Source organism: Theobroma cacao, chromosome 5, assembly GCF_053813885.1.
Source record: "Theobroma cacao isolate CCN51 chromosome 5, ASM5381388v1, whole genome shotgun sequence".
Classification (NCBI taxonomy): Eukaryota; Viridiplantae; Streptophyta; class Magnoliopsida; order Malvales; family Malvaceae; genus Theobroma; species Theobroma cacao.
Window position 1 is genome coordinate 5,165,317 of NC_142643.1, and position 72,089 is coordinate 5,237,405.

The window sequence follows — 72,089 nt, forward strand, 5'->3', positions numbered from 1 at the left end:
GTTTGGACATGTGAATTACAATTCACTTGTCAGGATGGCATCAGAAAGTGTGGTAAATGGATTACCTGATGTACAAAGGGCTTTGAAACTGTGTAATGTTTGTCAGTTTGGAAAACAATGTAGAAAGCCATATCCTAAGGAGAGGAAGTGGAAAGCTCAGCAGAAATTAAAACTCATTCATACAGATCTTTGTGGTCTTATGAAAAAAGCATCTTTGAATAGTAGTAAGTATTTTATACTCTTCATTGATGACTTTACAAAATTTTGTTGGGTTTACTTCCTGATGCATAAATCAGATGCTTTGCAGCAATTTGTTAAGTTCAAAAAGTTAGTTGAAAACTTTGCGGAGCTGCATATGAAAACACTGAGAAGTGACAATGGCTCAAAGTTCACTTCATCAGAGTTTGAGAAGCTCTTGGAGAATTTGGGAGTTAGGCATCAGTTAACTGTGACTTAAAGTCCTCATTAGAATGGGACAGCAAAAAGAAAAAATAAAACTCTCTTGGAGATGAGTAGATGCATGTTGTTTCAAATGGATTTACCAAAGAGGTTTTGGGCTGAGGCAGTGAATACTGCTAACTATATTTTAAATGTTACCTGTACTAAAGCTTTAGCATCAAAAACTCTTTGTGAACAACGGTACAATCATAAGCCAACAGTGTCTCATCTTAGACTTTTTTGTTGTGTTTGCTTTGCAAATGTTGCTGATGAGAAGATGTCTAAGTTAGATCCTAAGGCTCTGCAAGCAATTCACTTAGGATATAGTGATGTCTCCAAAGGATATAGACTACTGGATGTTAAATCTGAGAGGTTGTTTATAAGCAAAGAAATGATGTTTGATAAAGGGCAAAAATGGAATTTTGAAAAAAATGTAGCTGAAAGAGTTGATCTAGTTGAATTGTCTAGCAAATCAATTGATGATGAAGCTAGTGAGACTGAACACATTGAAGATGAACATTTAGCAGTCAAAGGAACTAGGTCCTTAGCTTATATCTACAGTAGATGTAATGTTACTGTGGCAGAACCTACTTGTTTTACTGAAGCAAATGCAAATGCAAATTGGAAGGCTACAATGGACATTGAAATGAGTATGATTTTAAAGAACAACACTTGGAATTTGGTTGATAGGCCAAAGGATCAGAGTGTTATTGGTGTTAAATGGGTGTTCAGAACTAAGTTGAACCTAGATGGTACAATAAACAAGTACAAAGCAAGGTTGGTTGTAAAAAGGTTTATACAGACTTATGGCATTGATTTTTTTTTGAAACATTTGCACCTATTGCCAAGCTTGACACAATAAGATTACTTGTGGCATTCTCAACTAAACAAGGTTGGAAGATTAGCCATCTTGATGTGAAATTTGCATTCTTGAATGGCATACTGACAAATGACATCTATGTAGAACAGCCAGAAGGCTTTGTTGTGAAAGGCTCAGAAACTAAAGTATGCAAATTGGTGAAAGCTTTGTATGGTCTTAAACAAGCTCCACGAGCCTGGTATGATAGAATTGACTAGCATTTCAGAAGTTTGGGGTTTGATAGAAGTCTAACTAAATCAAAATTGTATGTTTAGAAGGTTGATGATTCTGTTAAGCTGATAGTTGCCTTATATGTTGATGACTTGTTAATAACAGGTCTAGATGAGAAGTATTTGATGAATTTTAAGGCTCAAATGATGTCTGTTTTTGAAATGACAGATTTGGGATTAATGTCCTACTTTCTAGGCATGGAAGTTCAGCAAAATGATGGTAAAATCTGTCTACATCAGGCCAAGTATGCACGAGATTTACTGCAAAAGTTCAATATGAGTGATTGTAAGTCTGTCCCTACTCCACTTACTATTGGTGCTAAATTCTGTAAGAATGATGGTTATGGTGATGCAAATGGTCTGCTGTATAGAAGTATGATAGGTTCATTATTATACTTAGCTGCTACTAGACTAGATATTATGTATGTTACCTGTCTTCTTTCAAGGTTCATGCAATCTCCATCACAGAATCATTTTAAGGCAGTCAAGAGAGTTATTAGATATGTGAAAGGGACAATTCATTTTGGTCTAAGATACTTGAAAGATGAAAGCTTTAAAGTTCTTGGGCATAGTGACAGTGATTGGGCTGGATCTGTGGATGATTCAAAGAGCACAAGTGGTTATTGTTTTTCTCTTGGTAGTGCGGTGTTCTCATGGAATTCTAAAAAGTAAGAAATTGTAGCTCAATCTTCTGCTGAGGTAGAGTACATAGCCACTGCAGCAGTAGCAAATCAAGCTCAGTGGTTGAGGAAAGTTTTGTCAAATTTGGGAGTGGTTCTGAATAAGAGAATTCTCTTTAATGTTGATAATCAATCTACCATTACTATTGCAAAGAATCCAGTGCATCATGGCAGGACCAAACACATTCGAGTCAAATTTCATGCTTTAAGGGATGCTATGAAGAACAATGAAGTTGAATTGAAATACTACTCAACTGAAGATCAACTTGCTGATATTTTTAACAAGGGGCTTAATCGTGAGAGGTTTGAGTTTTTAAGATCTTGTTTAGGTGTTTACCAAACTAAAGATCAAGGAGGTGTGTTAGAAAGGTGATCTTTATTTGGTTAATGAAAAGCTGTGAGCTGCAGAAGAAGAAAGAATCAGATGGCAGGCTCCAACGACAAATTGAAGTAGTCGTTGGAGTCAAAACGCAGCAAGCAGGAGTCGTTTTGTTTGACAAATTTGTTTGTTAATGAAACGGTGCAGGAGTCTGTTGTTTCACTTAGTTTTCTTTTATATTTTACTATTACGGTGTCGTTTTGTACTTCTTGTAAGGCTTTAAGCCAAGTTTGTTTTAGTTTATTGTTCTGATTGCTTGGCACTAGTTTTCACGGTGAATGTGAGCTGAGTTCAGGCTTGATTCATTTTGCTTGAAAGCCATTGCTACATTTTAAGATCTAGGCAGTTTTTGAATTCAAAATTTCTCATATAAATACTGAAAATGTACTAAGCAGTGTGAAGTATTCTAGAACAAACTTTCACTACTCTGTTTAAAACTTTTATTCTCCTTTCTCTGCTTCTTCTTCTTTATTATCTGGAATTCATAAATACTTACAAAGTTTAACAGGTGAAGCCTATGAACAAGGTTAGGCCCACCCCACAAAAATCTTCACTGTATTTTGTTAATTGAGCTCCATACAGTAGCTAGCATTTGAAAAAGTAACATGTAGAACATCGAAATACTATTTAGGACAAATTTTAAAAGAGTAACCCGACCCCCCATAAAAAAAGTCTTGGCTTTTCATGGGGCTAGTTTGCTTTCAAATCGTTGTATAATAAGTTGCCACATGCTTATAGAGTTCTATCTAGCACCCAAGGGGAGTCCTAGGCAGGTAGAAGGGAGTTTGCCAGCTTTATAGCTGATTTGATCAGCCCATGCTTCTACAATATTTTGGTTAATGCCAACACTATAAAGCTAACTTTTCTAGAAGTTTATTTTTAACCTAGAGATTGTTTAGAAGCACCTTAAAATGCGTTTAATATTGACAAGAGAACAAAAGTTAGGGTTCGAATAAATTATCGTATCGTCAGCATATTGGATATGGGAGACTTGTACCCCAAAACGGCCCATCGCAACACCCTTCACCAGCTTCTATCTGTTGCCTTATACATCATAGAGCTGATAACCTCAAGTACTAAATTAAAGAGCAAGGGGAAAAAAAGGCAGCCTTGTCGAAGTCCTCTACCCATCTTAACCTCTTTTGTGATAGAGAGGTTAGCAAGAATAAAGATAGAGGTAGTGGTGATGCATGCCTGTATCCACTGTCACCATTTTCTACCAAACCCCATGATAGTCATAACATAGTCAGGAAAATCCCAAGCAACACTATCAAAAACTTTCTCAAAGTCAACTTTGAAGATAAGCCCTTCCTTCATATTCTTTTTCATGATATCCATCATTTCATTTGTGATGAAAACACAGTCCAGAAGTTGTCGACCATGGATAAATGCAAACTAATTAATACCAAACACTTTGTCAATGACAATCCTCAATCTTCTGGTTTGAATCTTCGCAATAATTTTATAAAGGCTACCAACGAGGCTAATAGGCTGATAGTCATTAAAGTCAATGGGGTTCTCTTTTTTAGAGACCAAGGTGATGAAAGAGGCATTAAGTTCTCTCTCAATGATTCCATTTTCAAAAAAGTCGTTGACCAATCTCATAACATCAACCTTTATAACTTCCCATTGGCTCTTAATGAAGTGGAATGTGAAACTTTGTGGACCTGAGCCCTTGTCCCCGTCACAATTGTCAATAGCACTCCAAACTTCATCAACAGTTAACCTTTCCTCAAAGAGCCTAGCCGACTGTGGTTTGAGTTTCATGAGGCCACAATTTAGCTCTCTAAGTTTAGGCACAGGTTTCCGATCATAAAGCCTCTCAAAGTGTTGAGCAACCTCCTCTTTGATAGCATTCGAATCAACCAACTTTTGACCATGACAAAGAATTTTATTGATTCGATTAATTCTCCCTCTTGTTGAAGCAATGTTGGAAAGTAGCGAGTGTTTCAGTCACCATCAAAAAACCATTTTATGCGGGCCTTTTGTTGTCAAGAGCGCTCCTCCATTCTATAGACCTTCCATTGGTCTCCCGTGAGCATATTTAGGTGTTTAAATTTTTTCGCGTCATGTCCCTGCTATTGCATCTCATCAACTAAGCGTTGAATTGCAATTTTCAAGCTACGGATTCTATCCCCAACATCACCAATGGTCTCTTGCTGCCACTTTTTAAATGACTGTTTAACACCCCTTAACCAATGCCAAACAATTGCCCTTTTGGAATGACTAGACACAATATTGATACTGTTCAAAGCGATTTTTCTTTTTCCACAAATTCATTGAATGAAGCTGTATTTGTTTTTTCTAAGGAAATGATTTTTCGTGCGTATGATGAACATGGAAGATGGATTCTTAACCTATTGTAGCATTCAAACCCATTCTACAAACAATTTACAACAAATTGTAAGTTCAACAATCAAATCATGCGTGGACTATGTTCACTATATGCAAGTTTTGGACAGAAAATAAGAATAAGTTGGAGTATAACGACAAGATTAAACTATTTGTTATTTTGGTCAATCAAAAAATATATTACAACTATGTATCTATTTTCTATGCAATCAGGAGCTAGAAAGAATAAATTGTTATATTGGCAAAACCGCAAAAGGAACATATGGAATATGTAAAAATTATATCTGCCTTCCTTTCACACCTTTTTACTTTTTATTAGGAAAATAATAAGAAATGTGCACTCATAAAAACATTTTAGGCATAATGTTTGAAAAAGTTTTTAATTATTTAATAAAATTTAAATAAATTTTATTCTTCTATTACATTCAATTAAGCCCTATATCTTTATTTTGGATCAAATAAAGTCTTTATAACTAATTGTTAACTAATTGTCATTTTTTATCCACATTGTGTTAACATAGAGTGTGCAAAATATCACATGATCACATTATTATACTATATTAACATATAACGTCATCATTTATTATGACATATTAACTTGTCATGTCAAAACCACATAATATAAGAGTCTGATTAAATATAATAAAAAATAAAAACTTATTTAAATTTTTTTAAATAATTCGAGAAGCTTTTTAAATATTATGCTAACATTTTATGACGCACACCCTCTCTTTAATTTATAGCATTAGCAACGAGCTCAAAATAATTTGGCAATACTTTTTTAGTTGAAGAAAAAGTATTAAGGTCTAAATTTAATCAAAATATCACCCAAAATTTACCTGTTATTCATAATTTAATATTTGATCAGTCGTATGATGTAAAATTTTGAAAGGAATTGAAAGCAAATTTGATTTGTCTTACTTTTGAATTTGGTTGTCATTTGGAATAGGAAATTATGAAATTTAATCGTGTTTTTGTTGACAAACGTTATCCTCCTAAAAGACTATTCTTGTGGACTACATTCAACCCATTGCTGTTTAGTGGGATCAGTGATGACAAATTGACAAAGAGCGACGACCATTTCATTTTTCAATTTTCCACAAGGGCAGTTCGAATCATCATGTATTCATAATCAACTTAGCCACGTCATCCACTTTTACCCCAAGACTTGGCAAGGTCAAAAATACAAAAACTAAGGCCCTTTGCACCAATTTCTTCGTACTCATAATTTTCACTATTTATATAAATGTTAGTATTTGTTATTACATGTATTGCATATGAATAGTTGTTTTTTTTCTTTTTAAAATAATAATTATATGTAAATATAAATATTTTTAAAAGATAAAGTGTGAAGTATTAATAACTTTTTTATCGGAGAAGTTCGTTCGAATAATTGAAATTTTATTCAATATTATTAAAATTAAGAAAAATACTTTTTGATGAAAGTCATTCAATACAATTACAATTCTTATTTATAAATTGAATAAATTTTACTAACTTTTATAACGAAAGAAATATTTTTAATGAAAATCATCCATGCAATTAGAATTTTTACTTATAAGTTAGATAAATCTTATTAATATTTATAATAAAAATGTTTAAAATGACAATTAAAAAATATAATGAATAAATATATTTATTTTGGTGAATCAAAACAAAATTTAATATTCTAACTTATATGTTATATAAATTATAATTTAACAAAAGTTATAAATAAAACTTGATAAATGTACAAAGGAACATCATAACAATTAAAACTCACTATTCCTTCTTCAAAATTTCATGTTCGAGTCTTAAGATGAACAAGTTAATGTATATTATGTAGAAAAAATGACCTCTTATTATGTAATTCAAAAACTTTATATATCAAAAAAGAGAAGTGATCCATTTACACGATTGTTAGCTTTTTTTCATGCTACATATAGCATGCACATAAAATTTTAAATTAATTAAAAATACATAGCTATTTTTTGAAAATATAAGAATTCAACCATTAAATATATTTTGTAACATAGGGCATGTTAATCGGTACGATATAAATATTAGGTTATCTTGAAAATTTAGGTGCATGACAAACATTAAGATACTGTTAAATGTTCAACTTCAAGTGGACCCATGGAATGTAAGAACAAGATCAAGCTTTTATTTCTCTCTGATAGGGCCCATAAAGTGGCTGGCTCTAACTATCTTGAAGCCCAAAACAAGCTGCTTTTGATGCATTTCTCAGCAATGGGTCAGGCTACAAGATTAGGCCTAGGTTTGCATGTCGAGGCACTCAAAGTCATGCCTTTTTTTGGCAGTCCTGGTAGAAGCAAGATAAGACTAGACGCATCTCAATCAAGAAATTTAGGTTGCAATTGAGCCAAGACATGACCATATGAAATGTTGGGGAGGGCCTTCACTCAGAGAGTGCCACCTTTGGCTGGAGAAGTGATCAGATTGACCATGAAGTGATAACCATTGCTGTTGTGAATTATGAATTATGATTTCTTATTATTCGTTTTAGTTGAAGCTTCTTTGCCAATGTTTTGGATTATTATCCGAAATTATTTATCTGTCTTCTTCCTTTCCAAAACATATGTGACTACTGATTGACAAATGCATTTTCCCCCTCTCTGCCCTTTTATTTTATTTATAAGCAGGGTTAAAGAGTTTTCATATATCTCATTGGGATTTAGTTTAACAAATTAATAAATTGATACAATATTGAAAGGACATGTAATCGTGAGATTTAAAAACGCAAATAACTATGTATAGAATAATAGGCTTGTTGAACCTCCAAAAGCTGAATTGGAATCAGTTTTATATCAATTTCATAATGTAGTTTGATCATGATACGAATATTTAGTACCAAATAGTTACTCATATTCATATATTTTATAATTCATAGATGATTTTATTTTCCTAATATATATTTTCATAGATGTTATATGTTTAATATTTAAATAAGCTTCCATGTCACCAACATTACTTCAACTGTTAACTCGTAATATACAGATATTGGTGCTATAGAATCTCCTTTTTGGAAGGAAGTACTATAAAAGAAAATAGAGTAACAAGAAACAATAAGATGAAAGTAAAATCACCATCAATTGCAAAAATAATACTTGATAATAAGATGTAATGTTTTACAAGCTGAAACACCGGAAAGGTAAATGCAGGATCATCCTGATAGAATTTCCCATAGCTCCATGTTCCACTCTTCCTTTTGTAGGGGCCATTCCCCCTTGGGCCTAAATTTAAGAAAGTGAAAAGTAGGTAAGAACCACTGAATATTCTTCTTCTAAAAGCAATGGCTTTTGGTTAATGTTGCCGGTATCCTTTTTTCTACCTTATCAGCTCCACTTCAAAAGATAGTCAAACAAGGAAGATTGGAAGGTGCAAAATTACAAATAAAAGGAAAATTTATTCTTCAGAATAGCTAAAATATAGTCATATAACGCTGTGTTCAGATGGATTGTCCAATCAGTGGCAAAAATTGCTTGCTATTACCAGCACAACAATGTGACTTTTAACAGTGTCCCTTGTGTTGTCGTTTATATCAGAAAGAAACAAATCCTTTAATGACCAAGATTGAAGATGTGTGAAGAATAGTGTTTTCTTTTTTGACAATTAATTTGGAAATGAATTAAAAGAAGAAAAGAGATCAATAAAGAATTCCTGGTTGTCAATTATACCTTGCTTAAGAAGGCCCCCCAGCCATATTCCTTTCTTCAATGTTGCTATTGATTTCAGCACAAGGCAGCCAAGAGCTTTGCCTACCCTGAATGATTGATCAAACCCTGATCATTAATTGCTGAGAGGATTCTGTTATATACTGTAACAAGCAGGAGAAATTATAACCATAGAGTTCCAGCCAAGTCAGCAGGCAGATGTGTTCTGCTCATTAAGAGTCACCTCCTATTTAAGTTAGGGTAATTCTGAAATCTGAAATCTGCTCTTGCTAGTATAAAGATGAAACAATGGGAAGAGAATTGTTGATGTAGAAAAATATGTTAATAAACATATAAAGAGCTAGGAATTGTACATATCTCATTAAAGCCAGGATCCATACACCATTACACCCACTAAATACATGATTGCATATACATAATACCCTGCTATTCTAACCCAGATCCTTCCTGCTTTCTGGATACATCTTTCTAATTAGCCTATCACTTCAGAGCAAATCAGACTGTACTCATCTAATTAATGTGGATTCAAAAAAAAAAAATGAAAGAAAGTGGAACCAAAATTCATTTTTAACATCATCTTAGCTTTCAAAATTTTTCCCCATCAAGCCCCAGTTAAACCAACTAGTTCTTTTGACAATTCTTCCATCAGTAATCCGAAGATAGCATATTCAACTTCCAATGCTGTCTCTCTAATCTGCCCTTGACTATTTTTCCACCCATCAAGTTCCCTTCTGAAATCTTGTTCCACCATCATGTCAATGGTGTTTGATTCCACCTCCTTCCATGACTCCAACCTTTTACAAACCATTCTAACTACCACTTCTCTGTCGATGTAGCAGTTTTGCTCTGTCTCCTCCTCAGCAACCAGATCTGATACTAGCCTTTTCATGCCTTCTGGGGAATGTCTTAGACTATGGAAGCTTGATTTAAGCACTTCTTGGACGAAGGCATCGACATTCATTTCACTATCTGATGAAGCTGACTCGTGCTCAATTTCCTCTTCTTCCTCTAGGTCACAAATACCATTGTCATCATTATCATCATCTTGCTCTTGTTCTAACATTCTTTTCTCTAGTTCAATTGGATCCAATTCGGCCAGTTTCTCAAATCTACGAAGTTTATGCAGTAGCTGCTGCTTTGCTTCTGGTGATAAAACAAGGAAAACCAAAAAGGACATCAGTATTCTGGCAAACAGCACCTACTACTACTACCAATGCCTTTTACATTATAATTAAGATAAGCTTCAAATACATGCAAATGGTTTTTATTTATATACACTATTAGTTTTTCCATATATTTGAAATAACAGTTGTGAGAGGAAAAGTTCAAGCGAATTTAAAATCCCCGCTATAAAGGTAATCAACAGTTATTAATGGTTTAGATGTTTAATCAAGGAGAAGATTTTAAATTCAATGGGTTCCACAGATTGAAGAGTGCTGACAATATTTTTAAAAACAAAAATGATAAATCCAGAGAGGAATAGATGGGGAGGAATTGCCATATTCGTAAATCCAAGTGAACTATGACAATAAAGCTAGGCCATCCACCATTAAAGAGCAGGGCACAAGCAAAGTTATGACAGTGACAAGGAGTAACCAAACTCTTCTGGTTTTAGGCTTATAGTCGAATCTGAATTCAATTCAGCCTGCCCCAAGCCTTTAAGTTTGAAAGTCCTAGAGACTGAAGTATATGGAATACTTCCTCCTAGTTGTACAAGAGATGGTTTAAATGCCTTCTGCCTCAATCATTTCAGCTCCTTGCTCTCAAGGGTAAAAAACATTAGTGAGGCAATCAGCTTAAAATTAACTTGTCCAACAGAAGAAACAAATGGCTTGATCAAAGGCCTGAAGTTTCCAAAATAAACCTTGAAAGCTCAAGAAAACCTAAGTAGATGATTACATGGTCCAACAGACTGAAGAGCAAAAGAGTACAAGCACAATTAAGACAGATCTCCTAACTTTGAAATGTGGGTCACACATGAAGTTATGACAAACGTTGGTGTCTGCTTCATCCAACAGGTCACTTTAGCCCAACTTGATGTACAAACTAAAATCTAAACTGGCAACAAAATTTTTTATGGATCCCACATTATATAGCATCACCAAAAGCTGTACCGATTTGCCCAAAATCTTAACTCACCCCACATATTTACTCAACAACTTTTTACATATTAGAGATCAAAAGATTTAGACTTGAAGTCTCTTTTTTAATAAGATGTTTATATTTAGCTATCAAATTAAATTATGCCTCGGCAAACAAGTTTGAGCAAATGCATGAACATGGAATTACTGCTAAGTTACTGATAAAGACCTCACAAACAGAAGGAATGGTACCAAAATTAATTGAAGTGATTTAAAAAACGTACTTTGTACAATTGCATAGCTGCATTCAAGATCGAAACCATCATTCTCATCATCATCATCATCATCCACGTGTCTATCGTCATCGTCCTCGAATGGAGGGTCCAACACAGAAACAGGACTGCATTGTTCTTTTTCTTCCTCCTCTTCTTTTACTTGCAATTTTTTTAAGCTCTCTACTTCATACTTTTCCTTGTCCTGTTACAATTCCATACAACCACCTTAGATTAAGACATGTTATCCTTCAGATAACATTTTGCAATATGGTATTAGTTAAAATTCCAATAATTTTAATTGATAACTGATTGGATTGTTGACTTCCCTTACCAAAATTTTTAGGAAAAAAAAAAAAGAAACATGCAGCTGAATTTAGTAATTTAGAAACAGTTGTCTGATTTTGGTGATGGGATCCCACAGAAAAAACAAAAATGGATTTGGCCCTTTTGGGAAATTATTTACTGGACAGACTCTTAATAAAAATAAGATTTGCATGGCAGACGCATGAGCCAAAGTATATGCTTATCAAACATGCAAGTAAATGTTCATGATAAAATGGCTAAATGACATATATAACCCTCAAAGCCAGTCAAACCAACCGAAACCTTCCAACAAAAAGAAGCCAAGACTAACAGGGCATATTTGTCAATTAAGATCAAATATCCGGCAAAAATTTGCAGCAAAGTGATTACATTGCCGACAGTTCAAGCATGTCAGAGAACTCAGTCATCTGAGTCACGAGTTTACTTAAATACACTCCCAAAGTGAAGAAGCTTTAAACAGACCAGAGTTGCAGTGTTGAATAACCACCAATTGATTACTAAATTTATTTAATTTATAATCTTCCCAATTAAATGTACTAACCTGTTTTTGGTCGCGACTGGGGGATGTTGCCGGGGAAGAGAAGAGGGGTGTCCGGTGACCAAAAGAAGAGCTTCTTTGAAGCACAAAGTGAAAAGGGCTTTCACAAAAGTGCTTATCACAAGAAGCACAAGCTGCGTTATTTTCTAAAACATCTTTGGACATGAAAATCTCTTCAAAATCCTCGGATTGACTACAACTACTGGAAGTATCTAAATCCCTATCCAAGGATTTTTCTTCATTACTTTCTGACCAAACAGCACTGCTTGGCCTACCATTATAAGAAGAAGAAAACCCCATTTCACAACCACTTTTCTCTTCCATTGCTGAAGACATTTTCTTTTGGTTTTGATTGCTTTTCCCCACAGTTGAATCCCACCTTAAAATGTCTTTGACTGAAACTTTAGCTCCATCATTAGCTATTTCATTCTTTCGGTTTCTGTTACGGTGAGTTAGCCTCTTTAGAATGGAACCAAATAAGCTAAAACTACGGCCATTGTTTTTGCTCTGGGGTTTGGTTTTTGATGAAGATTGCTTTTGAATCCTGAGAGCAGCTTCAAGCAGCAGAGCTGCTGTTCTTGCTGGGATGTGAAGAAAGATGGCATTGGGGCTCTTGCAAGGGCTTTTAGCTGGGGATGGAAATTCAAGCAATGGAGACTTTCTCGGGTCTGGTGAGTCCTGGAAGGAGAAAAAGCAAGCATTTTTGCAGAAATTTGAAGGAAAGTTTGAGTTTTGAGAGATGGGCTTTCGTTTCTTGATTTGAAGATGAGTTTTTGGTGAAGGATTCTTGAGTTGACATCGCCTGTCAGCAATGTAGTTCTTGAGAAGAAATGGTTCTTGATCCTCTTGAAGTAACTCATGCAAATGCTTTTGAGCCATCATCAAACAAAAAAGGCAATCTGATTTTCCTTTCTCTTGAACAAAAGAAGAACTTATAGTAATATGAGAAAGAACAATATCAACAAGCTATGGATTTCAGCACCATGAAAGAGTTGAAGAGGTTTCAACTTTTAACCAGAAAATGTAGTGCAAAAGCAAAAGGGAAGGTTTTGAAGGAGAACAAGTTGGCTACAAATATAGCTAGTTAAAGAAAAAAAATAAAGAAAGGGAAGGAATGAGGAGACTTCCTGATTCAAATCTGGAGGGTTTATAATATCGAGGCAAGAGAGTGATAAAGAAATAATTATAAAATAATACAAGGATTTACACCAAAACAACCAAAAAAAAAAGGAAATGGCTGCAAATTGTAGGTGTTTTTAAGGCAGTACTTTAAGTTATATGGGAGAGGATCTGGTGTCTCCCTACATCTCTCTCCAGTGTCGACATGTTTGAAGAGAGAGAAAGAGATAAAAAGTAAGTAAAATTGGGCTTTGTTTTGTCTTAAGAGACTACAAAAAACAGTGACCATTGGTGGCAGTGTAAAAAAAAAAATTGTGTTTCTCTGTAATAAACAATTACTGTGTTAATATATATATATATATGACTGAAAAAAGAAACAGGGGGAGGAGGGGACGGGTGGTCACAGGATTTGCGAGAACTGCGCTGCTTGGCTGGCTAGAACCAAAAGGATCTTTCCACGTCCTTCACATCTTTCCCGAGATTTTGAGAACCAGACATGGCCGTGGTTGGCTCGTTTTCACCGTGGCCATTAATTGGGGTTCCCTTTGTTTTGTTGTTGCTATGCTTAATTTCCCCATTTTTTAATCCAAATTGCACTCACTTTGTCATTTTTTTGAAAACTAAGAGAGCATGGTACGAGGCAAATGCTAATACTTGCTGTTTTAAACTATTTATTAAGTCATTATATATTTCAAACTTTTTTAATTTCCCATGAGGATGTGATGATTTCTTAGTCAATCTACGCAACTATTGACCCACATATTTATTCAAAGACTAATAGTCAGTAATATGCTTTATGATGTACCCAATTAAGACACTTGAGATTACCCTAAGATGCTAATTAAGAGCTATATGTTTAGAAGTATTTATATATCCAACTGATCCCAGCAGTCAACTAAGAACTCACTACTTTTCAATTCCTTGAAATGCAAAGGTAAGTTTTCAATACCTTCTCTGAAAGCATCTTTGAATAACTAAGTTAGGAGAATGACAACTAAGCCCAATATTCATCATTAGAATATGGTTTTTGACCAGGCCCTAAATCGTGCTGAAACTATGACCATCTTTTACATCTCATTACAAGACAATGCCAAAAAACATAGAGAAGGGATCAATGTTTAGAATCATGAGTTTACCACATGATTATAGGTTGAGTCATTAACACTTAATCATCATTAAATTTTGTCTTAGGACAAACCAAGCCAAAAAACTTTTTAAACCTTTACAGCTAAACGCGGGCGTACTTTTCACATAATTTAGCACACAGTAGAAGTGGCTTAAATGGTACAACTTAGGTTATGGTCCTTTCCCTCTTTTCCCAACCTAATCCACTACACCCAAAAAGTGTAATCATAATGAAATGACTTAAACTACCTTAAAACTCAACCTACTCACCCAACTGTTCCTTAAAAACTCATTAGTGAAAAACCAATAACGAACTCATTCAAAATACTTTACCTTTCAGTATCTTCCACGTGGCGGACAACTTCCTTCTTGACAGATGTCCAGCTTAGATACCAGCCCAGTGCTTGCTCCGGTTCCATACCTTGGGGCTTTCTTAATCGAACCAAGAAGCGTTGACGATCTCAAAATGTCGTAGGGACTCGAGTGTCTCACGATATGGAAAAACCCAATGACAAAGGCAAGAGATATTCTCGAGAGCCGAAGCTGGAAGAAAACGACAAAAAAGAGAAGACCGCGCGTGCCAACTGTAACTAAGTTACAGAGCCGGATCTTGACTCGATCTTTGACGCTCCTCTCCACTCCCTTGATCATAATCCTGGCTTTTTACTCTTTCTTTTTGTTTTTTACTGCCCAACATATAAAATATTTACTTTCTTTTTTCTGTGTTTTGTTTGATAAATATTAACCAATAGTTACAACTGGTTTTTTACCACAGATAAAAATTGAAAATAATTCTTTTTTTTAAAAAAAAATTATGAGTATTTCTTTATTCATGGATGTGGAATAAGAGAATTCCAACACCAGAATAAAAACACAACTACAAAACCTCTTCTTATGATTAACACCAAATGCACAGTTTATGAAAAATATGATACATTTAAGTTGAATATGACCTAAATTGGAGAATTCATTAATTCCAAATTTTTTGTCTTATAGTACATATAAAAAACAAGCGGGCTTTTCCTCTTTTATCTATTTATTCATTTATTTTTGTTATTTGACTGCTGAGATAAAAGCAGCAGGTACTAGTTAAGAGTCATTTGGCTGTAATCGTATTCGTACAGCATACCCTTTTATTCAGTAACGTGAAGGGTCCATTTCACAAATCAACTTTAATTTAAAAAAGAAAAATGGGTTTGAAAGTGGATTTTGGTTTTTCTTTATAGGTACAAAAATGGGCACTGATAAAAGAAGAGAGTGCTTTCGATAAGAGTGAGGCGTGACCCACTCCATTTTTGTTGTTGCAGGTTTTTGTGGTTACTTTTTGTAGCTGTGATGAAATGAAATTGAACTTTTGAAAAAGAATGAATGTTTGACAGCCCCTGCCTGCCTGCCTGCCTGCGTGCCTGCCTGATTCACGTACCCCTACCTCCCTCCAACAGTTAAAATTTGTAGTAATATGTACCATTAATTAGTATTACTTTTATCATTTCACTTTTTGATATAATTGCTCCCCTTCTGCTTTTATGATTATATCTTTTGTGGGTTACACATAGAGTACCATATCACTGCTCTCACCCCACTGCCACATCAATACATATATTTATCTTTTGACCACAAAACAAAACAAATAGTAGTAAATAGATATCGTTTTTGTAATGTTTTGAATATTTTTTTTAAAAAAGTTACGAAATGTATTGCTTGGTGCCATAGAGAAAACTATGGAGTTTTATGTTTGCAATAATAAAAAAAATAAAAGAACCCCAGAACCCTTACAGCTCAGATTTGTAGATATCCAAGACACAAAACTAACACTTGAATATTACATTTCAAATACTCATTCAAAACATATATCCAAACATTAGCACCAATTGTGTTCGAGAAAAGACCCAAAGCAATTACCCAACCCCGCACCTCACATTCACACGCAGCTCTGCTATATCCATACTGTGACTTTATCGCAACAAATATGAGCCAGCTCAAACTTTGCACTTCAAATAGGACTCTAGAAAATCATATTTCAAATTTCAAAGAGTTCCATTCATATACTTTCACAGATTCTATCCAGTTACAATCTAATCTCCAGTACAACTCAAATATTCCTTCTAAAATATCGAATTAGATCATTCAAATAGGACACCACCTTAACCCTAAACAGCCGTTAACCTTAACAAATTTCAATTAAATCAACATCTCTCAAAATTCCAGCCTTAGCAAGACCATCAACTTCCGTATTTCCTTGACGCCATATATGCATAATCTTTCAGCGCTTAAATCCTTCCTTGCAATTTTTCCATAGCAATTGATCAGCTGTCTATACCTCCATGGGGCATCTTCATGATTATTAGACCAAAGGATTGCATAATTATTCCAATGATTGAAAAATATTAATAAAGCTTCATGAATGGCTAAGAATTCAGCTACATTCGAATCACTCACTCCAATTGATTTGGAGAACTTAGTTTTAATAACACCACTCCTATCACGACGCAAACCACCAATTTCACCATACCCCGAACTACTAAAGGACGCATCATCAACATTAAACTTTAACTATCCCTCCAATGGAGCACACTAATCACATAATCAATAGGCTATCAGTGTTTGGTTTGAGGCATGCAAAATGTTTACAAATACCCTAATCTATCACCTTTAAGGTTTTAACCAACAATCTTCCAAAAAAAACGGTTTTAACCAACAAAATTAAAATATAACATATATAGCTATATATATCTCATCCCTTGCTAACTTGTAAGCATAACAGACTCAGATTTCTTATACATGGAGCAATAATTAGTTATGTGTTCAAAGTCTAGCTCTAAACATTTCATAAGTGAAAAGAAATATTAATCTAGTATAACATCCATTGCCTCGGACGGTTGGCATTTTGCTTTATATATAAAGCTTTGCCTTCCTATGCATAATAAAAAAAAAATAACAAAGCATCCATTCAAAAATTTAAACCTTTGCTTTTGGAGAAAATAAAAATTGATTGACTTTTCTGAATCATTAAAAGATAAGTTAGCAATGGAATCTCTTCCTTTCTTTTTCATTCATAGTGTTTCACTAAAATAAAGATTGATAGTAATAGAAAAAATTTTTCCCATCATAGATGTGGGGCTTTCCTTTCTTTTGCTAGGCATGTGGGTAATACATTTTTGTAATGATAGCTGAATCCTTTGAAGAAATTATTACGTTCTTAGTTCAACAATATGTATATGTCTTATTATATATTTGGGAAAGGTTGTGTCCAAATTCCATTGCGTGCATAAATATATGTTAATTTTGGACGCTGAGGTCCACAGCTGGGATTTGTGTGGAAGGATATGTTTCAATAATGATGCTAAAAGTTTATGGAGCAGACTAGATATAGAAAAGGGAGGAATCCCATCATCACCTTCTTCGTATTTTAATTTCCTTTTCCTATAGCAAGTCACAATGCATGAATGAATGTGCTGTTTTTCCCGCCTTCCTCTTCTTCTTCTTGGAACACCTGACATGATGTTCAATGATAACTACCATTTCTTTTTATCGAAAGGAAAAAGACATTCATAATTATAGAAAATCAGAAATGGTACAATTCCATTTCATAATCGGTTCTGATTCTAGTGCTTAAATTTAGTCAATGTAATTAATGTTACTCCAATTACAATATCAAACGGGTTCTTAACCAAGAATAGTATTACTTCTACACGAGGGTGAAGGATAGCTAATAAAGACAGCACAAGTTGGGTAGTCCTCAAAAAAAAAATTGTAAAAAAAAAAAACATCCATGGATTTTAAATTGAAAAGGAATAAGGTGAATAATATTGATTAATGCACTAATAATTTATAAACTAAAAAGGCTTACGACTAGCTATATGGAGGCCTAGTAATGAATAAATGCTAGCCGCTAATAGAACTCAAATCTAAAATACTGTAGCCTATGTAAACATGTATCTTTGGATACAGTCAGCAACGGCTATATTATATATTCTATGCTAACACTAATTTGTGGCTATCCCTATATATTGTGCCTAACCTCTATCAACTTGGTATGGTTTGTCCATTTATTATTAGCCATTGCTCCTGGAGGTCTAGCTATTACAAAATCTTGTACTCACCTTTGTTAGCTATCACAATTTGGCACTCGAATTTTGGCTTCCGCCATGGCTAAAACCTTATTAGATATGAGTAAGGCTTATATGATAACTGCATACTTAACAAGCACATTAAGATTTTTAAATTAAGGGTGTTTATATATCAATTGATATCACAATGTTGAAGTTATTATACTTATACATATATACTGAAAGAAAATTTTGTCAAAATTCTTGAATAAATAATTATCATGTATAATTCACTCAAATTAGATCGACAAATTTTTTCTATTTCTGAATAAATATACAGCATTAAATATATACCTACTACATGAGAACTAGATTAATATTTATTGATTATATTCGTAACAAACAAAGAATATGCAAAGCTCGTCACTGCATTTGAGGAGTTAGTTGAACAAATAATCATAATAGTTTACGTTGGCATTTAGCAGACAGCCAAAAAACATGAACCAAACGAAAATTATTTAGATTTTTGGTTCCTCAAAAACCTCCCCAATTATAAAATTAATCAAATGGCATGGGAAATCTTATTCTTCTATCTCAGCTTAAAAAGTAGAAAAACAAAACTAAAGTCGTACTAATTTCCCATAGGCCATAATCAGGAAAGTTTTACCTCAAGGAGGTGTACGTAAGGTTTGTGGGATAATTTCTCCATTTAGCTATAAGAAAACAAATTTTACAATTTACATTGATTTTTTAGTACAAAAAAAACGAGGTGGACAAAAAGGAAAAAGTTAAACAGATTAACTCAGAAAAAACAACATCCTTGAAGCAAAATATTAGCAGGCTCAAGAATCCTTAAAAAGACAAACAACCAAAGCCTGAAAAAAACAATGAACATATAAACATTGTCCATGCCTTTGCCCTTGCTCTAATACACATAATTAACTTCAAGTCTTTTGTCTTGTTATGTTATTATAGTTGCAATCACTTCAATTTGTCGGGGAACAAGCCAAGTTAAATAATTCATGCACAATGCATAATTAGCGACAAAATTGGCATAATTAAATCAGCATAGTGTGCTCTTTATGTTGAGAATCTTCGGTTAGATGGATTCACATCATTGTCTTTTTATATGACTACTTGTTGATAAATAAGCATCATCTTTTTAATTAATTAATTAATTAATTAATATATAGTAAAGTGGAAGAGGATAGTATCAAACCAACAACAGGAAATTATTGTGCGACCAATTCAGTCCCAGCATGCTTCAACATTAGGGAAATTAAGGTATACATTCTGTGCCGAAAGCTCTCATCATCGGCGGCAATTTAACTTTATTTATTATTGAACTAATTTGGTTAACAATTCTTTTGCTCTTCTTCCTTTTTTTTTTTTTTTTGGGGGGGGGGGGGGGGGGGGGGGGTGTGGGGGCTGGAAAGTGGAAACCATGACGATGATAGTGACAATTGCAATTACAATTTCAGTTTTATTTATGTATATTTTTACTATTGACTTTGCACGACTTCACCTCACAATAAACACGAAAGTGATAAAGGTACGTTAATCCATGAAGATCATTTTAAATAACTTTGATTAAAAGCTAGATATATAGAAAGATACTTAAAATAGAGTGGTCTTCCTATGATTATACCATAATTGTCGATTTATTCAGATCTTGCTAAAAGGATGGATGATCCAAGAGAGTCAAGAAGAGTCAAGTGGCAGAGGATTAGTAATTATAATTCCTAAGTGATAATGAAGCTTGAACAAACGTTTGTTTTTTTTTTTTTAATGGGTAGGGGCCGCGCGTACGCAGGCCCCCTCTGCCACAAATTATGACGTAGGCTCTCTCACTTGGGAGACCTTAGACAGATGCACCTCCTCAGTGCAATGGCGGCCATCTACCTAGGCCATGAGCCTTCTTGATCGCCCATTAACCCCTTCACAAACGTTTGTTAATTACTATAAATTTAATTATTTAAACAGCTGAAAATATGTTAAATAACTAGAGATCACACCCCTAAAAAAATTGGTGATGAATTGGTTATAAAATTATGGGGTACATCAGAAATTTGGCAATTAATGTCTAGTGTTCCATTTTGGGGGAAACATTTTTTGTTTTACTTTTAACTTCATTTCACCCTTTTGCCATGGCAAAATTCCTATGATTTTTAACTGTTAGGTACGAGTTAAAAAAGGACAATGGCTTCCTTCCCCCAAGAAAACTCTAGTAGCTGCATGTAACATGTCCTTTGCTTTGTCTTATACACAGTAAACATCCATTATTGAAGTTAGGTAAAGAAAAGGAAATAGTACTAGTATAGTATATTTAACTTCTACAATGTCGAATTATGGTAGGAAAAATTTTTTTGTTTTTCGTTTTAACCTGGCTCCATTTTCTATAGTTTCATGTGCAGATCATTTATTGGAAAAACATGGAACAATTCTCTCTCAAAACTAACAGCTTGTTCTGTGACTCCAATTGGTAAGTTTCAGGGGATAAGAAGAAAGACCAAAAGATGACTAGTCACAAATGTTATTACTTTGTTTTGTTGGTTGGTGAGGATGGTAGTAGCGTGGCGATCCAAACATTTGTAAAGTTTTGTGATGGATGAAGTTATCAATTTGGTTACTTAGTGGTTGATCCAATAATAAATTATTAAAAACAGTAACCAATCAATAGTGCTTCTAACTGGCTTCATTAAATTATTGCAAAACCAGTTTGCTGTAAATTATTATTTTAGGAGAACCTACCAAAAACAGGTTATCCTCGTGCTTATCTCAGTCTCTTATTTCTTTAAAAAAGAATTCCAATTATTCTTCCTTCATCATCATCATCATCACAAAACCTTAATCTATCACGTCCCACACCTTTAAATTCAAAAGTAAATAGATATGTTCAATCTTATAATAAAATAAAAGTTTGTCTTCGAAAAAAGGACATTAAAGAAACAGGTTCGGTGAATCCATTTTGAACGTAAAACATACTTGTAAAAAATCATAAGAAATCCAAAATGCATGCTAGTAAAATTTACCTGACCATGGCATTCAAGGTGGAGCCCATCAATTATAAGACTAGGGCGAGCAGTAGCAGGGCAAGGCAGGGCAGGGCCAAAGATTGATAATTGGGTCAACAAGGGAAAAATGAAAACTTTGTCAAAACGTGCCTATATATAGTTTTTGACCATCTGCGGTGGCTCAGGTCAGACGGATAGGGATATCAATCCAATACGAGTTTCAATCATTTTCCACACATGCTCCTGTAAATTGTACCCTGTTAAAACTTAAAGTTAAATATTTTAACTATTTACCCAAACATATCGAATTCATTGCTTAGTAGTACATATTAAAACAAAGTCGGTACTGTTCATACATTAACCTGGTTTCAAAAGAAAGATAAAAAGCTGAAACAGGCGAAAATTTCCTTGCAAAAGTAACTGTTGCATACAATTCAACCGCACAACAGAACTGTTTCATAAAATGTTCGGTTCACTAACGTTACTACCCTTTGTCTCGCCGACATCTGATGTGTTCAAACAGTTGGCAATGCAACAGTTGGATATAGTATTTGTGTCAGTGACAAGTAAAATCCATGTTTTGTAACATCATATACATACATACATATATATATATATATATATATATATGCATGGATGGTACCAAAAATACAAATATTAAGAAGGTATATGTATAACAATTGTCGTTTGGACTTAGTTGATAAAAGTAATATGTGATGAAGTGAAATTTGGATAATGAATCTAATTTTGAATTATAATATTTGGGTTTAATTTTGTTTTATTATTTCTTTAATACATCCAATTTATTCACATTACAAAATGTAATCCTAAAGTATGAATTTTATATACATATAAATAAAGGTTACAAATAATGTTGAAAAGTAACGAAAAGAGTTATATTCATAGCATTCTTCCTTTGTCCAAAAGAAAAAGAAAACAGTTACTTGCACGCCCGAGGATGAATAATAAAAATTTAGATTTTAAAATATTTAATAAAATTTTAAAATAATCATCAGCAAAATCAATCATGTTTGAACAAGTGTAGGAGAAATTCATTGTGGTGATGAAGAAATACCATGAATTTGTGAATTTCCCACTTTGCAAACCTAATTTCATTCTCTCATTTATAAAACAAGGCTCGAAATTAAACCCATTTGTATTCTTTTTAACTTTTTCCCAGTTGGCTTCGACAAATTTTGTTCCAAACATATACAAACCGAGAGACCACGCAATCTGAGCAACATTAACATTACCAAATCCAAATGGGCCCTTAAACTTTCCAAACTTTTCACTCAAGACAACAAAGGTAAACAGTGGCTTATAAATGCACCGTCATTCGGTGCATCCACATAATACGTCCAATTTTCAGCTTGTCGACCTTCACACGTGGTCATGGATCCGCCGCATCCACGTGTCAGAGACGGTCGGATTGTTGTCCGTACCTTGTTAAGGACCCCACCCTAGCTCCCCCGTACCAAACCTGTTCAAGTCAAACCGCAATTTGGCTTTTCCCCTTTGCCACCTCTCCCCGCATTGGATTCTATGGTTTTTGCAACTATTTTGTGGAATAAAACCCCCTTTCCTTTTATCTCTTACGTGGCAAAATCATAGTCGTCGTCTGTTGTCTCCCTTTCTCTCTCAAAAAGAGAAAAAAGAAATCTATGCATAGTCGTATACTTCATTTCTAATTGATTATCATTCATACATATAAATTGACTACTTACTTTAAGGTTTGAAAGTAGAATTACAGAATAACAAAGTAAATACCCTCCTCCTTTTCTACATTGCTTCTCTTCAAATTCAAACATATTGTTTAAGCTTTACCACACTTTTCCCTACCAAATCTCAAAGAATGGTGGCAAAGGTCAAGTCTGATCTCCAATTTACATCCTTCTAGTATTAGAATTGCATGCTGGTTGATTGTTCATATGACAAAACACTGTATTTGCATAATAGATGTCACATTTCAATAAGATAAAAGAGTTGGTTTACTTAAATTTTTCTCTGACAAATTTTCTCTTGTAGAATTATGCATTAAACATTAAAATCTTGAACAAGTACCAGAAAAATAAATAGGAATGGTAAGGCCATCACAGAAGTAACATAGGATACTCGTTAAAAAATTCCAAAATTATTTTTCTGATGGAGTGTATGTCAACCGAAGACGGAACAGTTTGGCTCAAATTCACCCTAGACCTAGGCTGACAGAGGACAATGAAGAGTATGTAGGCAGTATATATATTCTTTTGGGTATATATAGCAGTGTGATGTTGTTTGGTTTCCAATCAAATTCTTGTCCATATGTACCTTGGAATTCTAAAAAATACACAAACTCATAAGTATGTCTTATAATTCCATCCCAATATGTCTCGTCCGAAGGTGACATCCAAATCTTCATTTGGAAAGAAAAATAACATCTCTCTCCCTCCGTCTCCAAGGGTTCTCTTCATCTAGTCATGAGGTGCTCCATAGAAATGGATATTGCCAACATAAATCAAACCTAGATATGGAATATGGGTACATAGATTCTCTCCTCATTTGTGTAAGGATATGATAAAATTTTTAATCGTATTATTAATTAAAATGTATTTTGATCCAACAAAGTGTGATTGACCAATATTTGAGTTATGGAACAATAATTACAAGTTATGTCGTTGCATGTTTTGTTTTGGGATCAAGTTCGGAATGTTCCTCCATGCTTACAAAGAAAAAAACATTAGAGAACTTTGTCGTTGCTAGGTTCATTTGTTTTCGACTTATTAGGTATTTTAATGTAACAAGAAGATAAACATGTGCCTTTTGGTACAATAATCATTTTTTGGGTTCATGCATATCCGGTACTTGAAGGAAATGTGATGGAGGCTTCTTACCTTTTACGAGATTAAATATGAGAAAGAAGTAAACAATAAGGCAATTATTGATCCTCATTTGGAATTAGTTAATTATTGACTGGATGAGACCTGTAGTGCACGTCACTAGCCTTCTTATTCAAAACCAAACCATCAACCTTGCTTTACTGTTGGGATTTTAATCAGGACATTTATGATTTCAGGAAATCAACATGTTTGACGGTGGAGGTCTAATAGCACTTGAGGTAAAAGGGGTCGGTGCGGTGGGAGGGAGTTAGGTTTTGGCTCGGTTGATTATCATATGGGTGGCAGCCATCCAGGGCTGGGGTTGTAGCCCCTGCTCCTTCCAAAGTCAGGGCTTTATACCCTTTAAAATGATTGCCCGAAAAAAACCTTCCCAACTTCATTTTGAAAGAGAAATGTAAGAATGATTCAATTCAAGCATGCCTCAGCAACATGAATGGTATATACTTAATTTTTTCTCTTGAATCCATTGGTTATGCTAAAGAAATTCTGCAAGCCTAAAAATGAAAATGTTGGCCCCGTGGCCGGCAGTTAAGGCTAGACAAATCAACAAGTGAGCTTTGGTTGTGTGTAGAACTGTAGTAGAAAATCTCTAGCATATATTTCAACAAGATTTTATTATGATGACCTTAGTGGAACAAAATTGATATATGAAATCCCGCTCACCCCTTTTTTTACCCCATCGTATATCTGCTAATTTAAGACTAAAAACTTAATTTGGGGTTAAAATCTTTGAGTTTTTATCAATTTAAAGTTAAAAGTTTCAATTGTAACAATCAAGAGTCGAATATTTTTTATTTCTTACAATTAAGGTTTAAGCCAAGCAGTGTCTAGCACGTATAGGACACGCATATAATGTGGACGTTGATTTGGAAGGGTAAGATACGGAAGAGTAGTTTGTCCAAAAACAATTTTCTGTCAAGACAAAACGATTCAAATTATGACATGACGTGTAACAATTTTTTCATCATGACGTGTAATAACTAAATTTTTTAATATGACGTATAACAATTAAATTTTCAACATGCTGTGTAACAATTACATTTTTCAATATGACGTGTAACAACTCAATTTTCAACATGACGTATGATAATTACATTTTTTAACATGATGTATAACAACTAAATTTTCAACACTGTGTGTAATGACTAAATCTTTAACATGAGGTATAACAATTATATTTTTCAACATAATGTATAACAATTAAATTTTCAACATGACTTGTAACAATTAAATTTTTCAGTATAACATATAACAATTAAATTTTCAACATGGCATATAACAACTACATTTTCAAAATAATTTTCTATCGTGTATGATACACACTTCATCCACTTGTCAACTTTGCCTTTTATTATAAAAAATCAAAAACATTTGACTTTTGATCGTTACAATTGAAACATTTGACTCTTAATTGAAAAAAATACACAAACATTTAGTCCCAATTTAAGCATTCCACTAATTTAGGTATCATTGGATCAAAGATTTTCATTGCCCTATTGTAGAGAACATGATCATTGTTCTCGGCCTGCCTTTCAGGGGGCCCGAAACTTCAGCTCATGAAAAAAGCCCTCAACTGGATAGAGGCAATTGTCGGCCTTACAGGCCAATCTCAATCCCGGGCGGAGCCTCAATAGAAAAGGCCAAATTGGATTCTTTTTAAGCTTTTTCCACACTTAGAATGGGCTAGAGCCTGCCTGAGGCACCTCGCTCATTAAAACAAGAGCCTTCTTTCAGACTTGAGAGCTTTGATTATTTCTTTTGACCTCTTCTTTGATTTTTTAGGGATAAGTTGAGACTTGAGATCAATTCTAACTTTGTGGCGTCCGAAAACGTTTGAAAGTCCACATAGTTTTTGAAATCTTCCATTGACTGATACAAAGTTAATGATTCTGAATTTCCAACGGATTAGACCCATTCATTTTTGCTTTCCGTCTATATTTCTTTTTCCGAACACTTTCCCTTTACTGCTTAACAATTTAGCTACATAAAAAATTAAAGGCTACCTTTCCCATTCCCTTAACCCCCTACACTCTCACAGGCAGAGATCTCTTGAACGTTGGAAATCAAAAACCTTTACAGATGGTACTTTGATCTACTAGGTAAGATCTCGATTTCAATACATAGGCATAATTATCGGTATAATTGCTCATTAATACACCTGCAGCTTCAGTGCTCCACCGTCGGAGGATTGAACTTTGACCCAAAAAAAAACGTTTGGACTCGTGCCCCCATCTAACCAACGGTCAAATATGCATGTAATAATTAGTTGCAGTTAACATAGACATGCCAAAATGCCAGGTGGCTCTACCTTGGTTCGTTTCCAGGAAAATTCCACTATGAAGATAATTGAATCAAAGAAAGAAAAAAAGCAGGTAATCGATAAGATCATAAGATGCTCTGCACATAAAAGTGCAGCATCTGCCTGTAACATCATTTGCTTTTATCCCATGGCTGAAAAAAAGAATTGTTTGATATTGAATCATTGCTCTGCTTAAATTACGATCATATGGTTACAAAGTTGATGAGTGTCGGCAAAACTGAAAGTTCCTCCTCTTTTGTGTGATATATTCCCTGGCAATATTTCATCAACCCATGTGCAAATTGGCTGATCACTTGTTTCGTCGCTGACAGTTGTTTGATAAAACAGATGACAAAATGCTAACAAATGTCCTAGGAAACAACCTGTTAAAAATGTAGTTTTTATGGCATTCAACCCTTGCACAATTTGTAACACTTGAATATTTAGTTAATTAGTTACTGTATGATCCTACTTAAAAAAACAAAGTTCGAATTTACCATCTCTCAAATTCAAAAAAAAAAAAAAAACTCTTACACAATTTCTAATGTTTTCATATTGAATGCAATATTTGATTATCCTTAATGTGTTTAGTTGAAAATATTTTGGAAAGGTTTAACCTTAATAAATATTCTTGAAACATCTAGAGTTAACAACAGTTGAAAAAGAAATGCTTTGCACAAATTTTTGAAAGGGGGTCATGATTAAAACAGACTTCATTTTCGGGATAAACAGAGTAAAGGGCTATGATGTTTTTTGTTTTAGGGGCAGTGACCAAATGATGTTGTTTGCAAGACAAATGATTCTTTTGATGTATAATTCCACACAAAAATAGGTGAAACTACAATATATAACATACTATTATTTTTTTTAATTTTTTATGTATAAAATAACCAGAAATACATTAACAAATAATGAAAAATATTTATAAAGAACAATCGAACCACAGGACCAATCTCTGGTAAACTGTTTATAAGATCAATGTCATGAAACTTGCTCAAGGCAACGACCAAAACAATTCCTAAGCCCAAAGCATCGTCGTGACAAACCTTGTCTGTTGTAGAGAATCAAATTTTTAATACGATAAACCTTTCGGATTTATCGAAAAAATCATAAAACGTATTGGATTTGGATTTTGGATCATATTCCAAAAACAAATAAATGCACGGTATCAGCCTGATTTGACGGCTTCAACATCCTTAAAACAGAATCTAAAATGACTAGGATGATGTTTTAATGTTTATAATTTGCATCCAATCTCCATCCGAGACCCACTAATGCTTCCAAATCGATGAAAGGAGATGCTTGAGCCTCTGGTGCGTGCAGTGTACACTATTAAAATCCTAATCCAACATACAGAGACCGGAAAGCCCCCAGTACCTCACCCACATATTGATAAAACTCAATCCTGTTTGTGCGGTTGGAAGTAGGCATGGTCCTGGCAGCGTGAGCAGATATCACTTCCCTTGATGGATACATTCTTAGGAGGTTCAAAATTATAAACTGTCAGCCAGAGAATACTGACCCTAAAATGATGAAGCTTGGGCTTCAAGAATCTCTAGATGGAGTGAATACCACTACACGGACACCTAAAAGTTAGAGCTACGGCAACATCTGCCAAGAATTCACTCACTGGAAACTTCAAGGAACAATCATCACAATTAATGATTCAACAGTTATAAACAGCAAATGGAATCTTCTTTTGAAGCAGTTGCTACCAGAAATTTCAAAGAACTGCTTCAGAAGACAAACCTAGACAAATGGGTATTTGTGGATTAATGTCATGAAAACCAAATAATTTACAGAGTGCAAGTTCAGGCCCTTCCAAGCCTTTTGTTTTGGAACGAACTTCAAATTACACAACTTAAAAGACCAAAACAAAAAAAAAAAAGAACAGTACAAAAGATGAACATGAGAAAAATGAGAAGAAAATGCAGTCGGGATGCGTTTAGTTACAAACCTGTTTATAGGGTATTTCCCTTTCTAAATCAGCTAACGTTCATCAAATGCTAACAAACAAAGATAACCATACAATACACCAAACCCAAAAACAGTAACACCCATATATAAATATCAAAGTCACCTTAAATACATCACACAAACCTAATCAGTTAAACAGCGCTAAAGGCTATATCAGTGTATGGAATCTATGTTCTTACTGAGCTCCTCTAGCTTCTTCATCCTCAACCTCTCACTTTCACTCACCAGCTGTTGATTCAACAAAAAAAAAAAAAAAAGATAACAACAAAGTGAAATTAGTCATCAGAAAAAGGAAATTTACTAGCTTTCTATCTTTAAATTTTGCTTCAACACTACAATATAAAAACTAACCTCCATCAATTTTGTGATTAGCTGTACTTTTTCCTTGTTCTTTTCGTTAAATGCCTCAAGGGCTTCCTTGTATTCCCTTTCCTGTAACATATTTCAACCCAAACTTAGCGGCATGACTATATCCCTCAGATGATTCCGTAGCTTTCAGCTAATTGATAAGTAATATTGACCAAAATTAATGGAAAAGTTGAATAGCATCAAAGTTTGGTAAAGTTGTACCTTTTTCTGGCAGGTGTGCCCTAGTGGCTTCAATTCTTTGTTAACTGCATCAATCTTCTTCCGCACCAGAGCAACGTCCTTCCTCATTGGATCTGCCAGTGCTTCAAGCTCCTAATAGATTTACATAGTTTTATTTAAAAGGAGAAACAGTAGTAATATTATTATTATGTAGAATTAAGTCCAGCTCCATCGCTGAAATTGTAAAGCCAATAAAAAGAAATTCTTGTTTGTTTTAAAATAGCAAACCATTTAGAAGGCACCCTTGATCTATTAGCTTAAATAGTTGTTTTTGCAAAAAGATGTAAAGCCCCAAAATTAACTGACAGATTTTTTTTTAATAATACAACCTTTAAATGTAAATCTGACAGATAAAGTTCTCCCATTTTCTTACACAAATGCATTATACATCTTCTTCTTTCTACTAAGCAAATTTGTGGGGAAACAGACTCCTTTGACAAAGGAAAATGCATCAAAAGGCTAAACCTGAAAACATACTTTAAGAATTTGTAAATCCATGCCCAGATCATGAATTTTGACCACTATGTGAGCCTCTACCACTCTGAATTTTGCAGAAATTGACCAAAAAAAAATATAAAAGATGTAAACTTGTTTGAAACAAGAGCCTTTAAACATTAAAAATTTCACCTTTCCAAGTCTAGCGAGTAAAAACCCAAGTCAAAATCCAGAAAAATTTTAGCTTAGCCTGTAAACTAACAGGGATACAAGCAAAAAAGAGCCAAAAAAAAAAAAAGAGAAAATTTTGTTTGGACAAACCTCACGAATGAAGGCCAAACGTTTCGTTTCCTCTTCAACACGGCCTAACTGAAGCTGAACCTTTTCTCTAACCTCCATCTTCTTCCTCTCTATCTCTTCTTCTTTGGCTCTAAAAGTAGAAAGAGCAGACTTTGAGATCTCTTCATCTTCCTTAGACAAGTGGCTGCTAAAGCTGAGACTCCCAGAGTTTTGAACCATTAACTGGTTTTGTTGCTGAGGCTGCTGTTGCTGCTGCTCAGTCTGCATCATCTTGGCTAGCTCCAGCTTCTTCACAGAAAGAAAACCCTTCTTCCTTGAATTCCTCCCTTTATTATCTTCTTGCTCTTTCTTCTTTTTTTTTTCTTTCTTTCTTTCTTTTGCTTTTGCTTTGAAATGATAGCTTGTGTTTCTCTTTCTCTCTTTTCTTTTTTCCCTGTTGAGAAGTGCTTATAAACAAGGATGGCTTTTCAAGGTTTTTTTTTTTTTTTTTTGGTTTATTTATTATTAAAGTAGTGTAACCCCAAGCCAGCTTGGCTTAGCTCAGCTTACTTTTGTGAACCAGAACCAAAATAGTATAGTAAAAAGATAATGCCGATTTTTGTAAAAAATAAGAAATTACAACAAAAAAGCAGCAGCAGCAGCTGAAATGACCCAACTGCCAACGACTGATAAAGATTGGGGAGGATTTGTTTACTGAATGAAGAGTGTCCCTTGAAAATTTAAAACCCTGTCTATACAATGATCAGTGAACCCCACATTACAAACGCCTTTCCCCATTTCAAATTTTTCACTCTATTTTTCTCAAGGACTGTACCCCTAACCCTATGCCTCCTAATAATTCTACCAAGCCAGAGTACATTCTTCACCACAAAATGGCATTAGCACTTTTACCCTCATATTCAGCAAATAATATTTTCTCTTTTCTTTCTTATTACAATAAACTATGACATATATATATATATATATTTAAAGAAAAAGAAAACCCAAAGGGCTTTTTTCTTGACACCTGACAATATTGCCTGATGGAGAAAAGCCTCAAAGAGTTTTCTTTATTCCATATGGTTTTTTTTTTCTTTGATTTTTCAACAGTTATTATTAAATATTAAATGTAATTATCTTTTCTTTACATTTAAAGTTAAAAAAATTTGAATCTAACTATTTACTTAAGAAAAAATATATACATGTCAACTACCAAATCAAACTATATAATATAATTCTCTTTATCAAATTAAAATATGCAATTGCTATCCATAAAAGTTCAATTTTAATTTTTTTAAATCTTAAATTTTTAAAAAATAAGTTTTCTTATATTTAAATGTACTCTTCATTTTTCACTTTTCTAATATAAAAAATACTAACTAATAAAATAACAATCTAAGAAAACTTAAATATATTCGTTGACATAACTTTAGCATCCATTTGCAAACATGGCAATATAGAGAAAAAAGAAAAAGAAAGAAATGATGGATTCATTTATAGTCTTGTTAAAGTATATGTATGCTCTTATGTAATCTTTGGTATGAGAGAAGCAAGAGTACATTCTCCTGTAATATACCCAATTAAATTATATTGCAATGTTTGTTATGCAATAAATCACTACAATATAAGATTGTAATGAATCACATTACAACCAATGATTGTAATGTGATTGCAGTTTAAAACCAATGCAATCATATTATGTTTCACTCTACAATGTTGTTAAAAATCATTTTACCCTTCAATTTTATTACTTTGTTAAAAATATTTTATAATGCTATAATTTGACTTTTTATATAAATTTCGATGATATCTTTTTATTATTTTTAATAATCATGGTGATTGTCAATAAAATTTATATTATGTTTTAAAGAAAAAAGAAATCAAACTAAAGTATATAATATAAAAATTATATTAAAAAATAAAAATAAAATATATAAGATTATAATAAAAATAAAAATCAAATATATGATATTAAAAATATATTTAAGAGATGATATTATATAAAATTTAATAATAAAAAATACAAGTAATGGTAGCTACAATAACAACAGTTATATATTTTATAAAATAATATTTTGTACATGTCAATGCATGTCAATAATTAAATATGATAATATAATTACTATTATATATCTATTTCACAAAGCATTCTCAACTTAATTGAAAAAAAAATTTTATCAGTCAGAGTACATCGCACAGGTATCAGACTAATATATAATATTGTTTTAAGGTCAGAATGCAAATGTAAAGACTTCCTCTCTTCTTTTTTTTTTTTTCTTTTTAAATTTACCACTTGCTTGTTTCTCACCTCTGTACCAAAATCAGAACTTGATTCAGGGTGCAGATGGGACCTTTCCAGGCAAGAATGTGGTTTTCTTATTTGTAGGTAGAGGGGCAACTTGAACTAACTCTCGTAGTTGCGTCATTCACATTGGATGACTGACACAAGCACTTGTATCCTTACTTACATTTTTTGCATGCATGTTTTATTTAATGAAATTGATTTGTCAAGCAATCTTTCTGTTAGGATATATTAGTGGATTGCGAGTAAAATGACTTTGGTCATGAATCATGATATTGATGTTTTTCTTATCTTTTTGTGTGTCTGTGTCCATGGGTAAATAGTCATTTTTCTATATTGATGCTAGAATATTCTTGCTACCATACTCAACAGCTGTTATTATGGTTTTCAGTGTCAAAAACCCAATAACAATAAGTAACTAGTCTTCTAATGCTAAGAATGATGTTGAAATCAAACTATGATCAAATTCTTCTAGGTATTGAAGAGTTAGGGCTACTATTTCCCAAATTTTACAAAGATTAAGATTCAACCTGTTTAATGAGTAGAAAAACAATTGTGTGAATCTTTTGCATGCAATCATCTTAACCTGACAGTTAAACCCAATAAAATGTGTTTTGCCATTTCATTTCTAATTATTGAGTCAGTTATTGATAATTATGATACCTATATTGTCTAGCTTAATCTACACATTAAGGGCTTATAAATAGAAGATTAACTGCAAAGGAGGCCGAGTAAAGCTGTGGGTGGCCATTCCCTACTTGAAGGCCAGGTACGTATAAATTAAATAAAAAGTTTGGTAAGGGGTGGATCAGAAAGGGTTACCTACAAAATAACCAACACTAAATAAATTAGAGGCGTAAGAGCAAAGGCAAGGTTAGGAGAGAAATGGCCATTGGCGGCAGCTTAGCTAACCTTTTGACAAATATCACCAACTTTCCACTCTGGGCCTTCAAAGCAAGAATCTCCTCTTTTAAATTTTTCTCTTTGGTTTATTCCTTTTTTAATTCTGGACTTTTCTTCAAATATATAAATTTATTCTAAATTTTAATATAATAATCTGTTATTTTTCCATATATTGCTTGGATGCTATTAAATTGGCATGATTGAGTCAAGGTTGTACTTTTAAAAATATTCTAAAATAACATAATCGCTTGTTAATGGACTTGCACCTTTTCTCTCTCCCCTCTATGGGAAGATGGGGGACCAGGTTCTCATCGATTGACAAGTTCATACTAAAAACAAATAAAGGCAGAAACCCATTCAACTTAAACGGTCAGGATCATGGGATCAAATTGATCATGGCCTAGGAATCTCCTGGTGGGACCATCTGACGGTGGCCATTGAAAGCAAAGCAAAGCACCCATTAGCGTCACTGGCGTGCAACCTGGACAACTCTTTCTTTCTTTTTTTTTTTAATTTTGATTTTAAATTTTAATTAATTTAATATTTTCATTATTATAATTATTATTAATAATACAAATAGCAAAGACGGGCACTTTCACCTAATGCCAACATAAGCGTTTTGATTAAGGGCGTGTTTGGAACATCAATGATTTGCTGTCAGACCCACTAAGGTATCCATTTTTTATTTTTTTTTCTTTGGCAGGGGAATGAAACATTTTTGGTGTTGGAAAATCTCAAACATATCACTGTCTTTGATGTCTTGTATAAATTTTGCTCCTAAGAATCTTGTCAATTAGGGTTACAGTTATGGCCATGCCCAACTGTACCTTTGAGATTCTCATCCCAGGCTATCATGATTGGCTTTTTGAGGGTTAAATTTTGTATTAGTTCAGATACTGAGAAATTAATTCTGTTTTAATCGTTAATCATATTAGTTTAAACATCTTTCTTTTGAAGAAAAAACAAATGTGATGCACAACCAGCATTCTCTGGCTTTCGTGTGGGGGGTGATGTGATTTAGTGTTTCTTTTGTCATTAGCTGATTTGTGTCTTTTTGCAAATTTAATGTTCTTTTAGAATTATTTTATTTAATATATCCTTAGAATTAAAAAATGGGTGGACCTTTCATCAAAAAAATAAAAATATGAAAATAATCATATGGTTAATGAAGAAAAGAAAACAACATATAGTCTGTCTGTATAGATAAAGTTGTTGGTAAGTCTATGTTTGAATGAAACAAGTAATGTGTTTAATCTCAATATATTGAACAGTTGGTACGTTTAGAGTGACCTTTCTTCCCATGAAGGGTGGCTTAGACCGACTGCCCCACTGAATCTTTCTTGGAAAAACAAAGTGAATTACCAAACAGGCCTAGCAAGTATTTAAGACCAGTTGACCAGCGTTTCTAGACCATAATTTCCCGGAACCCAATCTTAATTACCTTAAGTTTGACCAAATTTTTATAAAATAAATTACATATGCAATTCTAAAGTTTGACGTGATTACTATTTTGTTATTTACGGTTGAAATAGTAATTTATTAGTCTTTTTACTTTTAATATTGTAGGAGAATACTTTTTTTTTTATTGTTTTTGTTAGGTCAAGTATTAAGTGTCACATGTCAATATAAAAACAATAAAAATGGAAAAATATACTTTTTTATTTTTTATTTTCTCTTCTTTCTACTCTTTTTCCCTCGCCGGTTAAGGACAACCTGGTAATGGCAGAGGACAAGGCTGGGCCCAGTTGACACCGATCTCTTCTCCTCCTGTCGGATCTGTTGCAGTAGGGGCGGATTTGGTTCCAACGCCGTCACAGTGTCGTTTGGGCTAGATTCCGACGCTCTGCAATCATTGACTGACACTTGGCTAGTTGGGGGAGAAAGAAGGGGGAAGAAGAGAGAAAAACGAAAAAGACCAAAAAAAAAAATAAAAATAAATAATTTTTTTATATTTTTAATATAATATATAACTTTTAAAAATTAAATTTAAGTAAATAATTAATGTACACGTTAGTTAAAAGTGTTTTCTATGTTACAATCAATTGTACTTAATATCATATTATATATTTGAAAAAGAGAATTTCAACTTTATGTTGGGATGAGCCTTGCAGTCAATTGAGATTGATGAGGTTTGATTTCAATCATGTAATAGTATCATTTATATTGAATAATTAGACGTTTTTCTTCATGCATAAGACATTAATTATAATGAGTTATAAATATAATTGGATAAAATTCATGAGATTAATATGCCTTGCAAAGAAATTGTAATGGGTTGCAGTTATGAGATTCCTATGTATCAAAATATAATCTCAAAATGTTCCTGATCAATGTACCATTGAGACTGGATATCAACGATGCTTAAAAACTAGTATATTCTATACTCCTTACTTTGAAAATAAGCAATCATCTCATAAATTGAAGTATAAAGATGCTTGGAACTAGAATATAGGTGCTTGCCTAGGAAAGCAAGTTTACTGAACATGACCCACCATGAGAAGTACATTTGGTAATACACTCCAGTATCTATGCAACACTTCTCATATGTCAGTTATGTAAATGTTTCATAGACTTGAGACACCAGGTTATCTTATGTGTGAAGTGTCATGCTTTAATTTCATCCTTACGGGTGCCTAACCAAAGATGTCAAAACATGATGCTTTTGAGTATAGTATAAAGCATATGAAAGCAAATGAGTGGTCAAGATAAGAATCATCATTTCAAGTGTTTTAGAGGACATATCTTATCAGTTCTCGATTAACATTAGCTTATTAAAGTCTTGGCCAATGTGACATGGAGATTATGAAAAAGGCTTCATAACTCTCTATAAAGCTAATGTTATAATTGTAAGAACAAATATGGAGGTCAAAAAGAGTAGACACTATAACAAGCTCTTATCATCTCCGGGATATATGACGAGGGAATGAATTACACTGATAGACTGTACACTGAAAGGTTGTCAAAGAACCCTTTGACTATCCCAACAATTGGGTGGTCATGATATATTGCTAGATGTCAATCTTGGTTTATGGAATTGATTATAGATCAATTGATTGAAATTTATATTAATCAATTAAGTCATTAATCAATTTTATTACTAACATGTTGGGAACCTAATGGGTCACACACAATGATTGTATTTGAATTAAATTGGGAAAGTGACGATTTAAGTTAGACTTAAATCATATGCTAGGTAATTAACTTCTATAAACTTAATTAAAATAGTTTTATTAAGTTTTTGACATAATTATAAATAGTTATAACTATAAGGCCTTGATTGCAAAATATAAAGAAAATTAATTTTGATTTTAATTTTCAATGACTTAATTAAAAGAGTTTAATTAAGCAATAGGCCCAATATTATAATGTGTTATAATATTGAGGGTTTAATTGTAAAATTGAAGTTATTTTAACCTAACTATATAAGTCACTTTTTAACTATTTTCCATATGAGAGTTTTTCACAATTGAAGAAAACGTAGTATTTGTTAAAAAAAGAAAAACGTTTTCTTTCTTTGTCACCACTCCCTTTGTGTGAAAAAAAAAATTGCTTATGAAACAATTTTCAAGAAAGGTTCGACTAAGATTGTGAAAAAGAAGAAAAGGACAATTATTGTCTTCTTTACTAGCACAAAGTATAGTTAAAAACTCTTTCGTTTGTTGAAGGTTCAAGTGCAATCGTGTGTACTACCATTGAAGGCCAAATACTTAATTGGCTAGGGTTTTTGCTCTTTGTGGTGTTCGCGAAATTGCTTCAGAAAGTGACATCGTGATTACGAAATTACATGACAATGTAACTTTCTAAACAATAATTTATTTTGTATTTTTATGTGTTAAATATTACCAAGATAATCTATGGGTGGAGGTATGTTTCGTTGTTTAGTTATAAAATTTTTAATTTTCTTTACCCTACGTATTTTGAGCATGTCATTCATAGCCAAACCCATCACTTTATTCTTTTTTTAAAGAAGGATTATACTTAACATCAAATTTGATGGAAATAATAATAAAAAGGCTAATTCGTTATAACTTTGGAAATATAAAAATCAACAAGTTGTTTTTTAAATTGTAAAAATCAAATGCTATGCCTTTCGAACTTTAAAAACTATAAAAATTACGTTGACCAAATTAGAAAGAAATGAAAAAAAAAAAAAACCTGTCAAAACTCCAATACAGCATTCTAATTCAAACAAGAATTTATGAATAAATATAATTAAATGAATGGGTTATATTCATCCTCAGGGAACCTGCGTTTGTTAACAAATACTTGCACCTAGTATGACCTTCAAATGCCCTTGATTGCCTTCACGCAATAGTTTGACTAGGCGAATCAAGTGTGGAGATGGACACTAATTTCATGGCTTTTTGACCTCGATTCCAAAAATCAAGGAGCCCGAATATGACTGGATACCATTGCCTTCACAGCACAAGAAAACGGATAAATGTTAGATGTGAGAGAAAGTATTCCGGATATTAGTTACTAATTACAACCATTTTAATTATTAATTTTGAAAATTTATAAATGTTAGATGTGAAGGTAAATCGATTGTGAAAATTTTAAATTCTGAAATAAATTTATAAAGTTGTTGTATCCATTAAGTTACCCATTAAAAATTTAAAAATTAACATATAATTACTGCATATGGACATGTAGCAAAACATAAACTGCATACGAATGAAGCTTAGGTGTTTGGAGTATCGTGGCTCATCTTCTCCACATGGATCCAATTAAAAATAATTTCTCTCTTCAACGGCAGGTAGCAAATACGGACTTTTATGTCCTGACACCCAAAAACTATTGGGGATTGGTTGTCCCTCTCTGCCCTTTTTCTTTCTTTTCAAGAACAAACAAATCTTTGCCACTTCAGTGGTTTGTTTTTTTTTTTTTCTTTTGAACTTTTCTTCATAACCCTACACAAGAAAAGATATATAAAGGTCTATTTGTATAGCGTATTAATGGGCCAAGTTGCTAATTGGAATCCCTTTACGCATTCTTCTTTTTTTCTCCTCTCATGGAGCGGCCGAATCTTTCATGAATCCCAGTCTTTTTCAATATATTCCATCCCCATCACAGAAGAGAAGAATACACGAAATGGTAAAGAGGCTTTGCAATTTCAAATGAACACGTGTCATTCACGAGAAGCTCATCCATCGTATCAAATTTCTTAAGGCCGTTATGGCTTTGTCGTTTTGATGGTATTTGCACGGAGTTTTCCCCAACGACAGGGTTTTAGCCTTTGGGGGCTCACTCACTCCCACCCTCCATATGTCACCATGTGAACAGTCCCACCTCGCCAGCTGGTTTGATTATAACCTTTTAGCCAAACGTGTACAGTGCTTCAATCGTACGTTTTCTCCCCCTCTTGGGCTCTTCTCTTCTTTCCCTTCCCCTTTTTCCTTATTTGGCTGCACATTAAAAAAGAGTTTCTGCTGTGCCTTTCGCTTATCCGACGCTTACCATCAGCCCATGCATACACTTGTTATTCAACCTATCAGAAGTGGCTTGTTATTTTGCCGGTTTTGTTGCTTTTTAAACATGAGAAGGTGGCATGTACAAATTATATTTGTAACCAAACTACTCTTTTAAGATATATGCAGACATGATTACTGCATTTTATAATCAAAACATTAATGAACAAATCAAATCAAATATAAAATTGAATTAAATTCTCACCTAAACTTAAATGTTAGGTCTTGCTATTGAGATAAAATCTCATTAATTGCTACATCATATTGCTAATTAATGAAGGAGCAACAAAACTAACCTTAAACATTTACCCCATGCAACGACCACAGAGAGCCCAACCAACAATACCAGAGAATTGGTAACCTTGTAACTTGTGTAATGAAAGCCCAATCATAGAAGATAATCATAATATGGATGAATTTTGAGCATGAAGCCCACCCAAGGAGATAATTGTGGATCCTATTGAGTCATTTAAGTCTTCTGTAGGATATGTTTAGGGCTTTAACCCCAACCAACTTAATATTTGAATTCATCCACACTCAAATGGGGCCTCTGGTCCTCAAAGGCCACCTCCTCCAAACAACTATTGCAAATTCATGTTAACAACAAAAAAAAGGCCAAGGGTGGGAAAATAGATGTTAAGTTTGAAACAAAAAAGATGCTTAAATGATTCATTACATTTACTAGTTGATTCTGTTAAATCTGAAAATCTAAAGTTTATGAGGTGTCAGTGTAACTTAAAAGTTTGATTAAATTATGTAATTAGTTCCTATACTCTATAAAAAGAATGAATTTAATCCCTTTATAATAATTTGTACAAATTAAATCTTTATATTTTGTGAATTTGTTAATTATAATATCTAATTTTGACAACGTTAAATTTAATTGTTAAGTCTATTAATGTGGCATTAACTATGTGTTGATGTGGTATGGTCATGTTGATGTGAAAAAATGTTGACATGGCACGATATTAACATGGCATATTACTGACATGTCCACATGAATTTATAAAAAAAAACAAAAAGCACCCTAACCCTAAATTGAATGAGGTTTACAAATAACTAAAGAAAGAAAATTAACAACTCAAGAAGGAGAATCAAGAGAAGGACAAACAACCGGTTCTGGATTTGAATAGTTGAAATTTAATAAAAATATGATCATGATTCCTAACTTTGTTTTGAATCTTAAATCTCAATGAACCTAATTTTTTAAGAGTTTTGGACACGTTAAGAGATTTTGGTGAACAAAACAATAAAGAAGAAACAGAGGTTTTGTAAGTTTTTGTAAATATGTTTTTGGATTTTGAAAGGTTCAAGGTTGATTGGGCATAATTAGTTCTCTTGTAAATCCTCTTGATTCTTGTTAGTTTTTTACAAATTACAAACATATTTTACTTTAGTTTTCTTTTAAGTATTTTTTATTGTTGGCTTTTTTTTTATTCTGCAAACTAAGACTAACTTTTTGGATTGTTATAGAAAAACCTTTAATACCTCATTGAATATAAAATAGTTTTTTCAATAATAAAATTTTTCTCTTGTTTTTTTTTTTTTTTCCTCTTTATTATTTTCAAAATTTTTTCCTTTTTAATTTTATTTTGTCTTTACTTGGGTAAAAAAAAATAGGGTGGTTCCCCTTGGAGAATATAAATTCATGTGAAGGTGCTTTTGTTAATATGTTTTTGATGGGTTGTTAATTTTCTTTCTTTGTTTGTAAATCTCATTTAATTTAGGGTTAGGGTGTTTTTGTTTTTTTTTTTTAAATTTATGTGGACACGTCAGCATTATGTTATATCAGTATTGTGCCATGCCAACATTTGTGCTACATCAACATGATCATATCATATTAACATATAGTCAACACCGTTAGCATATATATATTTTTTACTACTACCATGTTAACATTCTTAACTATTAAATTTAATGGTGTTAAAAGTTAGAAATTGTAATTAATAAATTCACAAAGTACAAGGACTCAAATCTATATAAATTATTATATAGAGATTCAATCTATTCTTTTTGTAGAGTATAAGGACTAATTGCATGATTTAACTTAAAAATTTCATATAATTAAGTAAATGTTTAATTATAAATCAAATATAGGTAAACTATTGGGCCCTGGGCCATCTTTTTGCCCATGAAAACTGAAAAGAGTCCCTTTGAGAAGGACCTCTCCACTAAATCTGAGTTGGGAAAAAGATAAAATATACTAACAATACAAATCAATAGTCAACCAGAGATTTCCAAGTTCTTTTTCTTTTTAGTTGAAATCTCCATATTTCAAGCAAAGAAGCTTTGATGAGTTTCTATCTGCTGCATGATGGGTTCCTTTTACTCTTTTAGAGGTGGTTAGCTTATAGAACACCAATTTGAACATAAACATATAAATTACTATAATTTCAGGATGAAAAATACAAAATTTATTATGTCTATTATTTTCCATCTTCCCTAATTATTTAGACTGCATACAACATTTATAACAAAAGTATTCAACTTATATAATAAGATATATTACATTTCTGTTTTCATTTTTTTTCCCCTGAATGAGAGATTCAGGGCTATTGGAATTTGTCTCAACTACTTTCGTTGAAATGAAAATTAGGAGCATAAAGTTTTGAATAGTTTTAATTAAGCCACCAAAAAATAAAAAAGGAAAATAAGGTTCAAAGTAATAAGTATTTTTTTTTTAAGGAAGTTTATGGCATTAGATTCTTTGTCTGATCTTTTCTGCCCCAGAGGACAGTATGGAAAGCTTTCTCTGATGGAAGGGATGGTTTCAATTTTCAAACATGTGGTCATGCCTGTTCGTGCAGGGAAGAAAAGAATAAACTTATATTCCCAACCTTTTATTTCATGTAATTTTTTATTTCAAAACTTGTATAATTCCTTTCTTATTTGATAAAAATGGTTGTTTTCTCTTGTATTGATTGATTAAGCGAGTTATCTTCCATGCACATGCACTCATACCTGTAGATTGTTCAATCAACTTTATAAATTAGCAAATTTAACTGAAGGTTTCTTTTTCTTGTTATCTTTCATTTGTCTTATTCAATTCTTTTTTCTCTATAATAATTAATAATATTATATTCCCCGAAAAAACTTCATTTTTGTCATTACAAATTAAAATTGGACGGTGAATGTGAACGTAAATATGTTGTGGAAAAGGCAGTAATAACCACGAATCTTGTCAAATAGCAGAGTCCCATTAGAGATATTTGAAGGCATTACTATAAAAAAGACCGACACTCAAACCAAATACTACGAATAGAAATACATTTATATGGTAACAATCCGAATGGTTAGGAAACTCAAAGCTGAAAAAGGATTGAGTCCCATAAAAGAATTTAAGCTCTAATCTGCAATTTCTTCGGAGCAAAAAACTTGAAGGAGCTCTGCTACTGCTGTGAAAGTGCTGACATTGGAAACCAAATACATAAAGAGTCAAATAAATGGTTATTTGGAATAGGAACCCACAGCCAACGCATTGGGTCCTGCTACATGCATTCACAAACATTACTCTGCACTTTTTTCCAGCAATCACTGTCGCTAATTCCATTGAAACCAATCACAAGCTTATTGTGATTGGTTAGGGAAGGTAAGGATTGAGCCCCCCACCCCCCAAAAAGAAAACAAAAACAGTTAAATGATGTTATAAATATAATGTTGCTAGGCCGTCGGAGAGTTCAGATGCTACAGGGACACGATATGTCTTCTCTTAGTTTGGAAAACTAAGCAATATAGTTATCTGGAGTTTTAAAACCAAAAAACAAAAAAAAAAGAAGGAAGGAAAGAAGAGGTCACGTGAAGGCAAGTGCTGGGCGCGGGGGGGGGGGGGGGGGGGGGGGGGGTGGCGTGCCGGCGTGCCTTACTTTATCCTACAGAAAATGTTGAAAAAGGGCAGGGACCCACGTGAGCAGCTGTGTGTCTTCTGACAGCTTTACTGACATTTTGTGTCAGTGACGTATGAGTCTCCGTCAGGCCTCAGACATGTGACCCCTATTTTTCTTTATTTCTACACTTACTTTTAATTTTTATTCTTAATTCCAGTGAAGACGAATTAAGTGACGTGGATTTTGCTTGTAGGGTCCCTTTCGACATCCGTACACAGTGCAGTTGATCCAAGATGTTTTTTGGCCTTTGGCCTTTCGCCGTTTGCCCTTCGCCATCGCCTTGGTCGCTGTCGCCGGAACTATGTGGCTGCCTCGTCTTTACATATACGGCCCCTTTGTTTTTTGCCCCAGTTTTCCGCTACGTTCTTTTCTTCTTCCGCAAATGCTAGAGCATATTCTACCTCTGTCTTACACTCTTTTACTCACACTTCCAAGTGTGATTCAAATTATGCATAAATGATGCCTTTCATGGACAAAGAAACGTATGGAACCATATTAACATAATTAATCATGTTCAACTGCTTCCAATTTCCTTAGCAAATCATGTTGGTAGATATGTCTTCACTAAAGCCCACTCTTTTAAATGATTTCATGCATTTATTTTTCACCATCTTAATGTATCACTGCATTTAACATGTTAAAACCTTTCTTTCTTGAATGTATGGCATTGACTCATGGTCTATTGACAATTGGGATATTTTTGGGAAACTAATTTATCTTTGTCTTGTTTCCATTGACAGCTAAGAAATGACCATGCACTTTCTTTGAAGGTTTATTCTTTGCGGTACAGTTTTTTTCGCTCTTTTAATCACAAGTTAGGGCTTTGACCTAACCAGTTTCGGTTCGGTTTCATGAGTCCATACCAAAGAAGAAAAAAGAGACATTCCAGAATATGTACAAAAATGGATATAGAAACATACTAGAATTTCTTTCTGGTATGTACCTCTTTATTAGTATCTTTGTATTGGTGGATTGGATTGTACTGAGAATTTATGTCTATCGTCTAGGGTGATTGTGTTTTAGTTCTAGGAAATGATGTTTCCTTTAAAATGAAATGGAAAAGAGAAAAATAGGTATCCATTTTCCATCGAGACAAACAACCACTTGAGACTATAACTCTTTTGAGAGTCAATCATTTTTTTCATAATACAAGTCCCCCTCTAACCATATCAATGGTAATGGCTTTCTTTCATGCTAGTTGCCATGCAATTCCTTATGGCCGGAGCAATTCCCCTTTTCATGTTTTGACGTATAAAACTATGCAAGAATTGACATATTCAACGGTCAACTTCAACAAAAAAAATACAAAGACTATATTAGGTTTCAGTTTGCATAAATTCCTCTAATTCTTAAGCATTTGGTATTTTGACGCTGCTTATACTTTATAGTTGTTTATTTTCCTTGTTCTTACTACTATTAAATAATGAACTTTGACTATGCAAATTTGGATAGATACTTATCATGGCTTTTATTGACTGTTGGATATTTTCTCACCGAACAGAAAAATGGAAGAGTAATGTGAATAAATAGAAATGGAATGAAAAGCAAGAGTGGGTGAAAGGTAACATTCGAGTAGTCACATCACTGGCGAAACTGTAGTCGTGGTGGTGGCATCGAAACCATGTTATTTACTAGTAAAGACATTAGTGCGAAGAGGTCGGAGGGTTGGGAGCTAATTAGCATTCTCAGTGTGTACTAGTCCTTTCAGAAGTTAAGGAATGCTCCCCATTCACCCGAATCGCTCACTCCAACTTCTTGCCAGCTGCTCCTCTCACTGACCCTGACCCACCCTTTACCTCTGTATCCCTTACCATAAATCCTACAACAAATAATTGTACCCAAAAACTGACCATACTAGCTCGTACGTCTTTTGGATAATGATTGAATTAATTGAGAAAAATAGCTGACTCGAAGAAAGAGTAAAATAGACAACTAATTGATGCTTAAGAGTTGAGTCCGAGGCCAATATTGATCTTCGGGTGCATAATACTTACATCCATGTGCTTCGTAATTAATTAGCTGTTGTCATATTATAATAGTTATGGCTTAATAACAGGTAATATGGTTATATTAGTCATTACTCGTTTACCTTATGCAGTTATGCAGCCCAAGCCATGGTAGAAAGGGACAATTCTCTATTTGACTTGTGTTCACGTAACGTAAACAATGCATTCTCTTCGTGAGGGAAAACTAAACTTGCACTTGGATTTGGATGCCATCGCCACTTCTGCATTTCTTCCCTTCCCCCAATGAATTGAAATAATATATAAAGAACTAATCTGATCCAACTTGAAAGTGATTGTATGTATGATTTATATTGGTTTTTTCTTACGATACAAAGCCATATCCCATATTGTAATGAAAAACCGTATGGCATATACAAAGATAATAAAAGCGTCTATATATGACTATCCCATAAAAAAGATCTTACATCTTGAAATTAGAACAACAGATGCTAAAGGACGTAGATTGTGGAGTTATAATATTCCTTGTATGAGGAAAACTATATGAAACTCATTGTATGTTGAGAAACATAATCCAAAGTAAATGTTTTGTATATTTCGTTGGGTTACAAAGTCGAGACTTGTAAATTAAAAATTAAAATTATTGTAATTAAATGTCTTAAAGAAAAAATATATAAATTAATATATATTCTTTTTTCTCAATTTTTTTAATTCTGATCATATCTAATTCTCTTACTTTTCTGCATATCAAAATTACTTTTCAAAACTTTTATTTGACATTAAAAATCCTGGTACAACAATTTTTAAAAAATTTTAAATTTTAAAATAAAATATGTTAAAGTCATTTTTGTTATATAAAATTTGGTAAAAACCAAACAGGAATATATATAAAAAATAGAACAGAGAGAGAATATATTTTTAATCTGAAAAAGGAATATTACTTTTTGGGTTACGTTTAGCACCTATGCTTGTTCTATTCCCAAAGTATTTATAAGTGACAGAAGGTGTAAAGAACAAGTTGCAAGGGAAGATGAGAAAGGTAAAAAATGGGAACAGAAAAGTATAATTTCATTACACTTGATTAGATTACGTGAAGGACGAATGTGTAGGTGGACTGAGCCTGAGGAGGATGAATAAGGGCATTCACGTTATGCGAAATTAAATCCCCACTGATAGGAAGTCACTAGAGTACAGCTTTCCGGTCGGCTTGGATGTTAGCTTGCTTTGAAGCACCCCTGAAGCTTCTGAATTGAGTCAAGTTGACAGATGGGAATAATAAATACTAGCAAAAAGGAAAAAAAGAGGTATATAAACTTTATTAATTACTATTTCAGAGTTCGATGGAAGAACAAATTTTCTTCTTGCTTTAATTTGAACGACGTAGCATTGTGTTTGGTAGGGAAGGAAATCAATTTTCATTGTTTAGTTGGAGAGAAATTAAAAAAAAAATCCAAAAATAAAAAAGAAAAAGAAAGTAAAAATGTAAAAGAAAATAATTGTTGGAAACGGAATTGCACAGATACAATGAAGACATGTTTAAGGGCAGTTAATAAGGCCAAATGGTCTCCTTATTTTGGGTGTTAGGTTACGTGGAGCATTGAGCAATAACGAAAAGTCATAGTGTAACTGTACTGTTGAAACAAAGAACAAGAAAATCAAAAAATAGCTTTAAGACATTTAATAATGTTACTTTTTCTTAAGGTTTTATTCTTCCCCATTTCCAATAGACATAACTGTCTATTTTTCAACAAAACATAATTACTTGTTTTTCAACTTAACTATTTGAACAAATTTAATTGATTGAACAAACATAATTCTTGAACAATCATAATTGTTCAAAAGACTTTATTCTTTTTATTTTTTCATTATTATTGTTGAAAAATATTCCAACAATCCCTCATTATTTTCAAAATAATATAAATTTTTAATAATCTTGGAAATCAATTGCATAGATAAAGGTGTCTTCCGATTGAACCATCACTTAGTAAAAATATATTAAAGTTAACCAACATAGCATGGTAGACTATGTTTTGAACCAACTATTTAACTTAGTTAACTGAACACATCTTGTAAAATGATTTCAGCACTAATGAATGCACAGTATTTGACGACACATTTATGGCCATGTCGTTACATCCTCTTTTCATGAGTGCTGTTAAAGCCAGGCTCTTAAGCTCTTAGAAATAATCATACTTCACACTCACACAGGTAGATCCCATCAGGAATGTCCCCGTAACTAAAGCATTCTAACAAATTTACGTTATGAGTTTATTAAGAGTATATAACTCATCATTTCCTTATTATTACGGGTAATAGCACTTTACATGAGATGAAATATAACATATCATATTATAGTGCTAATAGCTACATACAGATAGTGTACTTTGTCTCATTGAACTCAAAACTTGATATTATACCAAACGTTGAGTTGAGTTTCTTGTTGGGTGAGGGCTGGTCATGCATCAAATGCAAATAAAATCGCAACGAAAGAAAATGAACGAACACAATTGCACTTCACCCTTCAGGATCTCTTTCTTGCCGATTTAAGCACTAAAACAAAAACAAAAATATAATCATATGATCAGATCATATTACCTCATTAATAAAGAAAGCTTAATCTTTTGTTAAACCACCATAACAGCCTTGAAAAACTCAACCACCTTAGCATAGTTGTTGCAAACCAAAGTTGTTTAAGGAGTTCTTGTGCAGCTTCTAACGGTGATCCACACTAATTGATTTGAAACTAAACTTATAATTTAAGAGTAAGTCCTTAACAAACTTATAACTTCTAATTTGATTAAGTCTAACTTAATCACCTCTCATATTTTATTTTCAATATTCATTTTGGGTGTGTGACCCATTAGGTTTCCAACATGTTGACAATAAACTTAAGATATAATGCTTAAACTTAGGATTAGATAAATTTAAACTACTTTGAATTTATCATTAATCAAATTAACTATCCAAAGTTCATAAACCAAGAACGGAATCTAGCAATCCATCATAGCCACCTAAATGTTAGAAAAATCAAGATAGTTTTACTCAACTTTTCAATGATCAGTTTTACTCAACTTTTCAACGATCAGTCTTTTAGTGCAATTCAATCTTTTCACCAAGTGTCTTAGAAATCTAAGGAGCATGGTGCAGTGTCTATTTCTTGATCTTTCCATATTAGTTCTTGCTACCACCAATTAGCTAACATGGATTATGGAAAACTTCTTTTTCAAAATCCATCTTGCTTTGACCAAAGACTTTACTAAGCTAATTCAGGACAAGATCAATCAAAGCACATCTCTTTAATCACTTCGAGTGGTGAATCTTCTCTTGACTACTCATTTGCCTTTATATGTTTCATGCTATACGCAATGTCCATCACTTTGGGCAGTCGTGGTTAGGACCCCTTAAAATAGTATCAAAGTATAACAATTCTCATACAAGACAATTCGGTGTTTCAAGTCTAAGGATCACTTGCACGACTGTCACATGAGGATATATTTCATAGACACTTGAATGACATATCAAATGAAATCCTCATGGAGGGTCATGTTTAGTGAACTTGTTTTCAAAATAAGTAGTTTCGAGTATCTCCATATTTCAACATATGAGATCAGTTGCTTACTTCACAAGTAAGGAACAAAAAATGTGCTAGTCTATAAGCATCAATGATGTCTAATATTAATGGTACATTGATCATGAACAATTTAGGAATTATGCTTTGATGCATAGGGATTTTATAATTGAAACACTTTAAAATTCCCTTGCAAGGCATGTCAATTCCTTGGACTTCATCCAATAAGCCTGTGTACAGTAGATTATTGATAAAGGAAAACCTTTGATCACTTGTTATGAGTATCTTGTTGCATGATTAAGGATACAAACCTTGAGCAATTCAATTGGTTGCAGGGCTTATACCTAACATTTCATCCATGGGTGACTGTTAACTTATGAGCTTGAGTCCTATCCCTTTTGAGGTCTTATTTATAATATCTTTAGCAAGATTTTTGTTAAAAGATCTATTAAGTTTTCACTAGACCTCATAAAATTTATAATGATCACTCTATTTGAAATTAATTGTTAAATGTAGTTATGTCTAAATCCAATATGTCTAAACTTTCCATTATACATTTGGCTATATGTTCTTGCTAGAGTTGTTTCACTATTACAATGGATAGAAATTGGAGAAATTGGTTTAAGCCATAAAAGTAATACCATAGAGTAAATTTCTTAGCTATTCGACTTTTTTAGTGGTAGTAGCCAATGTAATGAATTTGATTGTCATGGTGGAATCTATTATACATGTTTATTTCTTAAACCCCCAAGAAATGGCATCCTTATCAAGAATAAAAATCCATCTACTTGTAGAAGCATGATATTCCAAATAGGTAATCCAACTAGTATTTAAATATCCTTATAGCATTGATGGATATCCATTATAGCAAAAAACATAATTGATTATCTTTTTTAAGTACCTAAGTACTTTATTTATTACTTGCTATGCAAGTTACTTGGATTACTTGTGTATTGACTTAATTTCTCAACAATAAATGTTATATCTAGCTTTGTACATATCATTGCATATATTAGGCATCCAATTATCTATGCATATTCTACTTGTGCTATTAGCTTATCTTTGTTGGGTACCAACCTTAGATTAGAATCGCAAAGCATAAACATTGATGTATAATCTGACTTTCTATACTTCATTATAATCTTTTGAACATAATGTGATTGAGACAATGTTATGCCATCATTGTCTCTTATTATTCTTATACTAAGAATCACATTCGTCACACTTATATCTTTCACGTCAAACTTCTTTAACAAGAACCTTTTTGTGCAATCGGTACCAAATATTAACATGTCATCCATATATAGGGAAATGATGACACCTCTTACCATTATGAAACTTACTATAGATACAATTATCAAATTAATTTATTTTATAGCTATTAGCTAGCACAATCTCATCATATTTTTGATGCCATTAATTAGGTGCTTGTTTTAACCTCTACAGGGACTTTACAAGCTTACACACATTCCTTTCTTTCTTAGTTGACAACATTGTACCTTAATGCATAATTGAAATGTCAAATAATACATCAAGGTATATGTTCACATAAACAGCATTATGCCTTTATTGCACAATAAGAATGTCATGCCAAAGATATTAAATATCTTTTTTGTATCATTATACCTTCGATGATAAAATAGAAATGCACCATATACTTAGATGTTAGATTTACATATTGGCACCATTATACCTTTACGTATAATAGGAGTGCCACATGCCCACACCTTGTGTCTTCCATTACATGGACCTTGATGGTATTTACATAGTAACATCATTATACCCTTATGTATAATAAGAATGCCACATACCCACATATCTCATGAACCTTGATGGTTTGTCTTCTATCAAAACTCAAGATGCTTTACTTTAGGATCTTTACCTTTTTTTATCTTATTTGTGACTTCATCTTGGTTGCAACAATCTTTTTTTATTGAAAGATAATTACCAAGATCTTCGAGAGGCATTTACTATTTCTTATGCTTTAAAAATTTCTTAATGTCTCTCCATGAGGGGGGAAATTTGTCAATTATAGAAGACACAACAATAACTTCATCCATATCTGCAGCATATGTGAATATAACAAAATCTTTTTTTCCAACTAATATACATTTTTTATGCATATCACATACAATATTGTTGGAAAAGAGAAGCTTCAAGTAAAACTACCAAGAGGGGGAATGAATTGGTTGTTAAGTAAAAAATTCTCCTTTTTGAAAAATCAATTCAACTATGAAAGAATAAATTAATAAAACAGAGTATAAATTGAATAAGTAAGGAATAGTAAAGAAATAAGGGACTTAGCAAGATTTTTATTGAGGTTCGATCTTCCAATGCCTACATCCTCTCACTTCATATCACAAGGAGTTTGAATTCCTTATTAGCTTATCTTTTCAATAGGGTCAAGTGTAACCTTTATAACATGCCTTTTGCAGGATCAAGCGTAACCTTTACAACATGCCTTTGCAAGATCAAGTGTAACTTTTAGCAAGATGTTGCATTTTCAAGTCAAAGCACAAACTTTACACAAGAGAAATCCTTTTAAAGGATCATGGGAAACCCCTCTACCTTTTGCTTAGAGGTTTAAGCAATATAATAGTGGATTCAACCGAACCATAAAATAAAAACCTTTAAAAAGGTGGATAATGAAGTTTTAGTTCAAAAAGGAGAAAGCTTTCACAAATATAAGAATGATCAAGGAAGGTCTAAGCTCATGAAAGACCGGCTAAAGGGTAAAGATATGAACTTTAAGCTCATTGCTTGTTTGAAAGTAGAAACTTTTCTGTTTACAATTGCTATTCTTGTTTTTTTTTTCCTCTTGAAGAATGATTCAAAATTTTTCAAAATCCTCTTATCTTCTTGCTTTAACATCCTTAAGATGTATATTTATAGGCCCTGAGATTTTTTGCCCGTTGGAGTAAGTTTTGAATAATTTCTTGTACGTTCACACCAACTTGCACAAATTTGTCACTTTTGTAGAATCGATTTTTTATTGTTGAGTTGTCGGTTCTTTGCAAAGTTTGTAACTTTCTGTCTCTGAAAAATTAATTCTTTTATTATGAGATGTCGGTTCTTCTACAATTGGGTGTAAAGGTGATACCTTTGCAATTTTAGAGAAATGATTTTTTTGCCTCAAGGTGTCAGTTCTTCGCTGTGGACTGGCACCAAAATTTGAATTCAAGCTTAAATTTTGCTGTTCCACTTTTGTCCAGTTGTGCCATGGCTTTCCTAGTCAACAAGTTTTTAATTTGTAATTGTGGTGCTTCAAGAACCGATTTCTTCTTCTTATGGAATCGATTTTTTCTTCCTTGCTTTTCTCCTTTTACCTTCTGTCTCCTCATAATAGATTCTTTGTCTCTTAGGTGTTAGTTCTTCACAAAGTTTCTAGCTTCTGTCTTCCAAGAACCCAACTTCTCCTTGTCCTAAAATCAATTTTTCATTGTTGATATTTGCTCAAGAGTTGACTTTTTCTTTTACAGAATCAATTCTTCCTGTAATTAAAGAATATATTGTGCTTCTTTTCATTTAAAAATCAAGTCATTTCTTTTGGAAACTTGATCCTTGGGTTGGCATATATAATTTTGAAAACAAGAGACTTTTGAGAAAATCAAGAGTATGATCATCCATATTAAAAATATATTTAAACAATTAATGTGTTTCAATATATTTTTCTATTAAGTTTAACTTTAACCATCCTTTAAGATTTTTCTTCATACTTAAAAATATTTATCATTTTCAAAGCTCATTGAGTTCAATCAATTTTGTCATGTCAAAACAAGAATAAAGCTAACAACCTCTCCCTTTTTGATGTGACAATATTAAGAGTTAAATTTGCTTATCGAAGAAAAACTCCCCTTGAAAATATGCTCAATATTTTTTCAAGCAAAGTTCCCCCTGAATTTGTGCTTTTCCAAAAAGCTTTGCATTTAAATTTGAAAACACTTTTGAAAAACCATTTTGAAAAATGCAGCCAATTATGAACGAAAATTTAAGTGTAAATTTACTCACTATATTTCTTCTTTTTGTTATATGAAAAAAGAAAAGAAAATGGAGTATAAGATTAAAGGAAGAAAAACTCATAGAAAGATAGAGCATTAGTAGCACAAGTATAATATAATTATCCATCAATCTTTTAGAATAAGATCATAAAGACATTCATAGCAAGTAAGTTCAATCAATCATCAATTAATCATTAATAATCTTATAGAATATTTGCAAAAGAGATATTTCATTAATTTAAATCATATACAGAAGATCATTTGCAATACAGTTATATCAACATGAAACAAAATGCATGCAAATGATAATGCAAAGCAACTTTCTATGATTCAGATTCAAAGTCAGTGCTAAAGTTAAAGTTAGAGTCAGGTCTTTTTCTTTTGTGTTTTTCCATTCATCATTCTTCATCCAATTTTTGAATTCAACACTGTACTCATATGTTAAGCCCGGCTCTACAATATGTTTATTATGTCATTCTTACATAAGAATGCATGTTTGCTTACTTGGGTACCTCGAAAATCGTTAAAGGACGGCAATGTATCAAATGGTACAATTAAGTTGAATTAAGCCTCGAACTAGTCCAAATAGAGATCTTAAGATGAAATTGAGAATTTTAAAACCCTAAAATGACTTAAAATGGTGATTCGGAGTTCGAGAACCGATTTGGAGTCAAATTGGAATATTCATGACTTAGGGGTAAAATGGTCATTTTGCCACCCGAGGTTAAGATGTGAGTGTTGGATGAAATTTTTGACTAAGATTGATCATTTGGAGTAAAATTTGAGTTTGAGAAGTGAAGAATTTTAATTTCGGCGTTTTTTCGAGGATAAGGGCAAAATAGTCATTTTGCAACCATAGGGGCAAAATTGGTATTTTACACACCCAACACTTGTCATGCCCATGGATTTCATCCATTAACATTTTATATTGTGGATAATTGAAATATTTTATGTGGTGGAGAAAAAAAGCTTAATAGTTAAGAATTTAAAAATGGACTAATGGTAAGGTGACAAGTGTCAAGCTTTTATTTCTTTATTATTTTCCTTATAAATTAGAACAAAACTAGCCCATTTCTCTTCATTATGGTCGGCCTCACCAAGGAGAAGCAAGAAAAAGGAACAACAAAACCCTAGGTGAAAAAATTCAAGGAAAAAGTGTGAAAATTCAAGGAAACAAGTGAAAAAAGGTAAGATTTTTTTAATTTAAGCTTGAGATCTCTCTTTCTTAAGCATTTTTTCTTATTTTTCATGGTTGAATCACATGAAATCATGATGAATCCCTTGCTGGCCGAACACTTAGAGGGAGGTTTTGATGTTTGATTTGGTTAGATTTCAATGTATTTTAGTGGTTTTAGTTAGTTAGTGATGTGTAACATGAAAAGCCAACAAGAAAAATTCACTTCCTTCCATCACCCATCATTGGCTGAATCTTCCATGTAGAGTATGGATGGTGGATTTGATTTTATTTCAAGTGAATTGGTTAGGAAATGATGAATTATGGTGAGAAAATCAAGTCGAAAAAATCATAGTATTGATGCACCCACCATGGCCGAAATTCTCAAGAGAAAATGTGAAGATGATTTTGCTAAATTTTATGCTATTTGACTTGTGTTTGATGGTTTGGAGAATTAGAAGAAAAATGGAGTTAATTGGAGTTGAATTGGATATATTGGCCAATTAATAGAGTGATAGATCGAATTAGGCCAATACCGTTTTATTTAGGTACACAATTGAATTTGTGTAGAACACAATGTTTAGACGATAATCCGAACAATTTGCATTTCATTTAATGCATCCATATAGTTTTACAACAGTTTAGCACCAATGTGGTAAATTGCTTGATTGTGCATTATGTCTAGGTGGTGAATCCTTCGATAAGGGTAATGAAATTGTAGCCGAAGATCGATAGTCGGAGTATTCTAAAAATTCAACTCTTGAAATAGTGAGTAACCTTATCATCATCTTGATTATCTGAAGTGAATTTTAATTCGTTTTTGTGATTTTATGAAAAATGAGTTAAATGGTAAATCTTTATGTTTTATAAGCAAAAATGTGATTAAATGAAATGATTTTATAAAATTATTTTGAAATTGAATGATGGTTTTGAAAATGGAGTAATTAGAGACTAATTGCTGTGTTGTAAATTATGATTTGAATAGAATGGCTTATGATAATGTGGGTATGAGTGGCTGGATTGGTAATTGTGCTAAACATATGTGAACTGTTGTTTTGTCTTGACATGCTGTGTTGTAAAATAATTGCCACATCGTGCTGTTGGAATTTTATTGATTTGGTGGGATATCGATTAGCTTACTGTAGTGGGCGGGTTCTGTGGACTAGCCTATTAGAGGGGTACGAAATCCGGTTATATACGTACCTCGGTCAGAGAGGCGCGTAGGGTAACTCCAGAGGTAAAACTTTAGAGTTCATTTCACGCCAAACCACTACGTGAGGGTGAACTCAGCCAATGCCAAGGAACGACTATGTTTTCAAAATAAAAACATGATTTATGTGTACATGACTTTTTAACAGCTTTGACAGATTCGGTTGGGTTAGCCCCAGGCCAAGGTATCCTTGACAACTGAGTATGAGAATAATTTTGACACGAGCCAAGCTTTTCAGGAAATCATAAGCCTCGTTGTTTGTTTGGGTGAAATGAATCTATTTTATCTTATTAAAATGAGTTCGAAATGCTGTGGATCATTTTTATGCTAATCTATTTTATCTGTCTCCATTTACTCAGCTTTAGATATTTTATATGATATTTGTTTACTCCCTGGAATTATATAATCTCACCACCCTCCTTTCCACCCCTTTCAAGCTCAAGATAGTCGGTAAATAGCTCATTTCGTTGAGGGCTACAGTTGGACTTGCATCCTCAAAAACTGTAGGTTCACAGCCTTCATTACTTTTAGTCATTCGGGGGCCCACATGTCATTGTTAAATGTTTTGAATACCTGGTTGCGTGTGCTACTGTATGTAGGAATTTATTTTACTTTTACGCTGTAAAAATTATTTACGTAGCGATCTATAAAAATTGTTTTATGAAAAATTAGAATATTTTATTTATTATTTTTATTTTATTCCATTAGCTATAATTTCACTTTAAATGAATGTTTTAGATATCTAAACTTATTTTCGGTTATGAAATGTGTAAATTTCTCTCATATACTACATTTTAGCTGGTTTCGAAATTTTTGAAAAAAATGACGAAAATACCCCTATGTAGTTGAAATTTCTCTTTGACTGTTTTTGAATTGAAATAGCTTCACATCACTTTAAAACATGATTTTAGTAACTAATACTCACAAGGGAAGTGAGAAAACTGATGTTAAGCCTTGCGAGATTTTGATTGGCATTCTAGATAATGAATATCTATCGGGACATCGCGACGGTTGTCACGAGCTCGATGAGAGTTTCGGATCGTGACATCATATCTCATATTTTCAAGAATATATCTATTTAACCTTTTGGTTAACTTCTGACTCTTGAGTTTCTCATTCCAAGTATCAATCTTTGACTTGTGGAGGAGTTTTGATATCACCATGCCATATGCCAGATCGTTTTGTGTTCTTTTGACTAGGGTTATCATATCTTTAAAAATGAATTAGGCAAAATCAATCGATGTTTTCTTCTTTATGTGGTGCATGAACCACATTTCTTTATTTATTATAGTCTTAGGCTTGATTCCCAAAGGTCTGATGTTATGGGCAACTATAAAGTACAAGACTCTGTCATGAACACCTAATCTTGAGACATGATTTGGAAACTTTAGATTAATGATTGGTTGAACTAGAAATTTTGTAGCTAATTTATCTTTAGAAATAACATTTTCTTTTCCCAAGTAAGAAATTACATCTTCATTTACAAGTTTTAACTTTAAGATTTTTTAGAGTAGTGCAAGAGTGATGAAATAATTATTCTAGGAGAGAGATGTAAAGAATGAGTCATCATGATCAACTGGTCCCTTGTCATTTACTCCTATGTAGACTGGTTCTGTTTGAGTAAAAGACTTTAACAAGATCTTCATATACTTCTCTTTTCAGGTTCAAATAGTAGTGTCATCCCATTTCTCATATATTTGCATTGTATGGCCATCCAATATCCTCTTCAAGCTATTCTAAGTCAATTAGTCCACCATGAAATACCTTTCTTAAGGCATAATCTTTATCAAACTCCTCCATTTTTTCTTCAGATGAAAAATGCATATAGAGAGAATCATTTTTCTTGCTCTTTTGCTTCTTAGAAACCTCTGTAGAAACTTCCTCATTTCTTTCTGAAGATCTTTTTGAGGCCATTGAAGTGGAGATTGATGGGAGTTAGGAAATGATTTCTTATTTTCTTGTGTACTGAATAGATTTCTTCTTTGAATGTTGTGTACCTTGAATGAAGATTCAATATATATAGTTGTGAAAAGAGAAAGTGGAGATATTGAAAAGTTTCGACCTTTTCATTTTCCAATAGATACTCTTTTAGAATATAAAAAGTTTTGACCTTTAAAAGTAACTTTTGAGATTTCAAAGTTATCTTTTAAAATTTGAAGTTCAAAGATTTTTTTGATTAAAAAAAGGATCGATTCTTTGAATACTAAAGGTCGGTTCTTTGGTATATAAAAAGTAAAAACAACTCTTAGAGAATCGATTTTAAAAGGAAGGGTGTTGATTCTTATAATTAAGAGTTTTAAAGGATTATGAGTTTTGACTTAAAAACAAGTTTAGGAAATCTCTAAAAAGAAAAAATTTGTTCAATACACTATTTCTCTTGAATTGAAAGAATGCATTTGTATGTGATAATGCGTGAATGCAGTCAATCAAGCACACAAAAATTTCATTAGGATATCATTCATTCAAATCATGTTTCATAGAAAAGAAGAACTCAAGAATTAACATCATGCAGTCAATTTCAGTCAATGAAAAAAAAAAACCAATCATCATTCACAAAGAAGTGGCTTTTGGCACAGAAACCACATATTTTTATTGTACACCAATCTTTAAGACCTTGCTTCTTTCTGATTTGGTTTACCTACAAAACAATTTCTTATTTGAACTTTTGGTATTCAAATTTCCTTGAATCCTTTTTTTTTAGTCACAATAGTCACATAAAAAATTATTCATTTCATTTATAAAGTCTATTTAATCAGTTTTCTTTTTGTAATTTTCAAATGCATCTCTTAACTTTTTATTTTCCTTTTCTAAGTTATTAAGATCCTTTCGACTTAATTGAATTTCATCTTCAATTTTTTATTTTCATTTTCTAATTCATGTTTCACTTTTGTTAAGAATTTATTTTCAACATTCAGACTAGATATCTTTTCTTCATTTTTCAGCTTCATATTTTCATATTTATGAACCAATTCCTTAAAGGTTTCTTCAAATTCCTCAAATGTAAAAGTATATCATTTGTTAAGATTTTTACCTTTTCTTCCTAGTTTAATGATGAGCAATATTTACAAGATAAAGAGCTTGCTTCACAGTCTTGTCTTAAGAATTGAAACATGATTGATTTATCATCATTTGTTAAGTTTCCATCCTTGAGCTATTTTCTTTAAGCAAGTAGTCAAGCTTATCCCATATTTTTTTGGCACTGTTGTACATAGAGACTTTGATGTATTCCTTTTCTCCTAGTGCAGTGAAAAGAATATTCATGGTTTTGGTATTTAGCTTTAGCATTCTTTAGTCATTTAAGTCCAATTCATGCATCTCGCTAATCATCTTTAGTGGTTTTTCTTCAATTGTTCTCCACATTTCAGGACCATATGTTTGAATAAACTGCCTCATTTGAATTTCCACTTAAAAAAGTTTTTACCACTAAATTTTGAAAATTCTACAAAAGATTTTTCATTGTTAAAACTGATGAAGCAAGATCAATGTCCATTGGAGTAATGACTTCAGATTCTTTACTTCTGTCATTATAATGGGCTTTCATGTTCAAATATTTCTCCTTGACAACCACTCTGTGACTTAAACATTAAGAGTTAAGATACTGTGGATTTTCTTCTTGTCCATTTAACTCTACATCATCTTCATCCATAGGATCATCAAGTACCATATAGTAAAAATTTGCAGTCTCTTCTTCTTGTTCATTTTATGACTCATCAATGTCATTTCGTGCTGCCATTATTACTTTTTTCTTGATGTTTCTTGAACTGTTCATCTTGAGTTTTGGACATTCGTATTTGGTGTGTCCAGGTCTTTTGCACTCATAGCAAATAATGTGATCACTTCCATGATTAGCCTTTAGAATGTCTTTCTTAAGATTTCATCTTAGTTCCTCTCTTTTAAAGATCTTTTTGCTTTCTTGTTTGTTCCTCAAGAAATCTATTAAACCTTTTGGTTAATAGAGCTAGTTTTTTATCATCACATTCAACATTCTTTACATTTACTTCCTTAATTACTATGAGAGCAATACATTTTCTTTTTTATTCTTTTTTAATTGCTTCATTTCTTTCTTCCACATGTTTGAAAGCCATCTCTTAAGTGAGCCAAAAACCTATAAGCTTATCTAACTTAAGTACATTTAAATATTTGGCTTCTTCTATAGCAGTGACCTTAGGTCTCAATGATTTTGGTAACTAGTGAAGGATTTTCTTCACCAATTATGCATTTGGGAATTCTCTTCCTAAATCTTTTAGTCTTTTTTTTTATTTTAGTGAATCTCTTAAACATCTATTTTGGAGACTTTTCATTTTTCATTTTAAACAATCCATAATCAAAGTATAAACATACTTATCTTGGACTCTTTTACTTAATTAATGCCCTCATAGCAATTTTCTAAAGTGTCCCAAATCTTTTTTGCATTGGAGCACATAGCTGCCCTTCTAAATTCTTCTTCACTAAGAGCACACAAAGTAGCTGTTACAGCTTTGTGATTCAGCTGTATCAACTTTTTATCCTTATCATCCCATTCAGCTCTAGTTTTAAGATGTTTCACACCATTTATAGTTTTTGTAAGAATATGGGGTCCATCAATAATCATATCTGTCGTAACGTGCGGGTCCGAGAACCCGACTGTCAGACACGGGTGAAAATTAAATTGTTTAAGAGTCACCACCAATCTTTTTTATCTAGGTGTGATTGGTAACCTATTAACTCGATTCTAATCGACGAAGTTCTAAATTAATTTTAAGTCCGTAGAAAGAACGAGAACTGATCCACGTTTTTTTAGAGATGGGTTCGGGAATGCGGTTACGCACGGAGAAGGGTTAGCACCTCCGTGGCGCCCGTTCCATGAACGGTACCATTTAATCTTAAGTTATCCTATTATAGCCTACTTTTGATTTATTCCCTACTTATTAACTAAATTTTTTATTTAAAATGATTGAGTCTTTTATTCGATTTTACGTATGCACATGATGCAAGCGTAAAATGATGTCATGACTTGTTTATTTTAAATAATGTGATCATTTCCATGATTAGCCTTTAGAATGTCTTTCTTAAGATTTCATCTTAGTTCCTCTCTTTTAAAGATCTTTTTGCTTTCTTGTTTGTTCCTCAAGAAATCTATTAAACCTTTTGGTTAATAGAGCTATTTTTTTATCATCACATTCAACATTCTTTACATTTACTTCCTTAATTACTATGAGAGCAATACATTTTCTTTTTTATTCTCTTTTAATTGCTTCATTTCTTTCTTCCTCATGTTTGAAAGCCATCTCTTAAGTGAGCCAAAAACTTATAAGCTTATCTAACTTAAGTACATTTAAATATTTGGCTTCTTCTATAGCAGTGACCTTAGGTCTCAATGATTTTGGTAACTAGTGAAGGATTTTCTTCGCCAATTATGCATTTGGGAATTCTCTTCCTAAATCTTTAAGTCCTTTTTTGATTTTAGTGAATCTCTTAAACATCTATTTTGGAGACTCTTCATTTTTCATTTTAAACAATCTATAATCAAAGTATAAACATACTTATCTTTGACTCTTTTACTTAATTAATGCCCTCATAGCAATTTTCTAAAGTGTCCCAAATCTTTTTTGCATTGGAGCACATAGCTGCCCTTCTAAATTCTTCTTCACTAAGAGCACACAAAGTAGCTGTTACAGCTTTGTGATTCAGCTGTATCAACTTTTTATCCTTATCATCCCATTCAGCTCTAGTTTTAAGATGTTTCACACCATTTATAGTTTTTGTAAGAATATGGGGTCCATCAATAATCATATCTGTCGTAACGTGCGGGTCTGGGAACCCGACTGCCAGACACGGGTGAAAATTAAATTGTTTAAGAGTCACCACCAATCTTTTTTATCTAGGTGTGATTGGTAACCTATTAACTCGATTCTAATCGACGAAGTTCTAAATTAATTTTAGGTCCGTCGAAAGAACGAGAACTGATCCACATTTTTTTAGAGATGGGTTCGGGAGTGTGGTTACGCACGGAGAAGGGTTAGCACCTCCGTGGTGCCCGTTCCATGAACGGTACCATTTAATCTTAAGTTATCCTATTATAGCCTACTTTTGATTTATTCCCTACTTATTAACTAAATTTTTTATTTAAAATGACTGAGTCTTTTATTCGATTTTACGTATGCACATGATGCAAGCGTAAAATTATGTCATGACTTGTTTATTTTAAATAATGTGATCACTTCCATGATTAGCCTTTAGAATGTCTTTCTTAAGATTTCATCTTAGTTCCTCTCTTTTAAAGATCTTTTTGCTTTCTTGTTTGTTCCTCAAGAAATCTATTAAACCTTTTGGTTAATAGAGCTATTTTTTTTATCATCATATTCAACATTCTTTACATTTACTTCCTTAATTACTATGAGAGCAATACATTTTCTTTTTTATTCTCTTTTAATTGCTTCATTTATTTCTTCCTTATGTTTGAAAGCCATCTCTTAAGTGAGCCAAAAACCTATAAGCTTATCTAACTTAAGTACATTTAAATATTTGGCTTCTTCTATAGCAGTGACCTTAGGTCTCAATGATTTTGGTAACTAGTGAAGGATTTTCTTCACCAATTATGCATTTGGGAATTCTCTTCCTATATCTTTAAGTCATTTTTTGATTTTAGTGAATCCCTTAAACATCTATTTTGGAGACTCTTCATTTTTCATTTTAAACAATCCATAATCAAAGTATAAACATACTTATCTTTGACTCTTTTACTTAACTAATGCCCTCATAGAAATTTTCTAAAGTGTCCCAAATCTTTTTTGCATTGGACCACATAGCTGCCCTTCTAAATTCTTCTTCACTAAGAGCACACAAAGTAGCTGTTACAGCTTTGTGATTAAGCTATATCAACTTTTTATCTTTATCATCCCATTCAGCTCTAGTTTTAAGATGTTTCACACCATTTATAGTTTTTGTAAGAATATGGGGTCCATCAATAATCATATTTGTCGTAACGTGCTGGTCTAGGAACCCGACCGCTAGACACGGGTGAAAATTAAATTGTTTAAGAGTCACCACCAATCTTTTTTATCTAGGTGTGATTGGTCACCTATTAACTCGATTCTAATCGACGAAGTTCTAAATTAATTTTAGGTCCGTCGAAAGAACGAGAACTGATCCACGTTTTTTTAGAGATGGGTTCGGGAGTGCGGTTACGTACAGAGAAGGGTTAGCACCTCCGTGGCGCTCGTTCCATGAACGGTACCATTTAATCTTAAGTTATCCTATTATAACCTACTTTTGATTTATTCCCTACTTATTAACTAAATTTTTTATTTAAAATGACCGAGTCTTTTATTCGATTTTACGTATGCACATGATGCAAGCATAAAATGATGTCATGACTTGTTTATTTTAAATAATGGGGTCGGTAATCTTTTATTGAAAAATCATTCGAAGACCATCCCAACGCTTTGGTGAAGTCTCGAAATTTTTCTCACCTAGAGATATCCCCGGAAAAACTCGTCTCTACAAGCTCTTCGGGGAAATCCCATCATCGGAACTCCTGCACCATTTGCAAGATAAATGTGACGTGCTATGACAGGATAAAATGCTGATGTCTACATGCACGCGTTTATTGAATTAGGTGGTTCATAATTCACTTAACTATGTATTTAATAATTTATCATTTTGTTTATATGTTTATTATTATCTATTATTTTTTTCATGGATTATTTATTTATTTTTATATTTTTTTGCTTTCTACTTAAATCTATATCCTTTAATTAACGTTTTTTCATTAATATTTTACTTGATTATATAGCTTATCAAATAAACAATTAATATTTTTTATTTTAAACGGTTAAATTAACCTTATTTAGTAATATTTATTAACTAATTTAAATTCAAATACAATATTATGTAAATTTATTATTTTTTAATATATATAATTTTTCTAACAACGATTATTTGACTTAATGTGTATTGAAATTTAGAGTTTGGATTTATACCGACGTTTCGGTGAAAATCCGTCTCAAACTTCGCACCCCAAAAAAAATCCACTTAAAAGAGGCAACTCTTTGTCTTTTGTTAGGTGGAGTTTCTCAAACAATCATCTCATTTTTCTTATAATTTTTATATTTGTATCATGTTGTTGTTTTTTGTTTTTTTTGTTTGTATATATATATATATATATATATTATATTTGCAAGTATCTAAATATGAATATTGATCCCGATTATATATATATATATATATTTACTATTACAACCATTATCATCTTTTTAGTATTTTTTTATATATTTTTTTTGTTCGAATATTTGTTTATATCTATTTTTTTATCAAATATTTACCCATATTTTCATTTACCACTTTATATTTTGTTGTTATTTTTCTACTTTAAAATATCACATAATATATTTTTTGTCTTAATTAAATTATCCTTATGCTCCTAATAATATGTCTTTAACATAAATAATTGAACCACCACAATGAACAAAAATAAAAAAATATTAAAGTAAAAAGGCATGCAAGTTAGATCTTACCTTGTGTAGATTTAGATTAGCTCAAAAAGGACAAAACTATGTGGATCAAGGCAAGTCACCAAAGGTACAACAACATGTAAAAATTTCTCCAAAAAATGTCGTGAAGAGCCCCCTACCTCCTTTCTCCTTTTTCTTTTTTTCTTCCTTTTCCTTTCTCTCTCCCCTCTGGCTTCTTTTTTCTTTGTCTTTTTTCTTTTTTTTTCTTCTCTTTCTCTCATTTCTTTTCTCTCTCCCCGCTGGCTTCTTTTTTCTTTCTTTCTCTTTCTCTCCTTTCTTTTCTCTCTCCCCGCTGGCTTCTTCTTTCTTTTTCCTCTTTCTTTCTTTCTCCTTCTCTTTCTCTCCTTTCTCCCTACCGGCTTCGCACCCTTCTTCTCTTCTCTCTTCCTCCTTCCTCTCTTTCCTCTTCTTCCTCTCTCTCCCAGCCGTGGCACTCCCTACCGTCGGCGTCTCTCTTCTTCTTTTTATTTCTTTTGTACTTATTTTTATTTTTTCTAGGTGTCTACAGTTGCCCCTCTTTGTACATTCTTGAGAATCAAGGATAGTGCAAAGACGTAGACACCACATTTGGCTTATCTCGAAGCTAGTTGGTTTATTCAAATCGATCTAGGCTCGACTTATCTCAAAATAAGTTCGATTTAAACAAAAATGAAATTTCTAGACTTGATCTAGGCTTGACCCATATTAGAACAAATTCGATTAAAATTTTTAGACTTAATCTTGACTCGACCTATCTCACAACAGGTTCGATTTAAACAAAATTGAGACTTCTAGACTTGATCTAGGCTTGACCCATATTAAAACACATTCGATTAAAATTTCTAGATTTAATCTAGGCTCGACCTATCTCACAACAGGTTCGATTTAAACAAAATTGAAATTTCTAAACTAAATTTAGGCTCGACCTATCTCATAACAGGTTTAATTTAAACAAAATTAAAATTCCTAGACTTAATATAGGCTCGACCTGTCTCACAATAGGTTCGATTTAAAAATTGAAATTCCTAAACTTAATTTAGGCTCGACCTATCTCACAACAGGTTCGATTTAAAAATTGAAACTCCTAGACTTAATCTAGGCTCAACCTATCTCATAACATGTTCGATTTAAAAATTCAAATTTTTTAATTTAGACTCGACCTATCTCACAACAGGTTCGATTTAAAAAATCCACGTTCCTAAACTTAATTTAGGCTTGACCTATCTCACAATAGGTTCGATTTAATTCACCGATGCCAACTTAATTGGATTATCTTCACAATGAAAAACTCAAATCTTTCTATCAAAGTTTTACGACCTCAACATTGTAGGTCAAGTGGATCCCTACTTTCGAAGCTTGGGACATGAATTAGTTTTGATTCTTGTCGAGTGCATGGCTAGGCATGTATGCATGATATAATGCTTTCATGATGAAATGTTTTCATGTTTATGATTCATTAAGGTTCCAAGACCCTTCTCTTGTTTCATCCGATTTTTTACTGCAACTTTCGATCTTCTTTGCCTGTTTTCTTTTTTTTATGGAGACTTCAAGTAACTCCAGATTTTCCTTAAGTACCCTCTCTTTTGACATTTGACTTTGCCTTAGGTTCAAGGCTCTGCCATTTCTTTTTTTTCTCATCATTAAGTCTTTCGCTGAACAATGAGTGTAATTTCTTACTTAATTAGTTTATTTCTTTTACCAGTCATCATTCATTTCTATGACAATCACTATGTGAATCATGAGATGGTAAATAACGAAAGGGTTAAAATAAAGAGGCGAAGGAGAATTTCGTATATGAGAAATCAAATAATTCAAAGCAAAGAGAATTTACAGAGCAAACATTAGATCTTTAAGTGATGAACACTTAGACCATTCAGAGGAACCAATCTGACATTCGATTTCAAGAATTGTCCTTGATTGATGCCTTGAGCAAATCTTTAGATTGCAGACTCCCTAACTTCCCCTGTTTTGCGAAATTGTGGAGCTCCATTCGTAGTGTATTTCTACCTCAATTTTGTGCTCTATTTAGGCTGACATCTTTAAATTTCACTCCAACTTCCTGCTTTTCAGCCTCCAGCCCCCCTTTTCGGGTTTTCAGCATGAGCCTCCTCCTTCAGGTACCAGCTGCCCTTTTCGGGTTTTCAGCACGAACCCCTTCTGTTTTTTTTTTAAGCATAATACTTCTTCACCATATCCGCATTTATTGGATTAGGCAAATCTTCCCCATCCATGTCAGCTAAAATCAAAGCTCCTCCTGAAAAAGCCTTCTTTACCACATATGGCCCTTCCCAATTCGGCATCCACTTTCCCCGATAATCAGTTTGATTGGGGAGTATTCTCTTGAGAACCAACTCTCCTTCTCGAAACTGCCTAGGACGAACTTTTTTCTCATATGCTTACATCATCCTTCGTTGGTACATCTGGTCATGACAAAGAGCCGTAAGCCTTTTCTCCTCAATCAGATTCAATTGCTCATAGCGGGAGCGGACCCACTCAGCATCTTCCAATCTGTTTCCATCAACACCCTTAATGATGGAATTTCTACTTCAACAGGTAGAACTGCTTCTGTACCATATACTAATGAGTACGGAGTTGCCCCAGTGGAGGTACGCACAAAAGTTTGATATGCATGCAAGGCAAAAGGAAGTTTATCATGCCAGTCTTTATAAACTTCAGTCATCTTTTCGATAATCTTTTTGATGTTTTTGTTGGCTGCCTTTACCGCTCCGTTCATCTTCGGACGGTAAGTTATCGAGTTATGATGCTTGATCTTAAATTTAGCGCAAACATCCTTCACCATCGCGCCATTCAAATTGCTTACGTTATCAGTAATGATCATTTCTGGAAGCCCATACTGACATATGATCTCCCTTTGGATGAACCTGCACACCACATTTTGTCTCACATTGGCATAGGAAGCTGTTTCTACCCATTTCGTGAAATAATCAATGACCGTCAATATGAATCGATGTCCATTAGAGGCTTTTGGCGTAATAAGCCCAATCACATCCATTCCCCACATTGAAAATGGCCAAAACGCTGTGAAAACGTGCAATGGGGCTGGTGGAGCATGGATTCTATCTGCGTAAACTTGACACTTGTGGCATTTTTGAGTAAAGTTTATGCAATCTGATTCCAATGTCAACTAATAATAACCAGCTCTCATAATTTGTCTAACCAACATAAGTCCATTAGCATGAGCTCCACAAGTTCCTTCGTGGACTTCTTTCATTATTTTGTTGGCTTCCGTAACATCCACACATCTCAAAAGTACTTGATCTCGACTCCTTTTGTAGAGCACTTCTCCGCTAAGGAAGAAACCCATTACTAGTTTTCTAAGAGTTCGCTTGTCATTGTCCGTGATATTCTCAAGATATACTTGGTGCTTAATGTATTGCATGATATCATGATACCACGGCTTACCATCAACCTCTTCCTCAACATTCAAGCAGTGTGCGGAGACTTCACGGACTTTTAAATCAAAATGGCGTACATCAGCCGCTTCTTTTACTCTAAACATTGCTACGAGAGTGGCCAAAATATCAGCAATCTGATTTTCTTCTTGAGGCAAGTGGTTGAAGTTGATTTCTTTGAACTGTTTGCTTAATTCTGTAACCAGCTTTTTATATGAAATTAGTTTAGAATCTCTAGTTTCCCATTCACCTCTCATTTGACATCTATCACGTCAATCTTCATCTCGATTGCTGCTTGTAATCCCAATACCAATGCCTCGTACTCCGTTATATTATTAGTACAATTGAAATTCAATCTCGCTGTGGCCGGATAGTACTTTCCATTTAGAGAAACCAACACTGCCCCAATTTCGTGCCCCAAAGCATTGGATGCTCCATCAAAATACATCTTCCATGGATTAAATTCGTTAGGAACGTCCTTTTCTATGTGCAAAATGACCATCAAATCTTCATCTAGAAAATCAAAACTTATAGATTCATAATCCTCATTAGCTCAATCTGCGAGAAAATTAGCGATGATGCTCCCTTTGATTGACTTTTGGGACACATACACAATATCATACTCAGACAATAGCACTTGCCATCGAGCTATTCTTCCAGACAGGAAGGGTTTTTCAAAAATATACTGGATGGGATCTAATTTTGCCACCAACCATGTTGTGTGATACAACATATATTGTCTGAGCCTCTGGGTGGTCCATGCTAGCGCACAACACATCTGTTCGAGCGCAGAGTATTTGGACTCATACTCTGTGAATTTCTTGCTCAAGTAATATACGACTTTTTTTTTTCTTCGCAGTTCCATCATGTTGTCCCAGTACACATCTCATAGAATTCTTGTTCACAGTTAAATACAAAATAAGAGGATTTCAGCCGTCGGTGGCACCAACACCGATGGATTTGTGAGATATTCTTTGATTTTATCAAAGGCTATTTGACATTCTTCATTCCACTCTCCTAGGTCTCGTTTTCAAAGCAGCTTGAAGATTGGATCACATTTGCAGGTGAGCTGAGATATAAATCGAGCAATGTAATTCGACCTCCCTAAAAATCCTCTCACTTCTTTTTGCGTTTTGGGAGGTGGTAGCTCTTGAATAGCTCGTATTTTATCCGGGTCTACTTCAATTCCTTTTTTACTTACTATGAACCCCAACAATTTTTCAGAAGTTACACCAAAAGTGCATTTTGCAGGATTCAACTTGAGCTGAAACTTTCGTAATCTCTCGAATAGCTTCTTGAGATTGACAGTATGATCTCTTTCTGTGTGAGATTTTGCAATCATGTCATCCACATATACCTCTATCTCTTTATGCATCATATCGTGAAACAAAGCTACTATTGCCCTTTGGTAGGTGGCACCTGCATTTTTTAATCCAAATGGTATTACTTTGTAACAAAACGTTCCCCACATGGTTACGAATGTTGTTTTTTCCATATCTTCGGGTGCCATCTTGATCTGATTGTAACCAGAGAAACCATCCATAAATGAGAACAAAGCATGCTTTGCTGTGTTATCCACAAGAGTATCAATATGTGGCAAAGGAAAGCTATCTTTCGGACTCGCTCTGTTCAAATCCCTGTAATCGACGCACATTCGAACTTTTCCATCCTTCTTAGGAACTGGAACTATATTAGCCACCTATTCAGGATACTTAGCCACATCTAAGAATCCAGCATCAAATTGCTTCTTTACTTCTTCTTTAATCTTCAGCAACATTTCTGGCTTCATCCTTCTCAACTTCTATTTAATAAGCTTACATTTTGATCTCAAAGGCAACTTATGGACAACAATGTCAGTATTGAGACCTGGTATGTCCTGATATGACCAAGTAAACACGTCTACATATTCACGGAACAGTTCTTCTAGCTTCTGCCGTTCATTAGATGACAGCGAGGTGCCAATCTTAACCTCTTTCTTCTCTTCCCCATTTTCGAGGTTAATCATTTTTGTGAGTTCCTAATGAGGTAAAATCTCATTTTCCTCATGTTCCAACATTCTCAACAAATCAAGGGGTAAGGCATAGTCATCCACCTCCTCTTCATTTTTCAATTCATCAACGTTCGGAATCATCTCAAAATCGATATTCAAATCGTTGTCTAGATTGTCTTCGTGTTCATTATTTAAAGACCTGCAAACAGGTAAAGTTAGACGCATGTATGGGCAAGTATTTATTGGCTAAAAGAATAGATGAAAGGAAATATGCAAAAAGATTGATGAATTATGAAACACATTATGCATTGTCATTTATTTAAATGATGAAGGTAACAGAAAGCCCTACTTAAACAAGAAATTACTCTTAACACCCTTGGACATAGGTATTTAGATAAAATTGTTCATTACATTTTCGAAGACTTAAAGATGATGGGCAATTCTGTGACTGTTCAATTGTTTAGCTCCTCTCCTAACAGTACTGGATACACCACAAGGATCTTCTCGTTAGGTTCTTTATCTTTGATCATATGGATTGATAGCTCATCAAACATCCGTAGAACCTGATTGACCTTTGTTGGTGCTTCGGGATGAATGAAACCTGCAGAGCGAAAAGTCTCATATAAGTGTGGGATTGTCCGTTTCCCAAATTCTTCTTCCTTTCCCTCAAGCTGAGCCATCCTTTTAATCTTCTTTCGAGCTGCCAATTTCCTTCTCTCTTCTTTGGTAGGCTTGTACCCCAAACCAAACCTTTCTTCATTTTTTATTAGAGTCAGAGGACGGTTAATTCCTTGTAAATTCTTTCCTAACCCTAAACTGGCACAGCATCCTTTACCCACTGTCTGCTTAACCCCCATTTTAGTTGCTACTGACAAACGAGGAGTCGGTATCACTTCTCTTTCCCTCACATAAGTAGTATTAACAAATTTAAAAGATCTGAAAGAGCATTCTGGGACTTCTTCTATCGCCCTTACATAGGGAGTAGATGATGGTTGAATAGCCAGTATGTCTTCCTCTGCAGATACACTTATCAGTTGGCCTTTAACTATGAATTTAACTTTTTGATGAAGGGAAGATGGTATGGCTCCCGCCATATGAATCCATGGATACCCTAACAACAATTGTATGATGGGACAATGTCCATGACTTGAAATTGGACCTAAAAAATGTAAGGGCCAATTTTTATCGGTAGTTCAATGTCCCCTACCACCTCCCTTGTGGTCCCGTCGAAGGCTCTTACAACCATGCGACTGGTTCTCATATAAGACACATCTACTGGCAACTTGGTTAAAGTAGAGTGAGGCATGACATTTAAAGCTGAACCATTGTCGACCAAGACCCTAGGTACGACATGGTCCTTGCATTTGATGGTAATGTGCAGAGCTTTGTTACTTCCCCGACCACTCGATGGGATTTCTTCAACATTAAAGGTAATGAAGTTCCCCACTGTAATGTTCCCCACAATGTGGTCTAACTTTTTCACTGATATATCTTGTGACACATAAGCTTGGTTCAAGACTTTAAGCAGCGCGTTCCTGTGTGCTTCCGAATTCAAAAGCAAGAACAACAGTGAGATGCGAGCAGGCATTCTGGTTAATTGTTCTACCACACTGTATTCACTGTGCTTGATAAACTTGAGAAATTCACTCGTTTCTTTCTCAGTAACAGGATTTTTGACCTCATTGTTCGGAGCAACTACAGATTCGACAACTTGGTCTTTGGAAAATGTATCTGCTTTCTTCAAGCTTCCCTCTCCCTGTGCAGGTTTCCCTTTTCCAACTCTTTTTGCTATCTCAGGAGAATAACATCGCCCACTTCGCGTTATACCCTCCACACCAGTTAGATCTTCAAAAGATGCTTGGGGGGCGGATGAAGTTGTGCCAAAAATATTACACTCATAATTTCATGGGACAACCTTATCGCTCTTGTAAGGGAACGGGATAGGGAATTGATGGTAATACCACTTCTGATCATAATAGGGGATGTATCATTCATCAGGCTCCTGTTTTTTTCATAGAAGATGGTGAGAGGTTTAGGTTTGTTCGCCCCAAATGAACTTGATGCCACTTCAGCTGGGGTGTCTCCATTTATGGTTCTGACCAAATTCTCTTCGGCTTCTTCATAAAACTCAATTACCGATGAATCCATTAATTCTTGCAACTTACAACGAAAGCTATCACAATTTTGAATGGAATGCCTAATTGGCCCCATATGAAATTTGCAAGAATAAGCGAGATCATGCCCCAATTCCTTTGTGTCGATGGGTTTTGGAGTGATGACATTTATCTTGGACAACGCCTCAAACACTTTATCCATTGGCATTTGAATCTCATCAATACTCTTTTTCACCCTTCGAATCATCCCTTCATGTATGGCGTTCACTGTCGATCTTCCATGATTAGGTAAAGGATTCCCATCAACACTCGAACTATTTTTTTTAGCAAAATTTAAAAGTCCTACCTTAATGAGCGCTTGGACTTTATGTTTTAAAGCAGTACAATTCTCGGTAGAGTGCCCTTGAATTCCAAAATGGTAATCACAATGCGCATTCGGGTCATACCATTTCGGGAAAGGTGGTCGGAGTGGTTCTAAAGGGGTTCGAGCAAGGAGTCGATTTTCTATGAGTTGTGGCAACAATGTAGTGTAAGGGACTGGAATAGGATCAAACTTTGGTTTTTCTAAGGTAGTTTTAGGTCCTCTTTGACCATGACCAAGATTATTGGTTGAAGCTACCGATCTTGGTGGTGGAGTTTGTGGAAGAACATTGGTCTGAAATGTTGGTTGCGGGGCAGGTTGGTACACATATGGGTTTTGTGTGATGTTGCCTATGTTCGGATAAAATAGTTGGTATGGGGGGTACGGGTAATATGGGTTAAAGTTGTGGGCTTGTTGGCTGTCGTGAGCGACTGCTTGCACATCCCTTTCTTTTTTCTTGGGCGTATTCCCTTTCCTTGAGCTGGCAACTTCATGCCTTTCAATTTTTTCACTTTTGATAGCTCCTTCTATTATTTCTCCCGATAAGACCAAATCTGTAAAGTTTTTTATGGCATTACCGATCAAACGCTCATAGAATGGAGCTCGAAGTGTGTTTATGAACAACACAGTCATCTCCTTATCAGTGAGAGGTGGTTGAACTTGCGCTGCTGTATCTCTCCACCTTTGGGCATATTCCTTGAAGTTCTCACTTTGCTTCCTTTTCATAGTCTGCAATGATAATCGATCAGGGGCTAATTTAGCCACATGCTTGTATTGGGCTATGAAGGCTCTTGCTAGGTCTTTTCAAGTCTTAATACGATTTCGATCTAGCTGTACATACCACCGAGCAGCTGACCCAGTCAAGCTATCTTGGAAAAATGGATCAGTAACTTATCATCGTGAGATTGTGTAGCCATCTTCCGACAATACATGGTAATATGTGCCATGGGACACTTTGTTCTGTCATATTTTTCAAATTTTGGAACCTTGAACTTGGCAGGGATCAATACATCCGACACTAAGCATAGCTCGGTTGCGTCCATGGTACCAAACCTATCAACTCCTTCGATAGCACAAAGACGCTCTTCCAACAAATCGTACTTTTTTTGGTTTTTTTCATTTTCTCCTGTTTGTGACGAGTCATTTCTTAGTTTCTCTTGCTCTTTTGAATCGTCTAAATCTGGGACGTGTATTGGTTCAGTAGGATTTATCCCAGAATATGGCCCAAATTACCCATGAGTCGGTTGATGGCCCATCGGGGGTGGTGCATTGTAATAAACGGATGGCATCACTTGAGGGTGGACCCTTTGAGAGGTTAGGGCATGTGGTGGAGTGAACCCTGGGGGATAGGGTGGATCATCCCTTTGGTTTCCACTGTCTTGAGCTGGTGGGTTTTCTAACGGAGCTGGCTCTTCGATCACTCTTTTTCCTTTACTGAAACTCATCATCAATTCCATCATCTTTGCTAACTGTTCTCTCATTTCTTCCTGAGCTCTTTCCATTCTGTCCATTTGCTCTCTTTGTTCTTCTTCCATGATCCTTGCTCACTGACGCGTATTATGAACACGTTGGTCACTTGGCTTAGGTGGTCGAGCTATTTTGGAACCTTATTATAATCATAAATATGAATTAGATGCGTATTCGATGCATGAATGAAAAAATGAACCCATTATCTTTA

At 33.5% G+C, this 72,089-nt stretch overlaps 2 protein-coding genes and 1 non-coding gene across 3 annotated transcripts; all 3 read right to left on the reverse strand.

Moving 5' to 3' along the window:
* Positions 1–8,919: 8,919 nt before the first annotated feature.
* Positions 8,920–13,046, reverse strand: LOC18598177 (uncharacterized). The gene is made up of 3 exons (XM_007027580.3): positions 11,834–13,046; positions 10,978–11,170; positions 8,920–9,755 (listed from the first exon to the last, which is right to left on the reverse strand). The coding sequence occupies exons 1-3, from the start codon at positions 12,710–12,712 to the stop codon at positions 9,214–9,216; spliced, it is 1,614 nt and encodes a 537-aa protein (XP_007027642.3). The 5' UTR covers positions 12,713–13,046; the 3' UTR covers positions 8,920–9,213.
* A 6,870-nt stretch (positions 13,047–19,916) lies between these two features.
* On the reverse strand, positions 19,917–20,074 carry LOC148762377 (U1 spliceosomal RNA). Its single transcript, XR_016026622.1, has one exon. It is a non-coding gene; the product is annotated as a U1 spliceosomal RNA (small nuclear RNA).
* A 7,988-nt stretch (positions 20,075–28,062) lies between these two features.
* On the reverse strand, positions 28,063–30,033 carry LOC18598178 (uncharacterized). Its single transcript, XM_007027581.3, has 4 exons — positions 29,634–30,033; positions 28,860–28,970; positions 28,641–28,721; positions 28,063–28,517 (listed from the first exon to the last, which is right to left on the reverse strand). Exons 1-4 carry the CDS (start codon positions 29,880–29,882, stop codon positions 28,443–28,445), a joined length of 516 nt encoding a protein of 171 aa, XP_007027643.1. The 5' UTR covers positions 29,883–30,033; the 3' UTR covers positions 28,063–28,442.
* Positions 30,034–72,089: the final 42,056 nt, after the last annotated feature.

Excerpts from the sequence above, each read along its gene's own strand:
- LOC18598178 (XM_007027581.3), bottom strand. The coding sequence starts at position 29,882 with ATGATGCAGACTGAGCAGCAGCAACAGCAGCCTCAGCAACAAAACCAG. Across the intron at positions 28,971-29,633 it reads GTTTGGCCTTCATTCGTGAG|GAGCTTGAAGCACTGGCAGA; the intron begins GTTTGTCCAAAC and ends TAAATCTATTAG. Across the intron at positions 28,518-28,640 it reads TAATCACAAAATTGATGGAG|CTGGTGAGTGAAAGTGAGAG; the intron begins GTTAGTTTTTAT and ends TTGAATCAACAG.
- LOC18598177 (XM_007027580.3), bottom strand. The coding sequence starts at position 12,712 with ATGATGGCTCAAAAGCATTTGCATGAGTTACTTCAAGAGGATCAAGAA. Across the intron at positions 11,171-11,833 it reads CCAGTCGCGACCAAAAACAG|GACAAGGAAAAGTATGAAGT; the intron begins GTTAGTACATTT and ends GAATTGTAACAG. Across the intron at positions 9,756-10,977 it reads CAGCTATGCAATTGTACAAA|AAGCAAAGCAGCAGCTACTG; the intron begins GTACGTTTTTTA and ends TTTTATCACCAG.